Below are 72,089 nucleotides of genomic sequence, written 5' to 3' on the forward strand. Positions count from 1 at the left end.
ATTGAACTCTAAGGATGCCATAAACACTAAGAAGGTAGACAAGCATGCTACTGACGTTTTAGAAGCATTCATCGCATCAGAATTAATCATATGCTGTTCACAACAAAATAAATTGATCTAATTTACTTGACTCTTTGTTGTTTGCTTAATTAGGGAGGGGGGTGGAGAACATAACAATTGATGGATGGCAAGTCATCCAACATAGAGAAATATTGGATGAAGAAAAGTTATATTGGACTATGTTGGACTTCTTACCATCCATTATTTGTATAATATATATTCTTTTTCTTTCAGCTGTTCCCGTTAGGGGTCACCACAGAAGATCAATCGTTTCCATCTCACCCATATATATATATATATATATATATATATATATATATATATATATATATATATATATATATATATATATATATATATATATATATATATATATATATATATATATATATATACAGTGAAGAAAATAAGTATTTGAACATCCTGTGATTTTGCAAGTTCTCCCACTTAGATATCATGGAGGGGTCTGAAACTTTCATCTTAGGTCTACTGTGAGACACATAATCAAAAAAAAAAAAAAAAAAAAAAAAAAAAATCCAGAAATCACAATGTATGATTTTTTAAATAATTTATTTGTATGTTACTGCTGCAAATAAGTATTTGAACACCTATGAAAATCAATGTTAATATTTGGTACAGTAGCCTTTGTTATTACAGAGGTCAAATGCTTCCTGTAGTTTTTCACCATGTTTGCACACACTGCAGCAGGGATTTTGGTCCACTCCTCCATACAGATCTCCAAATCTTTCAGGTTTGGAGTTTCAGCTCCCTCCAAAGATTTTCTATTGCGTTAAGGTTTGGAGACTGGCCCGACCACTCCAGGACCTTGAAATGCTTCTTACGGAGCCCCTCCTTAGTTGCCCTGGCTGTGTGTTTGGGGTCATTGTCATGCTGGAAGACCCAGCCATGACCCATCTTCAATGCTCTTACTGAGGGAAGGAGGTTGTTTGCCAAAATCTCACAATACATGACCCCATCCATCCTCCCTTCAATACGGTGCAGTCGTCCTGTCCCCTTTGCAGAAGAGCACCCCCAGAGTATGATGTTTCCACCCCCATGCTTCACGGTTGGGATGATTTTCTTGGGGTTGTTCTTATCCTCTAAACATGGTAAGTGGAGTTGATTCCAAAAAGCTCTATTCTGGTCTCATCTGACCACATGACCTTCTCCCATGACTCCTCTGGATCATCCAGATGGTCACTGGTGAACTTCAAACGGGCCTGGACATGTGCTGGCTTGAGCAGGGGGACCTTGCTGCCCTGCAGGATTTTAAACCATGACAGCATCATGTGTTACTAATGTAATCGTTGTGACTGTGGTCCCAGCTCTCTTCAGGTCGTTGACAAGGTCCTCCTGTGTAGTTCTGAGCTTTCTCAGAATCATCCTTACCCCACAAAGTGAGATCTTGCATGGAATCCCAGACAGAGGGAGATTGACAGTCATCTTGTGTTTCTTCCACTTTCTAATAAATAATCATAACAGTTGTCTTCTACCAAGCTGCTAGCCTGTTGTCCTGTAGTCCATCCCAGCCTTGTGCAGGTCTACAGTTTTGTCCCTGGTGTCCTTAGACAGCTCTTTGGTCTTGGCTATGGTGGACAGGTTGGAGTGTGATTGATTTAGTGTGTGAACAGGTGTCTTTTATACAGGTAACAAGTACAAACAGGTGCAATTAATACAGGTAAAGAGTGCAGAATAAGAGGGCTTCTTAAAGAAAAATTAACAGGTTTGTGTGAGCCAGAATTCTTGCTGATTGGCAGGTGTTCAAATACTTATTTGCAGCAGTAACATACAAATAAATTATTAAAAAAAATCATACATTGTGATTTCCGGATTTTTTTTTTTTTTAGATTATGTCTCTCACAGTGGACATGCACCTAATATGAAAATTTCAGACCCCTCCATGATTTCTAAGTGGGAGAACATGTAAAATCGCAGGGTGTTCAAATACTTATTTTCCTCACTGTATATAAAATCAAATGTATAAAATATAAATGTAAAGTATAAATATAATAAAATAATAATGTAATAAATGTAACATAAAATATTGATATAAAATATGAATGCTTTACCAATACTTTAATACAGAATTCAATTCAATACAGAATTAAAAAAAAAGTCATTTGCAGATTTATGGATGTCAACTAACTTTATGAATGAACTCTATGAACTGAATTGAGTACAAGAAAATTCCTTATAATACCTTAACTATACGTAACGTCTTTTCTGCTTTGATTACCGCATACAGCAGAAATTCTGAACATCTGCTGTGCTTCGAAAGGCTTTACGAGACTGAGATTCACGCATCTGTTCACAGATGAGTGAATGGAAGCTGAGGCAGGAAGGATTCCCAGCGTGCAAGGAATTATGGGTCCCTGAAAGGATCCCATTGCTATTTTTTTCTTATTCTACTCTTGAGTAGAAGTGTTGTTAAGAAATAATGTTTTGAATGGGAAAACCATGCTGTTGAATGAAAAGAGGCAATACACACTGTATCTGTGCGTGAAACACCCACCCAAAAATAAATTAATTTTGTGACCCCAACACATCATACAGAGCAACAACAAAAAAGAGTTTTCATGACATTTTTATTGTTGCTTCCCTATCTTACTGGTGACAACTTCATCAGTGTGCGCTGGTTGTAGTTGCCTGACAATGATGTTAATTAGAAAGTTTGTAAAAAAAATGTACCAAATGTTCACAAAATTCTTAATATTTGGCCTTTTTCCATGGGAAAAAGACTTGTAATGGAGATAATCTTGTATACGCATCTTCAAGATCATTTAGATCAGTAAGTGTGTGCTGCATCATCTCTGTACTGAGCCAAGTGCACGCATTTCTTGGTGGATGGGACTCTGAACCTCAGGGGAAATATGAACAGCGGCTATCAAACCAAAAGCTCTGTGCGCTACTGCATGCACGCAGCCACAAATCTGAACAGGCTGTCCATTATTTCCCATGGGCGACGTAAATAATGTGAACGATTATCTCCATCATAACACGGACAGCGGCATCTCTCTGTCGTGCGCAGTAACGCATCATTGCATGTGTCGTCAGGCTCAAAGTTGGACGGATCTTACGCTGTAATAAATGATCACCTTCTTACTCTGTCAGAGATATAACATGGAACTGTTGTGCCAGGCCGTTACGCCATTAATAAACGTATCTTACCTTCAATAGCAACCTTCAGGAGTGTTTCACAGCGTGGACATGGACAGGAAGCTGGGACAGCAGCCTGCTGTTAAAATCCTCTCACCCATAAGAAAAAAATTATTCCATGTGATAATCCAACCATTGTGGTGTCCAGAGTTGCGTTGTGCTCCTGAAGTGGGCAAACAAGAAAAAAGAAAGTTCCCTGGAAATGTGCTCTATCTGAGGGACTGCATGGCGCAACTGACAGCAAACTTTGAGCAAAGCTGTCCAGTGGCATGTGCGCCCCACATGCGCTTAGTGGCCCATGCAGCGTTATGCATGCATACACACACACACACACACACACACACACACACACACACACACACACACACACACACACACACACACACACACACACACACTCAGCCGTGTGTGTGTGTGTGTGTATGTGTGTTTGCCATGCAGACATTTGAAGATCAGGCAGTCTGCAGTTCCTTTTATGGCGATCTGACAGCAGTCTGTCGTCTATATGCGCTCTGACTGGTGTGGACGAGGCAGTCTGTCTGCACTCCGACACTGTTAACTATGCCTCTTTTCCTCCCAACTGCATCGGATTATGGCAGCATTTGCTGTGTTGGGCATGGTTCCGGCACATTCTTGCTATGTGTGACGTGGGCTTAAGTGTTTATTAGGAGAAACATAAAAGTTCACGTTTATCCCTGAGATAGTTACTGAAGCATTCAGGGACACATTAAGTAATCCTCAGCGTTCTGAGCCTTTATGAGTGTGTCTGTGAGTCTGCAGCAGGCACACATGTCCCACAATCCAATATGGCAGGTATGCAATCCCCCTATTCCCCCAAGATTGGTGTGTTTTCTCTATGATAGTCTACCAATTATGTTGAATCAAATCATTACATCTGTCATCAAAGGTGGAGTAGGTTATGTTTTCACGTGTTTGTTTGTTTGTGAACAACCTGGAACAATTTTTCATATATCGTTATGAAATTTTTACGGGGATTCATATCCTGATAGGCAAGTACTGATTCAATTTTCAAGGTCATAGGTGAAAGGTCAAATTCAGGAAAATCTTGGAAAGTTATCCTTTAACATTGAATGAAACTTCAAAAATTCATAACTCAAAGTTTGATCCGGATCTGATCCAGATTACAGATTTTGTGGCATTTTAAATTTAACATTGACAACCCCATTTAATGTATATTTTAAATTATATCTTAATCAAATGTGCCCAATCACTCTCATATTTGAAGATGAAGTGCAGGCTGGCACTCTATATCACCTGACAAACTTTGAGTCTGGATCTGATCTGGATTGTGGATTTTGTAGACATTTGAAATTAATATTGAAAAGACCATTTGGTGGTCATTTTGCATTATATCTCAAACAAGTGTCTCAGTTACTCTCATTTTTCTGTTATGGGAGGTTCCAATTTTATGCCTGTTTGTGTATCTTCCAGTTATCAGTCAGAAATCAAGTGCCTAAAAGGAATGAAACATTGTACATAGCAGAGATAACCAATGTTCTGTGAAAATTATCTGAAAAAGAATTCAGAAACTTAAAAAGTAAAAAAAAACCTGACAACACCACAAAAACGTTGCTACTACTATTTGATACTTGAAATAAATACATACTCCTGACATTTGATCACATTTAATTTAGCTTATGAAAAGCCACTTCTAACAGGACTTTGACCTTGAAAATGCTTTCCAAGGTAAAAATTTGTGGAATTAGAAACTAGTGTTGGTGGAGGTTTGTGCTCTATGTGCGTGGTGCTCTAGTTGGTAAATATAATTGCTTTCAACTTTTTGGGGAGGTGATGGTGTTGTGATTAAGCATTGGGCTTCAGACCAGAGGATCCTCAGTTCAAAACCCAGCCAGACCAGAAAATCACTAAGAGCCCTTGGGCAAGATCCTTAATCCCCTAGTTGCTCCTGGTGTGTTGTGAGCAGCTTGTGTAGCAGCACACTGACTTTGATGTGTTAGTGTGTCAGGGTAAATGTGAGGCATTATTGTAAAGCACTTTGAGATTCTGATGCAGATGGAATAGGGCAATGTAAATGGAGTCCATTTACCATCAACAAAAACATGATGGACACATTTTGGATGCTTTAAATCAATACATTGTGCCCACTGTTTGGAGCCAGCATTCAAGAAGAGTGAACTGAGTTTTTAATACATTGTGTTCTGGTGATTTCCTTGGATGTGACTATGGGGGTTTAGAAATAGATTCCTGGATGCATAGAAATATAAGATATTACTGTCTTAACACACATATTTCAAGCACAGTACTAGTAAGAAAAAATCAGTACAAGGTCAGTCTTCCTCCCTGCTTGGCTCCATACACTCTTTCTTTCAAATAGCCTGCTTCCACTTTTTTTTTTTTTGCACAGGATTCTCATTGACTAATGTACTTGTAAAACCCATTCTGTTTTACCCTGAAGGCATCGCAAAAACTTCAAAAGGTGTGTTGTAAAAATCATTTAACTTTCATGCAGTTCAACAGAAGTTTTAAGCCTCTGGCATGTATTTTTAAACTGGTGAGGAGTGAAAGTGAAAACCAAACTTCTACGCTTTGTAATGTAACATAATATTTAACTGCAAAGTGAACCACTGCACCCTAACTCTTTGAATGTGTGAATATATGTTTTGAGTGTGTGCAGTGTGCATGTTTTTATCACTGTTTTTCCAGTGATTACATCACGTATGATGTTGGGCTTTCAATGATGTCTTTGAACTGTTGGTTTTCTCTGACAAGATGAGTTCACAACATACATACATGCATCTGTGAACAAAAAACGAACAATAAAAAAGCAAGAAGTTGGTCCACATGTGCAAAGGGTGAATATTATCCATACAGGGTCAAACATATGCATAGAGCACATCAAATATTTGGTTGAATGTGTCTTTATTAAGTTTCACCTGGATCAGACGCCTGTAGCATCAATCAGCTAGCTGCTGCCATCACACTCTGGAGTCCTGGAGGAAAACCATCCAGGCAGATCAAGTGGTTAAAGTGGTGGGGTTGTGACCAATGGATCTTCGGTTCAAATCTGTGTAAGACTGGAAAATCACTCAGGGCCTCTGGGCACAGTCCTTCATCTCCAAGTTGATCCGTGCATGGGAGCACCCTCACATCAGTGTGCTTGTGAATGTGAGGCATCAATGAAAAGTGCTTGATCTTGACCATGAAACCGTTATATAAATGCAGTACATTTGTATTTACAACCCGCCTGTCCCCGCCTTTCAAAAGCACCTTTTATGTTGAGCGCGTCGGCTCCGTGCAAAATACTCCGCATGTCTTTCATTACAAAATCTCCTGTAACAGTGGAATGTGCCGCAAAAGTGCTATGTCCATCTCTCTTGCCATTTCTGTGGTAGTCACATGATGTCCCGGATCAACACAGCGTTCAGTTTAGAAATGATCTGGTCGTTCCAGCCTGTCGATGGCCACTCGGTGCGCCGTGCGCCCTCCGCCGCTGTGGGCCGTCTTTAAAAAGGTTTTAACACTCCTTAATCCATGTGACGCCGACAGAATCTTCACCGAAATCCATCTGAATCTTTCGAATGGTTTCCAACTGGCTGTCTCTAACAGTTTCTGAAAAAAATTTCATGGAGCAAAGCGGCAGCCTCTCTGCCATTTCCCTGACAATAAAAATCCGATGAGGGGGGTGGACCAGTGCTCACTCAAAGCCTGCCCACAGGCGAATGATGCAACCGACAGGCGTGAAAAAACTCAAGCATGTGTTGTGTGGGCCGCTGAAGAGGAGGTACTGCTGGCTCATCACCAGAGGGCGCCCTGCCTGAAGTGCGGGCTTCGGGCACGAGAGGGCACTGCCACCTCCCAGGAGCAGCCAGGGGTGACAGCTGTCACACATCAGTCATCAATCACCACATCCCATGAAAGCCGGGCAGCAACTCCACCTCCCTGCCGAGAAATCGTCTACCCATCAGGTAAACTGCTCAGCCTGCAAAAACATTACAGTAGTAACGTCTTTACTTCTGTGTGTGTAATCCCTAACTTTGCAGACGAACCTTTTGTATGCTAAGGAGTAGTCGTTGTGTTTTGGGAGTTGGCGTACTCCGCTCCTCAGTTGTGGACTGCTAGTGTGACATCAGGATCTGCATTTATTTCGGGAGTATTGTGGTTAAGAGGTGGAGGTGTTTCCCATCCTTGTAATGACTGTTTGCTGGGTGTCACGCACCCACCATCACCTGTCTGTTCTTCCTGCCAGCAGTACCAGATCTGACAGTCGGAGACAGTGGCCACCTGGGGACTCAGCGCTTGGTGGCTCCGGTGTGCTCCAGATCCGCTGGCAGTGGAAAGCGTGTGGGATCCGGCTCTTCTCTGGACAGGCATCTTCTATCCTTGAGCCTGCCCACACGTCAACTTGTATTATTGACTGCTATTCTAAATTGTGTTTGTCTGTTTTTCGGTTGTGCACATTCACAACATTAAATTGTTGTATTTTGGCTTATTCCATTGTCCGTTCATTTACGCCCCCTGTTGTGGGTCCGTGTCCCTACACTTTCCCAACAGGATTTCTCGGCCAGCGTCATGGATCCCGAGGGGCGTCAACCATCAGGTGAACCACCAATGGTAACTCAGGGTGCACAGGCGCCGGCAGGAGGCGTAATAGGTGAGCTGCAGCAAATCTTAACCGCCTTCACTGCTCGGTTGGACTTGGTGACCGAGCAGAATGTTATACTCAATCGGAGGATGGAGGCTCTCACCGCCCAGGTGGAAGCGCGCACGCAGGGCGCTGCTGCAGCACCTCCTCCTGCTGTTCAAGTGCCGAATACAGACATTCCAGTGGTGATTCAACGAACCCCCCCCCACTTCCCCTGAAGCATACATAAGCCCTCCGGAACCGTACGGAGGTTGTGTCGAGACGTGTGCTGACTTCTTGATGCAGTGTTCTCTCGTCTTTGCACAGTGTCCCGTCATGTACGCATCAGATGCCAGCCGGGTGGCTTATGTTATAAATTTGCTTCGAGGAGAGGCACGCGCCTGGGCTATGGCGCTCTGGGAGCAAAATTCACGGCTCCTAACCACATATACTGGGTTTGTGAGGGAGTTTAAACAGATGTTTGATCATCCCAATAGAGGCGAGACCGCCTCGACCGTGCTGCTGTCAATGAGACAGGGATGTCAGAGTGCAGCCGAGTATGCAGTCGACTTCCGCATCACGGCTGCGAGGTCCGGCTGGAATACTGTTGCACTCCGTGCCGCCTTCATAAACAGACTGTCTCCGGTCCTGAAGGAGCATCTGCTGGCTAAGGATGAGCTGTGGGATTTTGACGGGCTTATTGACCTGGTCATACGGTTAGACAACCGATTAGAGGAACACCGTCGGGAGCGGGGCGAAGGGCGTGGCCGGGCGCGAGCCGTCCCTCTTCCTTCCGGGTCCGAAAGGGTGCTGCCGTCCCCACGCTCCACAGCCGGAGAGCTCCGTGTAGCAACAGCTGCCCCTGCTGACGAAGCTATGTACACGAGCAGGGCTAAAGTAAAATCTAATGACAGACAACGGAGGCTGGCTCGCGGAGAATGTTTTTTCTGTGGCTTGAGTGAGCACATACAAAACAACTGCCCCAAGCGGTTAAAACTACAACGCCCGCTCCTAGAGACTGGGCTAAGGGTGGGCCATAACATTCACGCGGGGAGATCCTGTAGATCCGCACGCATCCCAGTGATGATCCTGAGTGGGGATCTTACCCTTCACGCCCCAGCACTGGTGGACATGGGGTCGGAAGGGAATCTGCTGGATAGCAGATGGGCTAGGGAGGTGGGGCTCTCTCTAGTGGCTCTACCTTCACCATTGAAGGTACGGGCACTAGATGGCACAATCTCCCGTTAATCACACACCAGACACAGCCCGTGACTCTGGTTGTGTCTGGGAATCACAGGGAGGAGATTGTGTTCTATGTAACACCTTCTACCTCCCGAGTGATTTTGGGATTTCCATGGATGGTTAAGCACAATCCCCGGATAGATTGGCCATCTGGGGTAGTGACGCAGTGGAGCGAAACCTGCCACCGGGAATGTTTAGTATCCTCGGTTCCACCTGGTGTGACAGCTAACGAGGAGGTTAAAGTCCCCCCCAATCTGTCGGCGGTGCCTGAGGAGTACCATGATCTTGCTGGCGTCTTCAGCAAAGATCTGGCACTCACTCTTCCCCCACACCGTCCGTACAGTTGTGCCATTGATTTGATCCCGGGCGCTGAGTACCCATCCAGCAGGTTGTACAATCTCTCACGTCCTGAGCGTGAATCAATGGAGACCTACATCCGGGACTCTTTAGCTGCCGGGTTGATCCGGAACTCCACCTCCCCAATGGGTGCAGGTTTCTTTTTTGTGGGCAAGAAGGACGGCGGACTCCGTCCATGCATTGACTACAGAGGGCTGAATGAAATCACGGTTCGCAATCGATACCCGCTGCCTCTGTTAGATTCAGTGTTCACGCCCTTGCATGGAGCCCAAATTTTCACCAAGTTGGATCTTAGGAATGCGTATCACCTGGTTCGGATCTGGAAGGGAGACGAGTGGAAGACGGTGTTTATCACCCCGTTAGGTCACTTTGAGTACCTGGTCATGCCGTTCGGTCTCACCAATGCGTCCGCGACGTTGCAAGCCTTGGTTAATGATGTCTTGTGGGACTTCCTGCATCGGTTCGTCTTCGTATACCTTGACGATATCCTCATCTTCTCCCCGGATCCTGAGACTCATTTGCAACATGTACGTCAGGTCCTTCAGCGGTTGTTGGAGAACCGGTTGTTTGTGAAGGGCGAGAAGTGCGAGTTCCACCGTACTTCTTTGTCCTTCCTGGCGTTCATAATCTCTTCCAACTCTGTCGCCCCTGATCCAGCCAAGGTTGCGGCGGTGAGAGATTGGCCCAAACTGACGAGCCGTAGGAAACCAGCAGTTCCTCGGCTTTGCAAATTTCTACCGGAGGTTCATGAAGGGTTACAGCCAGGTAGTTAGCCCCCTGACGGCACTTATCTCCACTAAAGTCCCCTTCACCTGGTCGGATCGGTGCGACGCCACGTTTAGGGAGTTGAAATGCCGGTTCTCGACTGCACCAGTTCTGGTGCAGCCTGATCCCAATCGCCATTTTATTGTTGAAGTGGATGCCTCTGACTCAGGGATAGGAGCCGTGCTGTCCCAGAGCAGGGAGTCCGATAAGGTCCTCCACCCTTGTGCCTATTTTTCCCGCAGGTTGACCCCGGCAGAGCGGAACTAAGACGTCGGCAATCGGGAACTCCTAGCGGTGAAAGAGGCTCTTGAGGAGTGGAGACACCTATTGGAGGGAGCTGCGGTACCATTTACAGTTTTCACGGACCATCGGAACCTGGAGTACATCCGGACCGCCAGGTGTCTGAACCCCAGGCAAGCCCGCTGGTCACTCTTCTTCGGGCGTTTTGACTTCCAGATCACCTACCGCCCCGGGACCAAGAACCAGCGATCTGACGCCCTGTCCCGGGTCCACGAAGAGGAAGTCAAAACCGAGCTGTCAGATCCACTGGATCCCATCATCCCCGAGTCCACTATTGTGGCCACCCTCACCTGGGATGTGGAGAAGACCGTCCGGGAGGCCCTGGCAAGGAACCCGGATCCAGGGACCGGCCCAAAGAACAGACTTTACATCCCACCAGAAGCCAGAGCTGCAGTCCTGGACTTCTGTCACGGTTCCAAGCTCTCCTGTCATCCAGGGGTGCGAAGAACCATGGCAGTGGTCCGGCAGCGCTTCTGGTGGGCGTCCATGGAAGCCGATGTCCGGGAATATGTCCAGGCCTGTACCACCTGTGCCAGGGGCAAGGCAGACCATCAAAAAACACAAGGACTCCTCCATCCGTTGCCTGTGCCTCATCGCCCCTGGTCCCACATTGGCCTGGACTTCGTCACGGGCCTCCCGCCGTCCCAGGGCATGACCACCATCCTCACAATAGTGGCCGGTTCTCCAAGGTGGCCCACTTCGTGGCCCTCCCGCAGACCTCCTGGTCCACCATGTCATACGTCTGCATGGGATTCCACCTGACATCATCTCAGACCGTGGTCTCCAGTTCTCCTTGCAAGTCTGGAGGAGTTTCTGTAGGGAACTGGGGGCCACCATAAGCCTCTCGTCCGGGTACCATCCCCTGACGAACGGACAGGCAGAGCGGGCAAACCAGGATTTGGAGCAGGCCCTCCACTGCGTGACCTCCGCGCACCCGACGGCCTGGAGCAACCATCTGGCCTGCATCGAGTACGCTCACAACAGCCAAGTTTCATCTGCCACCGGCCTCTCCCTGTTTGAAATATGTTTGGGGTACCAGCCCCCATTGTTTCCGCTTGTGGAGGCAGAGGTCGGGGTGCTCTCGGTCCAGGCCCATCTGAGGAGGTGCCGTCGGGTGTGGCGCACTGCCAGCTCTGCCCTACTCAAAGACCGGACGAGGGCCAAGGCCCATGCAGACCGCCGGCATTCCCCGGCCCCTGCATACCAGCCCAGGCAGGAGGTTTGACTGTCAATGAAGGACTTCCCATTACAAGTGGAATCCCAGAAACTGAAAGACCGTTACATTGGTCCATTCTCAATCCTCAAGGTCCTCAGCCCAGCCGCAGCTTCACTGCGGATTCACCCAGTCTTCCATGTCTCCTGCATCAAGCCGTACCAAAACCTCTTCCCTCTGCACCCCCGGACCGGTGCCGCCTCCTGTCCGGATCATCGATGGGGAGCCTGCTTGGACTGTGCGCAGGCTCCTGGACGTCCGTCGACAGGGCCAGGGATTCCAGTATCTGGTGGACTGGGAGGGTTATGGACCCGAAGAATGCTCCTGGGTGAAGAGGAGCTTCATCCTGGACCCGGCCCTCCTGGCCGATTTCTACCACCGACATCCAGACAAACCTGGTCGGGCGCCAGGAGGCGCCCGTTGGGGGGGGGGTCCTGTTGTGTGGGCCACTGAAGAGGAGGTACTGCTGGCCCATCACCAGAGGGCACCCTGCCTGAAGTGCGGGCTTCAGGCACAAGAGGGCGCTGCCACCTCCCGGGAGCAGCCAGGAGTGACAGCTGTCACACATCAATCATCAATTACCACATCCCATAAAAGCCGGGCAGCAACTCCACCTCCCTGCCGAGAAATTGTCTACCCATCAGGTAAACTGCTCAGCCTGCAAAAACATTACAGTAATAACGTCTTTACTTCTGTGTGTGTAATCCCTAACTTTGCAGATGAACCTTTTGTACGCTAAGGAGTAGTAATTTTGTTTGGGGAGTTGGCATACTCCACTCCTCGGTTGTGGACTGCTAGTGTGACATCAGGATCTGCATTTCGGTTGTGCACATTCACAACATTAAATTGTTGTATTTTGGCTTATTCCATTGTCCGTTCATTTACGCCCCCTGTTGTGGGTCCGTGTCCCTACACTTTCCCAACAGCATGCCCACGAAGGTTCAAGCTTGGCTGATGCAATCACACGTGATTCAAATCCATATAGTTTTTGAAAAAAATAAAAAGGTCCGTTACTTTTTGGACAGACCTCGTATTTCGGAAAATCCTTCCCTTATTGGTCCCCGTGGGCATTCAGGGGAGGTCCCACCCCCCTGCCCATGACCCACGTCAGATAACGGGACATATGATTTATAATGTAACCTGAATCTCTGTTCTAAGTGGTGAAACCGGTTCAGCCCAGTTCAACATGCACATTCCAACAAATAGCAGACTAAAAGTATATGAAACTAACAACATAATCCTTAAGTAAAATAACTACAACCCCGTCACAATTTTGGCCCACTCTGGGCTTTGATTCTATTTTTTTCCTCCTCCATTTACCCACCATCTGCCCCAGCTCTGTTTTATTATCATGTGTTTATTCTGTTCTATTTTGCTTTGTCACTTTGTTTCTTTTCATACTTTAGCTGTGGTCCAGTTCCGTTCTTGTTTTGTTCAGCCAGTTTGTGTTTTCATTGTTTTTCACTTATTTATTTTATACATCTCATTTGTTATATTATCTGTTGTGCTTTAGTGTCGGGTTGTGTTAATCACGGAGTCTCTGTTTTATTTATAGTTTGTTTAGCCATTTTGTTTTCTTAGTCAGTTCCAGTCTTGTTTTGTCCTTGGGTTTATTTTCTCATTATTCTCTGATTAATTTTTATGTTCTCTTCATAGACCTCTGTCTCACACCACATCCTGCACTTGCCATTTTGTCTTCATCCCTCACTCGTATCTGATCATGTTCTCACTTCACATCACTGCAGCTGCCCCCCATGTCTTTGTCTTTCGCCTTGTTTTGTCTGCTTTGTGTTTTCATTCACTCCTGCTCTTGCACTAGCTCATGTGTCTTTGTCTATTACATTACTCCACTTTGTGCACTCCCTTTCTCACTATCTTGCACCATCCATACTCTGTCCAGAAGCCACACCCCCTTTCTAGATCCTTCTCCTCACGTATTTGGTATTTGCTCGTGCCTCTGAACCCTGCTCGTTTATGACTGCATTTCTGCCTAATCCTGCTTAGTACTTCTACTGCACTGACGTGTACCAAAACCAAGCCTAGAATAAAGACCATGATTTCTCTTCCACCAAAGCCTAGTCTGGGAGTTTGCATTGTGGGTCCAGCCACTCCGGGTGCCGGGCAGCCACCCGCCCTGACAACCCCAATTCCAATGAAGTTGTGATGTTGCGTGATATGTAAATTAAAACAGAATACAATGATTTACAAATCCTCTTCAACCTATATTAAATGGAATACACCACAAAGACATTATATTTTATGTTCAAACTGATACACTTTATTGTTTTTGAAATGGATGCCTGCAACATGTTTCAAAAAGGTTGGGACAGTGGTATGTTTACCACTGTGTTACATCACCTTTCCTTCTAACAACACTCAATAAGCATTTGGGAACTGAGGACACTAATTGTGAGTGTCATGATTGGGTATAAAAGGAGCATCCCCAAAAGTCTCAGCCATTCACAAGCAAAGATGGGGCGAGTATCGCCACCTTGTGAACAACTGCATGAAAAAAAATAGTCCAACAGTTTAAGAACAATGTTTCTCAATGTTCAATTGCAAGGAAATTAGGGATTCCTAAATCTACAGTCCATAATATAATCAGAAGAATCAGAGAATCTGGAGAACTTTCTACGCGTAAGTGGCAAGGCCGAAAACCAACATTGAATGCCCGTGACCTTCAATCACTCAGGTGGCACTGCATTAAAAACCAACATCATTGTGTAAAGGATCTTACTGTGTGGGCTCAGGAACACTTCAGAAAACACACAGTTCGAACGCTAATTCTACAAGTGCAAGTTAAAAGTCTACCATGCACAGCGAAAGTCATACATCAACAACATTGAGAAACGTCACTGCCTTCTCTGGGCCCGAACTCATTTGAAATGGACAGACGCAAAGTGGAAAAGTGTGCTGTGGTCTGATAAGTCCTCAGTCAAATTGTTTTTGGAAATCATGGACGTCGTGTCCTTCGGACAAAAGAGGAAAAAGACCATCCAGATTGTTACCAGCGCAAAGTTCAAAAGCCAGCATCTATGATGTCATGGGGGTGGGGATGTCATCAATGCTGAAAGGTACATCCAGGTTTTGGAGCAACACATGCTGCCATCCAAACAACGTCTTTTTTCAGAGATGTCCCTGCTTATTTCAGCAAGACAATGCCAAGACACATTCTGCACATGTTACAACAGCATGACTTTGAAGTAAAAGAGTGCAGGTATTAGACTGGCCTGCCTGCAGTCCAGACCTGTCGCCCATTGAAAATGTGTGGCAAAATACGACAAAGGAGAGCTGGATTGTTGAACAACTGAAGTCATATCACACAAAAATGGGAAAGAATTCCACCTACAATGCTTCAACTGTTAGTGTTCTCCATTCCCAAATGCTTATTGAGTGTTGTTAGAAGGAAAGGTGATGTAACACAGTGGTAAACATACCACTGTCCCAGCTTTTTTTAAAGTGTTGCAGGCACCCATTTCAAAATGAGCAAATATTTGCACAAAACCAATAAAGTTGATCAGTTTGAACATTAAAGATTATGTCTTTCCAGTGTATTCAATTGAATATAGGTTGGAAAAGGATTTACAAATCATTGTATTCTGTGTTTATTTACATTTTACACACTGTTTCAACTTCATTGGAATTGGGGTTGTACATAATACCTAAACAAATAACTAAGCAATAATTAAACACACACAAATGGAGAAGCTGGGGGAGGTGTGTGTAGGTCGGGAAGTCTGGGCAGCTTTGCTTGAGCTGCTGCCCCTGCGACCCGACCTAGGATAAGCGGAAGAAAATGGATGGATGGATGGACTTCAGTTACAAATATTTTGATTTTTCCAGCACAGACCTGTTTTGAAGAACAGTTCAGATAATATTGGTAGCTGAGGTCAGGAATACCAAAAAAAAAAAAAAAAACTTGATGCAAAGCTGCTTTATCTATTCCAGTCAGCTTTTGGGGTCAGTGGGGTCAGAAGATCCAATTAGGTTCAATGAAGGAAATAGAAAAACACTGACTCTTCCATTTTGTTTTGTTTTTTCAGTTTTTTTTTCTTTCCTCATCTTTTGAAAAAACATTGTAACAGTTAGAATGGCCAGAGCAGTGGGTCACCCCTCCAAGTCTGGTCTGCTTGAGGCTTCTTCCTTGGTAACACCAGAGGGAGTTTTTCATTGCTAGTGTCACCTGTGTTCTTGCTCAGCGAAGTTGGTAGGGTTAGAAGCACCTTGATGCAGCATTGCTGTGATTTGGCAACATATACTGTAAATAAAATAAATTGAATTGACATATACAGTAGTGTTCAGAATAATAGTAGTGCTATGTAGCTAAAAAGATTAATCCAGGTTTTGAGTATATTTCTTATTGTTACATGGGAAACAAGGTACCAGTAGATTCAGTAGATTCTCACAAATCCAACAAGACCAAGCATTCAAGATATGCACACTCTTAAGGTTGTGAAATTGGGCTATTAGTAAAAAAAAAGTAGAAAAGGGGGGTGTTCACAATAATAGTAGCATCTGCTGTTGACGCTACAAACTCAAAACTATTATGTTCAAATTGCTTTTTTAGCAATCCTGTGAATCACTAAACTAGTATTTAGTTGTATAACCACAGTTTTTCATGATTTCTTCACATCTGTGAGGCATTAATTTTGTTGGTTTGGAACCAAGATTTTGCTCATTTACTAGTGTGCTTGGGGTCATTGTCTTGTTGAAACACCCATTTCAAGGGCATGTCCTCTTCAGCATAAGGCAACTTGACCTCTTCAAGTATTTTGACATATCCAAACTGATCCATGATACCTGGTATGCGATATACGAGGTCTCTTAGATAATAAACCGACCCTTTTATTTATTTTTTTTAACTATATGGATTTGAATGACATGCGATTACACCAATCATGCTTGAACCACGTGCGCATGCGTGAGTTTTTTCACGCGTGTCAGTGACGTCATTTCCCTGTGGGCAGGCCTTGAGTGAGATGTGGTCCCGCCCTCTCGGCTGAATTCCTTTGTTTCACACGCTGCTCGAGATGGCGCGCGTTGCTTTATCAAAATTTTTTCTGGACCTGTGAGGAATATCCGAGTGGACACTATTCAAGAAACTAAGCTGGTTTTCTGTGAAAAGTTTAACGGCTGATGAGAGATTATGGGGTGTTTCTGTCGGTGTAAGGACTTCCCACGGAGCGGGACGTCCTGCAGCGCTTCCAGGTGCTGTCGTCGGCCTGTTTCGAGCTGAAAACATCCTAATTTAAGGCTTAATTCACCCAGGACATCGTGAGAGAACAGAGAAGATTCAGAAGAGGCCGGCATGAGGAATTATGCGGACATTCCACTGTTTAAGGACATTTTTTTAATGAAAGACGTACGCGCAAATTCGCCGAGTCGCTTCCGTGAGGACTCGGCAAATCTGTGTGCGCCGCGACAGGAAAAACACCTCCGTGTTGAAAACCATTTGTAGAATTCAGGCGGCTTTTAATGGCTTTCAACAAGTGAGTAACTGAGAAATTGTTTAACAGCTTGGGCATGTTCCAACTTGCCCGTTAAGATTTCCAACGGAGGTGTTTTTCCTGCAGCGACCCCCCGCGGACGGGTCCAGCCCGACATGCGACTCTGCCCGCACGTTCTTTCATTACAAAATGACCGTTAACAATGGAATGTCCGAATAAACTCCTCATGCCGACTTCTTCTGAAAGTTCTCTGTTCTCTGACGACTTACTGCGTCAACAGAGCCTGAAATGTGGAAGTTTTCAACTTGAAACGGCGAGACGCTGCCGCCTCGAAGCGCAGATCGCCGTCAGGCGCCGTGGACCGTCCTTAAAGCGACACTACCAGAACAAAATCTCTCATCAGCCGTTAAAATTTTTACCGAAAACCAGCTGAATTTATTGAATGGTGTCCACTCAGTTGTGCCTTACAGTTTTGAAAAAAATTTTATCAAACAAAGCAACAGTCTCTGAGCCATTCCTAAACAATGAAAAAAATCGCCGAGCGGGTGGATGACTCCTCACTCAAAGACTGCCCACAGGCGAATGACGTAACCGACAGGCGTGAAAAAACTCTCGCATGCCCACGAGGGTTCAAGTATGTCTGATGTAATCACACGTGATTCAAATCCATATGGTTTTTGAAAAAAATAATAAGGTCGGATACTTTTCTAATAGACCTCGTATAGGCCCAACACCACAGTAGGACAAACATGCCCATATCATGATGCTTGCACCACCATGCTTCACTGTCTTCACTGTGAACTGTGGCTTGAATTCAGAGTTTGGGGGTCATCTTACAAACTGTCTGCTACCCTTGGACCCAAAAAGAACAATTTTACTCTCATCAGTCCACAAAATATTCCTCCATTTCTCTTTAGGCCAGTTGATGTGTTCTTTGGCAAATTGCAACCTCTTCTGCATGTCTTTTATTTAACAGAGGGACTTTGTGGGGGATTCTTGCAAATAAATTATCTTCTAACTGTCACAGCACTTACAGCTAACTCCAGACTGTCTTTGATCATCCTGGAGCTGATCAATGGGTGAGCCTTTGCCATTCTGGTTATTCTTCTATCCATTTTGATGGTTGTTTTCAGTTTTCTTCCATGCATCCCTGGTTTTTTTTGTCCATTTTAAAGCAATGGAGATCATTGTAGATGAACAGCCTATCATTTTTTGCACCTGCGTATAAGTTTTCCCCTCTCCAATCAACTTTTTAATCAAACTACGCTGTTCTTATGAACAATGTCTTGAACGTCCCATTTTCCTCAGACTTTCAAAGAAAAAGCTTGTTCAACAGGTGCTGGCTTCATCCTTAAATAGGGGACACCTGATTCATACCTGTTTGTTCCACAAAATTGACAAACTCACTGACTGAATGCCACACTACTATTATTGTGAACACCCCCTTTTCTACTTTTTTACTAATAGCCCAATTTCATAGCCTTAAGAGTGTGCATATCATGAATGCTTGGTCTTGTTGGATTTGTGAGAATCTACTGAATCTACTGGTACCTTGTTTCCCATGTAACAATAAGAAATATACTCAAAACCTGGATTAATCTTTTTAGTCACATAGCACTACTATTATTCGGAACACTACTGTACCATCAACATGTGAATGGAGTATCAGAAGTGCCTGTTTGGGTGTGCTCATGTCCTAATGGAGTTGAATCAGCTACCTTGGCTATTCACTGAGCAATAATAATGAACATGTTGCAAGTGGAGCTGCAAGATAGGCTTTTACAATTGTATGTCTTGTGTCACTTGTTGATAGAATTTATTACTTATCTTTTACTGCTATCTGAATCCATTAGATGGATGCCAGAGGAGCCCAACTGTGTCCAAGTTTCAACTGTCTAGGACTCTAGGTCATTGGTGTCAAACTGATTCCAGGTGCAGGTTTTCTTTGTAACCACCAACACCACAAAGTGATTTCACTGATTAACATCACTTTGAGCAGATGGAATCAGTTAATCAGTGAAATCACCAGGTGGAGTTGGTGGTTACAAAGAAAAGCTGCATCCTCTTTATCAGGCTTGGTTAACAGAGATGGCTGGACACAAATGCAGGACTGAACAAAAGGCTCTGTGTGTAAAAATCATTTAATGAAACAGCAAACGGGGTCCGGTACACAAAAAGGCAGTCCAACAAGAGCAGAAGTACAAGGAACATCGGGCTTAGGTGTGGTCGGTAATACAGGCAGGTGGTCAATACACATGAGAGTCAAGCAGGTCAAAAATACACATAACAGAGCTGGAGAGAAGGCGCATCAGTCTGGCGAAGGAGCAGAGCAAATTGAGGAGCTTAAATACACCTTGGTGATGAGCTACAAAAAAGAAACAGGTGTGTATGCAAAGCACCAAAATGAGGGTGTGGCCAGTGAGAGAGAAACACCCATCACCATGAACCAAGAGACAGACAAGAGAGGCAGGGACAGACAAACCCAAACAGGAAAAAACCCAGCAAGAGAATAAACAAACCAGAAAGCAACTGAACAAACAAAGCAAACAAGAACAAAATTAAACAAAGCAAAAAGTCACATCCTGACAGTATCCCCCCCCCCCCCCCCCCCCCAAGGGCAGATTCCAGTCGGCCCAGGAGCAGCACGTTGAGATGCATGAAAGTCCTGGATGAGAGAGGGGTCCAGGATGAAGCGGGAGGGAATCCGTGACCGCTCCTCTGGGCCGTACCCCTCCCGGTTGACCAAATAATGGTACCCACGGCCTCTCCGATGAGAAGCCAGAGGGTACCTGACAACCAGGCTCAGGGCAGATGGAACCGGGGACCGAAGAACTGTGGAGGAGAACAGAGAGGGAGGATGACCAAAGACAACATGAAAAGGGGAAAAACCGGCAGACTGTCATGGGCTAATTCTGAGACCTCCTTGATGAAATCTTTCGGCCTGACCGTTAGCTTGGGGATGATAACCGGACATGAGACTGGACGTGACCCCATGTAAGCGGCACTATTCCCTCCAAAACCCTGAGACGAACTGTGGACCCCGGTCAGAGACAATATCCTGAAGAAAACCATGAAGTCAAAACATGAGTCAGCATTATCTCAGCCATTTCCTTGGCAAAAGGCAATGTACAAAATGACACATTTTGGACAATCGGTCCACAATGGCTAAAATAACAGTGTACCCCTTTGAAGGAGGAAGTCACATGACAAAATCCATAGCGATATGAGTCCACGGCTGTCTAGGAATTCGCAGGGGCTGTAATAAACCCACAGGAGGGCGAGTTGAGGACTTATGCATGGCACAGATATGGCAGGCATTCACAAACTCAGTAACATCAGAGACTAATCGCGGCCACCAAAACTGCTGTTGAACAGCATAAACCACCTTTTTGTTTGCTGGATGACATGAAAAATGGCTGTTGTGGGCCCACTCAGTTACCTCCCCCCTGAGTGAGTCAGGAACGAATAACTTGCCCTGCAGGCAGTCAGAAGGAACGCGTACATTGTCAAGTGCCACTTTAACCCGAGGCGCCACTGCCCACGTAATAGCTGAGACAAAACAGGTAGGTGTAAGGATATTCTAGGGGTCAGACGGAGCATCCGGGCTATCATACTGTGTGGACAGAGCATCAGGTTTCCCATTTTTAGAGCCGGGTCGGTACGAAATGACAAAATTAAAACGACAGAAAAACATCGCCCATCGAGCATGACATGCATTTAAGTACTTAGCCATACAAAGATAAGCAAGGTTCTTATGACCAGTGTATACTAGAAATGGCATCTGTGCCCCTTGAGCCAGTGATGCCACTCCTCCAAGGCCACTTTAAGTGCCAGCAGTTCACGGTCACCGATGCAGTAATTACATTCAGTAACAGATATCTTGCGGGACAGAAAAGCACATGGATGTAACCTCTTGTCAGTGGGGCTCATTTGAGACAAGATCACTCACACCAATATCTGAAGCATCAACCTTGACCACAAACTGCCGAGCCGGGTCAGGAAGGTGTAGCACAAGGGCTGCCATAAAGCATTGCTTTAGTACCTTAAATGCTTCATCACAATCCGCTGTCCACTTGAACGCCTGAAGGGATGTTATAAAGTGGCGCTGGGAAAGTACTTGTGATACAAATTAGCAAACCCAAGAAATCTTTGAACTTTTTTACAGTTACTGGGCACCACCCACTCATGCACCGCTGCCACTTTATTTGGGTCCATCTGAATCTCCCCCTCAGTGAAGATGCACCCCAGAAACGACACTGTGGATCTGTGAAATTCACATTTCTCAGCCTTAACGTAGCGATCATTGCGTAGTAAGGTCTGTTAAACTGAACGAACGTGCTGGGTGTGAGTCTTGAGGTCAGGAGAAAAGACAAGGAGGTCATCTAAGTAAACAAAAACAAACTTATTCAAACACTCCTGCAAGACATCCATCCATCCATCCATCCATCCATCCATCCATCCATCCATCCATCCATCCATCCATCCATCCATCCATCCATCCATCCATCCATCCATCCATCCATCCATCCATCTATCCATCCATCCATCCATCCATCCATTTTCTTCCGCTTTATCCAGAGTTGGGTCACGGGGGCAGCACCTCAAGCAAAGCCGCCCAGACCTCCCGATCCACACACACTTCCCCCAGCTCCTCCTGGGGAACCCCGAGGCTTTTCCAAGCCAGCCGAGAGATGTAGTCTCTCCAACGTGTCCTGGGTCTTCCCCGGGGCCTCCTCCCAATGGGACGTGCCCGGAACACCTCTCCAGCGAGGCATCCAGGGGGCATCCGGAAAAGATGGCTGCAAGACGTCGTTCACCAAATTTTGGAAGAGGGCAGGAGCATTAGTGAGCCCAAATGGCATCACCAGATATTCATAGTGCCCTGTCGGAGTATCAAATTCTGCCTTCCATTCGTCCCCCTGTTTGATTCTGACCAAATGATAAGCATTTCGAAGATGCAATTTGGTAAACACACTGGCACACTCTAACAACTCAAAAGCTAACGAAATCAGTGGCAGGGGATAGCGAGTCTTTACAGTGATTTCATTTAAACCCCGGTAGTCAATACAAGGACGGAGTGATTTATCCTTCTTTTTGATGAAGAAGAATCCCCCCCTGTGGGAGACAATGAAGGACGAATCAAGCATGCATGAAGCGATTCCTGGATATACTCTTGCATGGTGGTGCATTCAGTAGCAGACAGAGAATACAGTTTCCCTCAAGGCGGACTTGCTGTTGTAGCCAGGGGTGCCCAGAATATCAGTGAGTCATTTTGTCAAAAACAAAGAAGCTTGATTGGCTCCACATGGTTCTCATTAACTGTTAGGTGGACTGACTGTGTGCGGTGAGTATTTGTCCCAATTCATGACCATACACTGCTTTCACCACCAGAGGGTGCGAGAGGCAAAATAATCTAAGGTGCAGGGATGTGGCGAGAGAAGATAATATTAAATTGGCATCAGAACTGGAATACACAAATGCAGGAACCAAGATAGAGGACCGGTCAGACTCTAATTTAGCAGAAATTACATTTTGTGAAGCGGTGGAAGAAATAGAATTTAAACTCACCCGCACAGACATTTGAGATTTAGCAGAGGCACCCCTGACTGGACAATTGGAGATCATAGGAACTGACTGTCCACAATAAAAAACAAGCTGCATGGGTTCTGTCAGCTTCGGAATGATGATAGGAGGACGGCCCTTGATTAGGCAAGGTGGAGCATCATGGCAGGTAGCGAGCCTCGTTGCGGGGACGTTCAGCCAGACAATGGTCAATCTGGATGACCAGAGCAATCAGCTCATCCAGGTCTTCATGTAGATCTGTGGCAATGAGTTGATCCTGGATGTCGGTGGCCAGCCCCTGGAAGAACACATCTAGGAGAGTGGCTGGATTCCATTCACTCTTGGTGGCGAGAATGCGGAAGTTGATGGCGTAGTCTGCCACCTGGCGAATGCCCTGTTTCAGCCTCAGGAGGGAGGATGCTGCTTCGTGCCCCGGGGATGTATGTTGGAACACCTGCTGGAGTGCTGTGGTGAACGTTTGGAGGGAGGAGTGAGATGGCGACTGGCGGCTCCATTCTGCGGTTGCCAACGCTGCAGCCTGGCCGGACAGGTGAGATATCATGTATGCCATTTTCATCCTTTCAAGACGGGAACTTAGATGAAACGAGTTCGTAATGTAGCTCACACTGTGTGATGATGACATGATGTCACCAGTCTCTCTGGAGAACCGCTCTGGGTGGGAAAGTTGAGTGCTGATGGCGGCATCAGGTATGGAAGTCAGTAAGGCAGCTGGTGGACTTGACGATGGGTGACTGGTGTTACCTTTAGCCAGGTCCGGGCTGGCCTGAGAGTCGAGCTTGGACAGGAGTTGTTCCATCTGGGTGCTTACAGTTGACATAAAGGCATCTTGTCATTGAACAAGCTCACTAAAGCCATGCAGCGAGCCTTCCTCTTGTTGGGCTAGCTGCTTGCTATGATGACGTACCACTAGTTAGAAAGGACTCGAGTCCGCTGCATCCATTATTGGCCAGATTGATCTGTCAGGCTTGGTTAACAGAGATGGCTGGACATAAATGCAGTACTCGAACAAAAGGCTCTGTGTGTAGAAAATCGTTTACTGAAACAGCAAATGGGGTCTGGTACACAAAAAGGCAGTCCAACAAGAGCATTAGTACCAGGAACATCAGCGTGGTTGGTAATAGAGGCAGGTGGTCCAAACACATGAGAGGCAAGCAGGTCAAGAATACACAAAATTTTTTTGAAGATAAACAACTGTTTTCACATTTGAACAGAAATTATGACAGTTGTAGTTATAATAGTTTCTAAAGGACTTATATCAGTGTTCTTCCCCCTACACGCCACATGTGTTGGGGGGTGTGACACATGCGTGATACACATGCACTCCACATGTGTGTTGCTTTTTGCAATCCCACGCTCGTTGGGCCACTTAGACAAACTTCACATCCAGTTCGAAAGTGGTCGTCTGCTTGCTTTTTTCGTGCTGACAGTGCGAATAGCCACACATTTTCTAAGTGTTCGTGTGTGTCACCTGGAATGTGGCCAATACCTGCCGCGAGAGGAATCGAATGGGCTCTCACAGGGCACTCTCTGTCTTTCAGCTGCTTGTGTGCATGAAATATTGTAGTGACAGGTGTACGAGGCGTTGGAGGCAGCTCCGATTTTTCACGAATGCATGCAATTACTCCTTCATGCACTAGTCAGTTTCAGTCGTGTTATGTGTGAAGGGGCCCTAGGATCCGTGTGGTGCTCTGACAGTGACGACTGACAGACTTGACATGCCGCTCATTCTGTTCTGAACTGTCTGCATACATTTTCTTTGTTTCATGGGCTGATGCCAATTATCAAAAAATGTAATTAATTGGCCCAATTAATCGGCTGACTGATTAACTAAACCACAGACATTTTCATGCACGTGCAGAGCACCTAATTAACACCCCTGCTTATTTGTTAAATGGGTAAAACTGCATAAATAACATATTCCTGTGAATGTTTTACACGAATATGACTCATGGTAACTCTCTACACCCAAAGTGATCAAAGTGAATAATGTGATTATTAACCATCAGATGACAAAGTAAAACTTCTTAAATCATTCTAAAGTCAGTTTCAAGCAGAAATGAGGCCATTTTAAGCGGTAACGAGGCGATTATCAATGAGTTGCTGCTGGCTCCCTGAAATGACGTAGGTGTAGCACCACGTCAGACTCAGACGTGCTGCTGTGGTGCTCTGATTGGTCCCCCGTCTTTTATTATGAAATTATGCTGAATTTATGTGGACATGATTATTGTACAAAAGCTATAGATGTCTCTCACTGAGACAGATGATGACTGGAGCGCAGTTTTAAGCGGAAACGAGGTGATATCTGTGAATTGCTGCTGACGCTCCAAAATTACGCATTCTGGATCAAGATTTCACTTTATATGGGTTTTGAAGTATTATGTCAAAACTACTTAACAGATTCTCACCAAATTTGCACCATAGATTCATAGTAGGGCATGGAAGACTCCACTGAATTTTGTAGGTGATCTGGATTCTGGATCAAGATTTCTCTTTAAGTTGGCTTTGAAGGATTACATCAAAGTTACTTCATGGATTCTCACCACATTTGCACTACAGAAAGATATTAGGGCAGGGGTGGGCAACTTGTTCCAGAAAGGGCCAAGAGGGTGCCGGTTTTCTTTGCAGCCACTGATTCCATCAGGTGATTTTGCTGATTAATATCACTTTGAGCAGGTGGAATCAGTTAATCAGTGAAATCACCTGGTGGAATCAGTGGCTGCAAAAAAAACCTGCACCCTCTTGGCCCTTTCTGGAACAAGTTGCCCACCCATGTATTAGGGCATGGAAGACTCCACTGAATTTTGGAGGTGATCCGGATCACGACTAGCGGGTGTTAGAAAACTCAGAAATTATTATTATTATTGTTGTTGTTGTTATTAAAGATGTGTGTTGTACAATGACTGACAAGAATAACAGTCCAATGTACTAACTGAAATGTTAATATTACCACAGTGTGCATGCCCACAGTGAATTGTACACTGATCAAAACTGTAGCAGCGGGTTATTTGCTTTAATAATTACAAAATATTAGGAATGCATGCATTCACCCTGAATACTGCACATGCATCACCCTCCTTTGACTCATGTATTATTATTTTCAGCAGGGGGTGCAAATGATTCATAATTATTCTACCATTATGCATGTCTCTGATATCGACTGTCCTTGGAAATCCCTGCAGTCTATTGAAGCTGAGCTTCTGCTTTGCACCCTGTCAGCCACGAGACTGAGAGCCACAAAGCCACCTGTCAGTGGGCTGCGAATAAAAGCTCCAGGCTGACCGAGGACTGACCGGGAGCATCTGTGCCACTGTTTGTGTCTAATACGCTAATGAGAGCTGTCATGCTGTCACATTCACTACCGCTGGCCTCCAGCACTACCAACGACACCTTATATTTGGCCGTTTTGAGTAACAGGTAAACAGAGCCACAAAGAGAAGGTAAGCACTGACATGCTCATAAATGAAACGCAAAATAGAACAAGAATCGCACCGCGATTCACAGAGGTTATTGATAATGGACTCATGAGTTCTGTTTGGTTTTACCCAGTTCCTCACTGCTGTTCCTCTTGCTGTCCATAGAGGTCAGTGTTGCTCAGCTGTGATGGAAGTTGACTGTACTTCAATAGCATCAAACAAGCATGGACATATTTCACAACACATTTACCCCAAAGCTCTGAAGAACAAAAAAGATAACCCTGATAACTGTGATACATATTTTATAAGATGTGGAACAAGCTGTGCAAACTTCTAGCTCCGGTGTATGACAGACTATGTGTTTTTAACAAACCTGCCAAGCATCCAACACACAAAGTGCCGCCTCTAATGTGCACACACACGCATTATAAAGTAACCAGTTGGGAAGATGGGTTCACTTTGGAATGCTGACTAAAAATCTGCTTACTCTGTTCACTTTCAGCACCAAAATAAACAATGAGTTAATCATAAAATAGCACACTCTGTGTACACAAAGTGCTCATGCTTTACTTGGACATTACCTTTTTCTAAAATTAAAACATCATATACTGAGCTTAGTTAAATGCAAATATACTAACCTGCTAATGTCTTTACCACCCACAGTGTAGTCAGTTTGCATTGAAAGTATTTGCATACAAAGCATGCATATACAGTGCATCCAGAAAGTATTTACAGCACCTCACTTTTTCCACATTTTTTGTTAGAACCTTTTTGCAATATGGGGTAAATTTATTTTTTCCTTCAAAATTCTACTCACAACACCCCATAATGACAACATGAAAAATTTCAATTTCAATTTATTTTCCTTTATATAGCACCAAATCACAACAGAGTTGCCTCAAGGCTCTTCACTCAGGTAAGGTCTAACCTTACCAACCCCCAGAGCAACAGTGGTAAGGAAAAACTGCCTCTGAGGAAGAAACCTCAAGCAGACCAGACTCAAAGGGGTGACCCTCTGCTTGGGCCATGCTACAAACATAAATTACAGAAACAATTCACAGAACAATTCATGGACGAATATACAAGAATTGCTGTTGGTGCACAGGACAGGAGGGTCGCCAACACAAATACAACTCCCATCTCTGGATGGAGCTGTACCTTAATCAGAGAAAAAAACAGAATCATGCATCAGAAAGACAAAAAATACTGTATAATTTGCCAGTATTAATCAACAAGAAAAACAAGAAATACTAAGGTGATCGCCGGCCACTAGCCCTAAGCTTCACTAAAAGACCCAGAATTTAGGTAAAGTTGAGGCTGCAGCCCGCTCCAATTACTAATAACATGAATTAAAAGAGTAAAAAGCATAAAACAAAACTGTACCAATATCCTAGCCATATGAAAGGGAAAAGAAGTGCATCTTAAGTCTGGACTTGAAAGTCTCCACAGAATCTGATTGTTTTATTGACGCAGGGAGATCATTCCACAGAACAGGGGCACGATAAGAAAAACTTTTTTATTATTAGTTTTGCAAATTTATTAAAATAAAAAGAAAATAAATCACGTACATAATTACTCAAACCCTTTGCTGAATACTTGTTGATGCACCTTTGGCAGCAATTACAGCCTCAAGTCTTCTGAAATATGATGCCACAAGCTTGGCACACATATATTTGGGCAGTTTTGCCCATTCCTCATTGCAGCACCTCTCAAGCTCCATCAGGTATGATGGGGAGCATCAATTCACAGCCATTTTCAGATCTCTCCAGAGATGCTTAATCAGATTCATGTCTGGGCTCTGGCCGGGCCACTGAAGGACATTCACAGAGTTGTCCTGAAGCCACTCCTTTGATATCTTGGCTGTGTACTTAGGGTCATTGTCCTGCTGAAAGATGAAGAGTGCCCTGGAGCAGGTTTTCATTCAGGATGTCTCCACATTGCTGCATTCATTTTTCCTTCAATCCTGACAAGCCCAGTTCCTGCTACTGAAAAACATCCCCACAGCATGATGCTGCCACAACCATGTTTCACTGTAGGGATGGTGCCTGGTTTCCTGCAAACATGACGCCTGGCATTTACGCCAAAGAGTTCAATCTTTGTCTCATCAGACCAGAGAATTTTGTTTGGCATGGTCTGAGAGTTCTTCAGGTGCCTTTTGTCAATCTCCAGTCAGGCTGCCATGTGCCATGTTAATGTCCACTCTACCATATGAGCCTGATTAGTGGATTGCTGCAGAGATGGTTGTCCTGGAAAGTTCTCCTCTCTCCACAGAGGAATGCTGGAGCTCTGACAGAGTGACCATCAGGTTCTTGGTGACCTCTGGGATGAAGGCCCTTCACCCAGATCATTTACTTTACATGGATGGCCAGCTCTAGCAAGAGTCCTGGTGGATCCTAGCATCTTCTATTTACAGATGATGGAAGCTACTGTGCTCATTGGGACCTTCACAGCAGCAGAAATGTTTCTGTACCCTTCCCCTGATTTATGGCTTGAGACAATCCTGTCTCAGAGGTCTACAGACAATTTATTTGACTTCATGCTTGGTTTGTGCTCTGACATGAACTGTCAACTGTGGGACCTTATATGTGGACAGGTGTGTGCCTTTCCAATCATGTCCAACCAACTGAAATTACTAATCAGCATCTTGATATGTCACACCTGTGAGGTGGGATGGATTATCTTGTCAAAGGAGAAGTGCTCACTAACACAGAATTAGACAGATTTGTGAACAATATTTGAGAGAAATAGGTCTTTTGTATATGTTTTAGATCTTTGAGTTTTGAAATGAAAAATGTGAACAAAAATAAAAGTGTTGTGTTTATATTTTTGCTCAGTGTATAATTTCACGTGTCTATGTATTTTTACAATGTGGAAAATAGCAATGGCACCTGCAAAGTATAAAATACAGGCATTGTCTTAAAAACAGATTAACTGTCCTCAACATAATTTGCCTTTTGTAAATTAAATGTGACCAACTGAATTTGTGACTAATCAGGAGTTAGTGTTGCTCACGTATACCAACTTGTATTGAGTCATACAGTACCGAACGAAGATGGAGTTGTGTGTGGCGTAATTGTATAGTGTGAGTCGTCATGTGTTCCAGAGCAAAGTTGCATCCACATGTCAAGCAGTGACAATGAGTCTTATGCATAATGCATGTGCAGATGTGAGACCGAAAACAATCAAGATTTTTCACTTTTTTACTTAGGATTACGATTCACTGATTCTCACCAAATTTGCACCACCCATAGATATTAGGGCATGGAAGACTCCACTGAATGTTGGAGGTGATCCAGATCCGGATTGGTGGATGGCAAATCTCTGATTGCTGTTGTTTTTAATAAAAAAAAAAAAAAAAAAAAAAAAAAACTTTTTTCATGTTGTCATTATCAGAGGCAATTTTAGACTTCCAGTTTTAGGGGTGCTTAGCACATTTTTAACATTTTTTAAATGTAGATGTCCAGAAATACAATTTCCCATGATTTCAGAGTGAAAACATTGCTTGTAAAAGCTGCATTCATTGTCAGAATGATAAAAAAACAAAAAACAAAACGCATATTAGCAATGGATAACGGCCCATACATAAAATTCCTGCATTCTGGTGCAGTTTATATAACAAATAATTGAATCTCCTAATGTGGTGAGGGCAAATAGTAATTGCAACTTAGGAGCAGGTCTGAAATATTCAGAGGCTGAGTACAGTATATTATCCTTGTTTTTATATTAGTCTTATGAGCCTATAGTTATTGAAGATTTTTTTATTTCATCTTAACAGATTATTATGCCATAGTACTTAGTACAGAACACTCACTCACAGCGCGCACTAATTTGTAGAGCAATATACTATGTTTAGCGATAGCTAGCTAGGTGAGTAAAATAAGCACTTTTCAGAAAGTTGCACTTGCTCTTCACATTCAGAGACATAAACTGTGAATAAATACCTTGCAAATGTGACAGTCACCTGGCAATCACTTGACAGCGCGGCTGTGCGAGGTTACCACCAGCGCTCACAGGACAGCGCCTCTGCTAAATGAGCATCACCCACAGCAGCACCACGCGACACAAACACATGCCAGAGCAGAGAGAGAGATGAATGTCGGCGCACTTCGTGGATTGAACCATTTGCCCAAGAAGGGGAGATGATCAAATTACTGTGTTCTTGTAATACATATTTTGGCATAATGCTTCAAATAGGTTGTTTAAAAAAACAGGTTGTTTAAAAAAACAGTAGTACAGAAGCATATATATATATATATATATATATATATATATATATATATATATATATATATATATATATATAAACTATTGTAATGGGCTTCATACATACTCAAGTGTTTTGTGTGTTTTGTTTTGAGTGTTACACTCATTTGTAAGCAATCTTATAGTAAATCCCTTCGGCTGTCCCTCGTTTTCACTTGGGGTCACCACAGCAGGTCTAAATTAGTGCCGTGACAATGCATGAGTCCTGCTGCTTCTTGGCCCTATTTCTACTTTGGTGTTGTGTACACTGATACAACATTCATGGGCAAAAAATAATTTAAAAAATCTTCATTTCTTTGCTTTTTCCCCCAGTGGTTTTTGTTTGCACAAATTTCAGCTTTATTGTTGTGTGTTGGGGGGGTGTGGCTGGACATTTTGGTGTTCTTTTCTTTTCTTTGCTCTCCAGGTGGTATGCAAACTGATTTATTGTCTGTGGAGAAGGTGCTGGCAGAAGAGTCCTTCACCCTCATCAACGTGATGTGCAGCACCTGTGGATGGTGCTCACGTGCAACCTTGAGGACTTTCAGCTGAAGCAGATAATGAGATGGCGTTCTGCATTTAAGCCATGTGTGATTCGAGCAGAATTGCCGGGAACTCGACCTTGTGATGTTCGTTTGTGAGACGCTGAGGACCGCGCCTGGGTTTGGCACATCGTGCCTGTGAAGGAGGACGGGTGAGGGACACATGCTGTCAGCACACATCAGAGGTGATTTGATTGTCTGAATAATTGTTAACAGTAATTTGGTATTTTGTTACGCAGTATATGTGAATATTGATGAGAGTTGTGCAGCTTGCTTCTCACTGCCGTGGCGTGCGGACTGATGATCCTCCACCTGTTGTGAGAGGCTGCTCATTTACATAAAGCTTAACTTCAGACCTGAATGTGTTGCTGATAGTGTGTGCCTTTGAAGGATATTAGTTGTAGCTGCTGACTTACCTCACCTTTTCTATCCATCGCAGAGTCGGTTTGTCGTGTCCACCTGGGGGGTGTTTGGCAGTGAACGTGGGTCCAGAAGCGCCGGGTTTCGATCCTTTTGGGCGCTGGAGAGCGCGCCGTCCTTCACTCCGCCAGATAGACGCATGCTTCGTTTGTACACTTTGTTATGCACCAAAGGGGGAAAATAAATTGTTTTGTTATTGGAACCACTTTCTGGTTGTTTTGGCGCTGGGTTCCGTCAGACGCAGGTCCGCTCCTCAACCCGCGTCGACACATAACATTTATTCCACTATTTGGCTGGTGAGATCACTGATCACAGTCAGTTGCTGCAGAGTTTTTGTCGGAGACAGTGCTGCATCATTCATACAGCGCTCGCAGGGGAACTCATCAAATATTTGTGCCTCTTCAAGTCAAGCAGCACAGTGCTTACACTGGCAGAGTGACCCGGTGTCTTCTTTCTGAAAGTCATCCTGCCTTGAATGGATGCTGAAGACATCTGCAGAGACAGCAAGTCAGTGATGAAGGTCATGGAGGAAATGCTGGTCAATGTTAGAAATGATGAATGTGTGTAGCTGGTGTGTATGAGGAGAAAAAGAGAATGCTAACTCAACATTTTTGCAGGATCACTGTTCTCAAGCTCACTAACTCACTCACTCATCTTCAACCACTTATCCGTGATTGGGTCGTGGTGGCAACAGCTCCAGCAGGGGACCCCAAACTTCCCTTTCCCGGGCCACATTAACTACATGTGACTGGGGGATCCCGAGGCGTTCCCAGGCCAGTGTGGAGATACAGTATAATCTCTCTACCCACTCCTGTGTCTTCCCCAGGGTCTTCTCCCAGCTTGACTTGCTTTTAACACCTCCCTAGGAGGCGCCCAGGAGGCATCCTTACCAGATGCCCAAACTACCTCAGCTGGCTCCTCTCAACGTGAAGGAGCAGCTGATCTACTCCGAGCTTCTTACGGATAACTGAGCTTCTCACCTTATCTCTAAGAGAAACACCAGCCACCCTCCTAAGGAAGCCATTTTTGGCCACTTGTACCCGCAATCTAGTTCTTTCGGCCAGGACCCAACCCTCATGAGGGTAGGAACAAAGATTGACCGGTAGATTGAGAGCTTTGCCTTGCGGCTGAAATCTCTTTTCGTCACAACACGGTAGAGTGAATAGAATTGGTGGAGTGTCCCCGCTGCACCAATTCTCCAGCCAATCTCATGCTCCATTGTCTTTTCTCTCATGAACAAGACCCTGATGTACTTGAACTCCTTCACTTGGGGCAAGACCTCATTCCGTACCTGGTGTAGTCAGTCAGTCGGTTTCTTGCTGAGCACCTTGGCCTGAGATTTAGAGGTGCTGAGCCTGATCCTATTGTCAAGCTATGCAATGCAAAATATAGATATAACACAGTGCAAATTGATTAATTTCCAAACAGAAGTCGACTAACGTTGCAACATAAAATTACACTTGCAAGCTTTAAAGTTACTGAACAAATCCAGAATGTATCTTTGCTGAAATGCTTTGGGCATTTTACATTACATTACATTGTTGGAACAGGAAATACACTCTTTACAGTTTAAAGGACACGTCAGCATAATCATGTCTACCGTCCCTGCATATACATACAAACCACAAAGAGATACTGTAAAAACAAATTTACTTATGTGAAGCAACTTGAGGCAGTTTTGTTGTGATTTGGCACTATCAATCAATCAATTTCAATTTTATTTATATAGCGCCAAATCACAACAAACAGTTGCCCCAAGGCGCTTTATATTGTAAGGCAAGGCCATACAATAATTACGTAAAAACCCCAACGGTCAAAACGACCCCCTGTGAGCAAGCACTTGGCGACAGTGGGAAGGAAAAACTCCCTTTTAACAGGAAGAAACCTCCAGCAGAACCAGGCTCAGGGAGGGGCAGTCTTCTGCTGGGACTGATTGGGGCTGAGGGAGAGAACCAGGAAAAAGACATGCTGTGGAGGGGAGCAGAGATCAATCACTAATGATTAAATGCAGAGTGGTGCATACAGAGCAAAAAGAGAAAGAAACACTCAGTGCATCATGGGAACCCCCCAGCAGTCTAAGTCTATAGCAGCATAACTAAGGGATGGTTCAGGGTCACCTGATCCAGCCCTAACTATAAGCTTTAGCAAAAAGGAAAGTTTTAAGCCTAATCTTAAAAGTAGAGAGGGTGTCTATCTCCCTGATCTGAATTGGGAGCTGGTTCCACAGGAGAGGAGCCTGAAAGCTGAAGGCTCTGCCTCCCATTCTACTCTTACAAACCCTAGGAACTACAAGTAAGCCTGCAGTCTGAGAGCGAAGCGCTCTATTGGGGTGATATGGTACTATGAGGTCCCTAAGATAAGATGGGACCTGATTATTCAAAACCTTATAAGTAAGAAGAAGAATTTTAAATTCTATTCTAGAATTAACAGGAAGCCAATGAAGAGAGGCCAATATGGGTGAGATATGCTCTCTCCTTCTAGTCCCCGTCAGTACTCTAGCTGCAGCATTTTGAATTAACTGAAGGCTTTTCAGGGAACTTTAAGGACAACCTGATAACAATGAATTACAATAGCCCACCCTAGAGGAAATAAATGCATGAATTAGTTTTTCAGCATCACTCTGAGACAAGACCTTTCTAATTTTAGAGATATTGCGCAAATGCAAAAAAGCAGTCCTACATATTTGTTTAATATGGTAATATGGTGATTATTACCGGCATATATATATATATATATATATATATATATATATATATATATATATATATATATATATATATATATATATATAAAAACTGTAGTGTTTCTTTATATTTTAATTTTTTATTTTAATTTGCTGTGCAGATGCACTTCAAAAACTTCCATTGATAAGCTGAACACCATGAAGTACAGTCGGAAGAAAACATCTCTGCTCTTCAAAATAGGAGAAAGGTATTTTCAACAACAACACCAGACGTCAAAGCTGCAGAAGAGACCTTCATCTGGTCCTCAGAATCCAGCATAACATCACCTGCTTCTAAATAAAAGGCTCTTTAAACAGCAACTATTTTATTATTTTTTTTAAAAAAGCTGTTTCATTTTATATTTTAACAATAAATGAATGGATTACTAAAAATGTCATCGAAATGAAAGTCAAAACACATTTGCACAGGTAGAAGCTCTCTACTTATTGTGCACAATTTTAAAACATTCACAATCACTAGTCAAATTCATATTTTAGAAATGACTGTCCTGATCACAACATTAAAGGCAATCACATTTTTGATGTAATTACAAGTTGAAATGACTCAATTAAAAAATATTTCACGAGGTTTATGTCACAGAAATCCTACTTTACAATCACACTGCAGTCATTCTTAAATTATCTCTTGTTGCATTTATAATAAACATTAGTATTTATTTACAGTGTCTGTTTTTCTGTTTGAAATGAGATATAAATAATCTGTCAGACTTAAAAAAATGTACAAATTTCCATGTTATTTTATTTGTCTAAAAATAAATGTCCAAGGTTCCTTATGTTAAACACGAAATTCTCAAATCTGAAATAATGGTGGTGGTTTTAATGTACAGATAAAGAAAGATTTCTAAAGAACATTTTATTGATTTATTTAGCTATTTTAATTACAAGTGTTCTAAACTTTTTTTTTTAACAGTAATCAGAAATATTGAGGTAAAAAAAAACATTTGCAAGGATTTTTCTGTTTTGTAGAGATCAGTGGTTTCTGCCACTAGTCTTCCGTGTTTTGCCCCAACACATCATTCCTATTGGACAGCGCGAAGCTACGTCACAGCTCAGAGCGGCTAAAGTTGGACTGGATTGAACTTTGACCACGTCAGCCTGTCGACAAATGGCAATGCGTGCTCCCGTCAGAAGCGTCGGTTTAGCTCAGCTTTTGATGCAACACATCTGACGCCTCTAAAAAGCAAAGCGTCTCATTGAAAATAATTCCTTTTTAGACTGATATGTGATGCTTCTGATGCATTTTAACACGTATTTTGTGAGCGAGTGTGTTCAGTTGCGAATCCCCCTTTGAAAATACATTAACATCCGGGCACATCCATGAAGTGATGTTTGCGTTTAGTAGGCAACCTTGGGAGTGCGGACTCTAGTTCTCATATATAACTTCTTTGGCGCAGACCCAGTACTCACCTTTTAGGCAAAAATCAAGTCATCTGAATTTGATGCAGGACAGTGGATTTCAATAAGGAATGGGCTAACATGTCATTTGGGTTGACAGAAAACCAGACACACCACTGCATTCTGGGTCGTCTGTAAAGGCTTCACCTTGCAACCTGGGAGGACCATTAGAAGGATGTTACAATAATTGAAACAAGTGATAAACATGTACCAGGAGGAAGCAGCAAGACTGGGAGACAGAGGCCACATAGCCCAAGGATAGCTGGTCATCAATCATGACATCTTGATTTCTTGCCATTCGTCAATTATTTCTCCACAATATAATTTATTTCTACTCTGAAAAAACCCCACTTCCTGCCCTCAAACCTATTGCTGCCACCAGTGCCACAGGGACAATTTGCACCTTTCCCTTCAATGAATATCCATTTCATTCTAGCCATGACTATATTACAATAACAGATGAGCAAAACTATACTGTACTCCATGGTTCGATATTTCACTGTGAGCCAGCAGCATTCCGATAGCGAATGCAACAACGACTGTGCCAGTTTATTGAGCAAGGGGAAACCAAGAAGAGATTTATGAGTATAATAATGAATCTTGTGTCTGCTTTAATTATAACAATCCTGGACTCTTTGAAGTATGCTGCTGCCGATGGAAATCGTTTGCCTTGTTTCTTTGCCCCTTGCACTGACAAGATAAACATAGATCAAATATTAAATTTGCATGTTTGTGAGATTTTATTAATTATATTCCCATATTTGTCAGCATTGCTGCTTACAAATTGTAGTGAGGAGCGCTTATTTGTCTGTTCCCCAAACATGTGTATGAAATGTTGTAGGATGCACTTTGATTTTCATTATGTATTAATGAAACTGAAACTGGTTCTTGGTTTTGATATGCTTCACCACAGGCAGTTCCTCACTCACATGCCCGATTTATGCTAATGTGCATCATGAATGAATTCTAAATGTCAGATAAGTGTCATTAGAGGGGCAGAGATGAGTCCTGCACAGATGCTTTTTGCTCACATTGTGTGTGATCCACCTGTCCTCACCTTATGTCAAGCACTGACTGCTGCAAACATCGCTCAAGGAAAACAGATCAAAATCAGTGAATGAGCGGGGGTGTGACAGCTCCACCTGCATATCACCAGGCTTTTGCTTCTCATTCTCATGCCTAGATAAAGACTCTGATGTCTGGCAGAATAATGAGGGTCTGTCATTACCTGGCAGACTGAAGTTCTATGCAGAATCATTTCCCCTGACACCCACCTGCTCTCCCCAGGTGAAGCTGATAGAGGGGGTGGTTTCAGCAACTACCTATCACTCAGAGTAGAGGGCAGTTGCTGTTGATTGAATAACAGCCTATAATGTCTTCTGTGGCTTCCCTCACTTATCTTCTTTTTTGCACATTTATTCTTTTTTGGAGAACTGCCTCCTTCAGAGAGATTTTCCATATAGTACCACCACACGTTCTTAATGAATGATGCAAATGATGTCCAAGATGTATTCAGTGGCTTGGAAATGTTCATGTTTCCATCACCTGGCTCATCTAAGGAAAACTGGATGGAAAATCGACAATCATTACACCGATCAGCCATAACGTTGTGACACCTGCCTAATATTGTGTAGGTCCCCTTTTGCCACCAAAACAGTCCTAACCCTTCAATACATGGTCTCCACTAGATGTCTGAATATGTGCTGTGGTACCTGGCAGCAAGATGTCAGCAGCTGATACTTCCATTAGATCTGACCACACAGGCCGGTATTCTCTTCCCATGCACATCAATGATCTGTGGCCTCTCATGACTCTACCACTGGTTTACTAGTGTTCCCTCCTTGGAACACCTTTGGTAGATACTGACTACTATAGGCTAGCAACATCCCAAAAGAGCTGCAGTTTTGGAAATGTCAAAGGGCAGCACCATATTGAAGGAAAGATGGATGGGGTCATGTATTGCGAGATTTTGGCAAGCAACCTCCTTCCCTCACTAAGAGCATTGAAGATGGGTCATGGCTGGGTCTTCTTGCATGACAATGACCCCAAACACACAGCCAGGGCAACTAAGGAGGGGCTCTGTAAGAAGCATTTCAAGAGTGGCCTGACCAGTCTCCAGACCTGAACTCAATAGAAAATCTTTGGAGGGAGCTGAAACTCCAAACCTGAAAGATTTGGAGAAGATCTGTATGGAGGAGTGGACCAAAACCCTGTTGCAGTGTGTGAAAACTGGGTCAAGAACTACAGGAAATGTCTGACCTCTGTAATGGCAGACAAATGTTTCTGTACCAATTGTTAAGCTCTGTTTTTCTAGGGGTCAAATACTTATTTCATGGAATAAAATGCAAATTAATTATTTAAAAATCATACAATGTGATTTTCTGGATTTTTTTTTTATATTCTGTCTCTCACAGTTTAAGTGTACCTATGATAAAAATTACAGACCTCTCCATTCTTTGTAGGTGGGAAAACCTGCAAAAGTGATAGGGAGTCAAATACTTATTTTCCCCACTGTAAGTCCAGTCCTATTACTCCCAGAGTCTTCAAAAATAGTCATATTTTATATAACAGTTGAGTGAATCCTTGTCACTTGATTGGTGCCTTGTATGTCACATGACATGGATTATTAAGCTTTAAAACAAACATAGAGTTTGTTTTGCTGACGGATGACAATTTGATGCATGGCATGGCGTACTTCATTGTCAGAATTATTTTTGGACTCCTATTTAAAGTTCATGTTGGATTGTTGATGTCAAAGCAGCAGTGATGCACCAAAGCTGGATTAATTTCTGACATTATCTTTTTCACTGCACTGAGGTACCAAAATGTAAGTCCCTTTACTGTTGTTTGTAAATTAATATAAAATGACAAGGATCTATTTTAGCTGTTACATAAAGCAAATAATGAATGTTTTTACATTCTTTCAATGGAGTGAATATTTAATTCAGTGAAAGCTGGAACATACCATTCAATGAGGCGAAGCCGAGTTGAATGGTATGTTCCAACTTTCACCTCATAAAATATTCGTACCATTGAACTCATAAACATTCATTATTTGTATACTGTTACAATCTGTTCAGTTTTGTTCATGAGTGGCAGCCAATCAGAGTAGAGCTGCATGGTGATGTCAGTGGCTGGTCTCTCCAAAATCACTTTTTGTGTGTTTATATAAATGTTTCTCACATATTATGTAAAAGCTAGCAAGAAATAAGCACTTCTAAATCTGAAAATGCTGTTTTGTACAAGCCATTCCGCAGACGTTGGCATGGTAACATCACAGGCTGATAACTAGCTGCTAAACTCTGTTTTGTTTGTGTGAAAATATATTCTAGTAGTCTATATATATAGTCTAGTCTATATAGTCTCACGTTTTTTTTTTTTTTTTCGTGCTCCCATCATGAAATGAGTTAAATTTTCGTGACAGGTTTTTCTTTTTTTTAACAAATACTAACCCTACTCCTACCCCCAACCCTAACCATAATCACCCCGACCCCCCGCTTTTTAATTTTGTGCAGCCATCACAGAATGAATTTGTGCTGTCGTGACAAAAATTAGGTACTTTTTGTCACAATATCACAAACCAATAGATTAATGTATATTTCGTGCTGCTGAATCATGACTTGCCGTGAGACCAGGTTGCAGCGTCATATATCATGTAAAAACTAGTGAGAAATAAACACTTCTAAAACTGAAAATGTTGTTTATGTAGCCTGATAACACCTCTGGAGTAATTTACAAGCCATTTTACAGACATCATCATGAATGCTAACTTCTGCTAATTCAAAGTTAACTTTCTATGGACTTACCTGCAAATGATTTGCACAACGTCCGCTCTTAAAACGGAAATATTGTTTTTGACTGACTGATTGATAGAGGGGCTTTATTGAACATGGACAAATTGTACATGTACATATCAACTTTGAGGCCAAAATGTTTACTTGCTGCCTAATATATCCTACCCACTGTAACCAGATATTCAGTGTTATTCATTTCATGTGTCAGTGGTCACAACATTATTGTAGATCAGCTTATACATAATTTGTCCAATTTCATAATGGCTATAAAAGTGAAGGGACCATGTACGAGGTCTGTCCATAAAGTATCGTACCTTTTTATTTTTTTCAAAAACTATATGGATTTGATTCATATGTTTTTACGTCAGCCAAGCTTGAACCCTCATGCACATGCGTGAGTTTTTCCATGCCTGTCGGTTACGTCATTCGCCTGTGAGCACGCCTTGTGGAAGGAGTGGTCCAGCCCCCTCTCCGGATTTCCATTGTCAGGAAATGGCGGAATGATTTGGACTTTTTTTCCATCAGAATTTTTTCAGAAACTGTTAGAGACTGGCAGCTGGAAACCATTTGAAAAATGTATCTGGCTTTCGGTGAAAATTTTACAGGCTTCACAGAGAATAAGGACTGTTACTACAGCTTTAAGGATGGCCCACAATGGCGCACGTTGCACTGCGCTACATGCGGCTATCGAGAGGCACAAACCACCAGATCATTTCTACTTGTCACTTCACTTGTCCTCTGGCACTCCGAAACGGAGGTGTTCCTTTGTCTCGCTTCATCAGCGAATCGGCCGTGATGCGCGAAGCCTCTGCACGGCTTTCCATGACAAAATCTCTTGTTAAAAGTGAAATCTGCCGGAAAATGGCTGATGTCCAGCTATTGTGATAAACAGAGAAATTGCACACGACGGTCCCGGCTCCACACAGCCATCCATTTAGAAATGATCTGGTGGTTTGTGCCTCTCGATGGCGGCACAGAGCGTGGCGCGCCGAGCGCCATTGTGGGCAGTCCTTAAAGCTGTAGTAACACTCCTTATTCTCTGTGAAGCCCGTAAAATTTTCACCAAAAGCCAGATAAATTTTTCAAAGGGTTTCCAGCTGCCTGTCTCTAACAGTTTCTGAAAAAATTCTGATGGAAAAAAAGTCCAAATCATTCCGCCATTTCCTGACAATGGAAATCCGACGAGGGGGCTGGACCACTCCTTCCACAAGGCGTGCTCACAGGTGAATGACGCAACCGACAGGCGTGGAAAAACTCACGCATGCGCATGAGGGTTCAAGCTTGGCTGATGTAAAAACATATGAATCAAATCCATATAGTTTTTGAAAAAAAATAAAAAGGTACGTTACTTTATGGACAGACCTCGTATACAAATGGCTGCAATAGCTAAATGGTTAATGCAATATTTTTGTTAAACCCCTTGAATTGACGCTTAATGTCTACACTGTAGGCCCATCTTGATAGTTTTGTTTCAGCTGCACTGTGGTGATGTACAGAGAAGAAATTACAATCTTTGTGTCACCATCCTGTCTTGGATTTCATTTACAATAATCAACAACTAAGTAAATATGTCTCAAGGAGTAAGAGTGTAGAATAGTGAGGGAAGCCACCAAGACACCCAGACTAATCTAAAGGTGTTACAGGCTGTTGTGTCCTTATGTAAAATTTGACTTCTATGTTGCCAGTGATGGACTTTAACTGTTATATTGGGCATGGTGAGGAAACCAGTAGCGTGTGCTTGTTAAATTGGTAAATGCCACAAGAACTAGGATTCTACGTTTTACACTGCTGCCTCCAATCCACCCGGGCTTGCATCATTCTGTTGTTCACTGTAGGGCTGCTCGATTATGGACAAAATCAGTATCACGATTATTTAGGTAAATACTGAAATCACGATTAGTCAAACGATTATTTTTTTTTTAGTTACTCAATGCATTTATTCAGCATTTCTCTCACTCTAAAAAAAAATTGTTATAGACAATGTGCGCAAAACCTCCAAATTGAAAATGTACTGTATCTTACCTGTATAAAACATAAAATGAATAAAATAAATACTAAAAAATCATATTATATATTATTTTTCTGTTTTCCTCTCCCTTCCCTGTTGTCACTGACCAGTTGGTCAGTGTCTTTGGGCATCTCTCTGACTTGTGCTACTAGGACATAGTGCGGCTGCATTGTTTTTGTTTCAATTTATGTTCATTAGTTTGTGTTTTTGTCATCATTCCCTTGACCACGTCTCCTTATCTCCTTTTGGAGAAATTTATCCGTTCATTTATTGTTAAAATATAAAATGAAACAGCTTTTTTAAAAATAATAAAAGAGTTGCTGTTGAAAGAGCCTTTTATTTAGAAGCAGGTGATGTTATGCTGAATTCTCGGGACCAGATGAAGGTCTCTTCTGCAGCTTTGAACTCTGGTGGTGTTGCTGAAGACACTTTTGTCCTATTTTGAAGAGCAGAGATGTTTTCTTTCAACTGGACTTCGTGGTGTTCAGCTCATCAATGGAAGTTTGGTTGTCTGCACAGTAAATGTTCCTGATTAGGACAAATAAAAATATTTCTTTAAATATAAAGAAACACTAAACAGTTTATATATAAAAAAAAGAAAAAAAAAAAAAAGGGGGAAAAACGATGGAAAAAAAACGCCCGAAAAAATAAGTTATTTAAAGTTAAGCTTTTGTGGTGTCTGAAAAAAGCTGTAGCTTTATTTGGTAAAAATAAAAAAGACTGAACCATTTACAAATTAAATTGTTCACTCAGATCAACTGTGCTAAAAGGCTAAGCTAATGTTAGAAGATCATTAAACCTTCACAGCAGTTCAGTAAACGTTACGTTTTATTTTTACATTATTCTCACCTCGATAAAGCTGCAGAACTAAACTCCGTTGGGCAAACTGGGACTTCGCATATATCCAAAAAGTGGGAGATTTCGGACTGAGTGGGTTTGCTCCATCACCCCGCCTGCCTGCCCCGCTCTGCCCAGGAATGATGCCTGAAGGCCGGCTTCTCTGTGCGGATTGACTCGCTGTCGCGGTTCGATCGATATCCCACCAAGTCGTCAGTCCTCCCTCGGTCGGCGTCACTCCGAAAAGTAGCTGAAAAAAGCTTCTCCCAGCAGGGTGTTGGGAGAATCATTCTACTGCTGTTTTTTAAAGCTTTTTTGTGGTTCAGGCGACACAAATTCAAGAAGGCAATCGCTGAACTTTTTTCAGGTTGTGGAAACAGCCAGAGTGTGACATAGCAATCCCGCACCCTTGCCACTTCCGAAGCGACGCGTCTGACATCATGCGTCTTGGGACACGTTGACGGATTGGCCTGATGAAAGGCCCTTAAATCGTTTCACTTGATTATACGAGTTTGGAGATCGTTTGATACAAATATCAATATCGCAATCGAAATTCGGTTAATTGCACAGCCCTAGTCCACTGGAGGATTGCTGATCGCATATTTGTCCAAAGTAAAAGGAAATATTATTTCCATGTGCAAAGATGATGATGAGGATTCACAACTGCGATTACCTAATAACCTGAGGTACTAACGTCTGTGGTGTTAAAGAAAAGCAGAGAAACTACAAAGGGTCTAGTTGGACTGAGTAACCTCTTTTCCCTGTAACAAATGACACAAATACACCATTTACTCATCAGTAATTTGAGATAAATCAGGTAATTGCGTGGTGGGCTAGTGAAGTCACCTGAGCCAAAGCTAATATAATAAAGTGTGAAATAATTCAGACGAAGCATTCATAAAGCAATTTAAAATGATGTGAGAGAAAACTGCAAAAATTAAAAAAGAAGAATGAGGCATTAGCATGAGGCAACATCCTTATCTGAAAAAGGAGAACGGGGGGGTGAATAAAAGCACACACACTCCCTGTACTGTATTTCATTTCACACAATTATGCGCTACCATTTGCCTGCAGTTACATTCATTGAAAATCCATCCCTGTGTTAATGGAATTATAATGATGTAGTGTATGCTGTGGCACCTAATCAAATGGAATTGATTTAAGTTGCTTTTTGGCCCAGGGCCCTTGTAGCTTAAGGGCTCTGCTTATGTCTTGTATATTCTATGACAGTCCTTGGCAAACAGGGTCGCCGTGATCTATGCCAATAGTTTACGTTCAGTTTTGAAATGTATTAACCTAGTGTTAGAAAAACTGAGCAGACAAATGGTTTAACTGGGATGCTGCCAAGAAGGAAGGCCAGGCTGAGTGATTGCTCACTAAACAAGGTGACCTGCGTTAAATGCAGATTAACCTTTATCTGTGAGTTGGTGCACTGCTTTCCTCTCCGCTGAACTCTCCTGGCTGCCAAAGCCCTTTCGCTCTCTCAGCAAGGAGCAAAGGTGGAGAAAAATGCAGTGATAGTAAGGTTGCAGAGGGGGAATGACCACTAAATAAAACATACATTTTACTGCTATTCATGGGTAGCAACCATTCAAACAGCCAAATGATCCATTATCTCTTGGAAGTAACCATCCATCTGCCAGGTCTCCTTGGGCCATCTCTACGTGTTGGATCAGTCACCCCAAGTAACAACTCATCCAGTCATCATGTTAGGTTGCTGGTTGAGTGTCAAAATGTCTTTGAAGACCTGATGTAAAAATAAAGCATTTTTTTTTTTGGCTGTTTGAATGTCTGTCAGCACAGGTAAAGAATTTCTGGACTTTGAGAATACATGAAAGTTCAAATACATGAAAATATAAAAGTAGGCAAGGGCCCCTTCACACATAGTACGAATGTATTCGAATAGCGCATGAAGCACACATGAAGCAGGAATCATATGCAATATGTATAAAATCGTAGCTGCTTCTAATGCCTCATACACCTGTTGCTACAACCATTTGTGCACACCAACGGCTGAAAGACAGAGTGTGCGCTGTGAGAGCCCATCGAACCCTCTCACAGCAGGTGTCGGCCGAATTCCACCTGACACACATGAACATCTAACACCGCTCGCTTGGCACTTAGAAAATGTGTGGCCAATCACAGTATTAACACAACTACAGTCAGCAGACGATCACTTTCGAGCTGGATGTGAAATTTGTCTAAGTGCCCCACGAGTGTGGCTTTGCAAACAGACACAGTGACATGTTGGTGTGTACACTGAACTGACAGGGGGTGTCCGCCCACAGGAGCAGCTGTGGAGATCTGTGCTTCTGGACGTCCCAGCTGGGAAATACATATGGTATGTATGGCCGGACATGAACTAACAACTGTCCACTGTGATGCGCGTGTGTCTGCTTGCTGTCCTCATGCGGACATATATAAAAACATATCACTGTTGCAATGGGCTGCAGTGAGCATGTGCACGCTGCACATGCTGACAGGCTACCCCAGGTGAAATGGACTGTCAGAGCATAACACGCAGGGAGCGATTTGAATGTCACATCACCCACGTGAGCTCTGTTCCACATGACGTGGTTTCTGTCCTGCGGCGTGCCATCCACAAGACACGCATGTCAAGCAGGACATGCCGCCAGCAGATGTGGACATAAGAGTGCCCTGCTTCTCATTCATGTAATTTCCTGACTGTGCATCTGTGACCATGGGTCATGTACAGAGAGAACAGATGGATCATAAAATGTGGTGTTTTTAATATGGTGTGTGGTTTTATTCTTTTTTTTTAAATACATCCAAGTCCTTCTTGATATCAGGCATTTTCCCGCACCTTTTACAGGACAGCGATGGTAGCTCAGTGGTATCGTTTCTGGCTGGTAATCAGAGCTTTTGGAAATTGTAGTTTCGAATACAGTGGGTGGCATGTATTTCTTTTTTTTTTCCACAGCAGCTGCGCAATGCGGTCTCACACATCGCGCAGTTGCTCGCACTGTATTCCCGCATGCATGAAATCATTGCAGCGGCATTGTGCACGCTTGCCCATCGGCTCGATGTTTTCATGGTTCGCTTATACGAGCTGTTCCGCCGTGATTCACCCTGATTTGTACTTATTCGTACTGTGTGTGAAGGGGCCCTAAAATCTGCTTTTGCACAATATGATTAGGTTTAATAATCTTATTTCATTCAGAATTTATTATACCATTTTCATTTTCAAATCTGATCCTTGTACATTAAAACCTGAATGGAAAACTCCATTAATAATTTCAATTAAAACTATTAAATATGTTTTCATTAACATGATAAACCCAACTCCTATGTACATAGAACCTAGCTGGCTGAGCTTAACAAATATGCAGACGTTCTGTTGGAAATGAACTCTGGACGTCACACTGTCAAGGTGAAACGGGTGTATGGCCACCGTATGGAATGTGATTACAACTTCAAAGCAACATCCCTGAAAAACCTGCTTTCTAGGACATTTCTTTGAAGTTGAAGTCTGAACAAAACATCGTTCTCTCACTTTGTTGCCATCATTATAAGACTGTAGAGAAAATCAGTAGTTTTATCAAGACTATAGTTCAAGGCAAATGTCCTTTACAGCATCACCATCCACCTCAACCTCACTTTCCACAAAACTACTTTATAAAAACTATTTTTTCACAGTGTTGCAGGTTGCATCCTTTATGCAGACTAGCCTTTTGTAAATTGACCACAAGTCTGACCCTGGAAGAGAAGCTCTCCTCATAAAAGAAATCAAATTAAAGGACATGTTGTATGCTTTTTAACATACCAGTTAGCAACACAACATCAAAGCACTCATGACTGTAAGTCTCTCTGTGCACGAGCTCATAATTAGTGGTTTCTGATGTTTTTTACTCTTCTCCCTGAGTGAGTTAACAGGTGCATTTCCGGAAAATATCTCACTCGGCAATTCTCGGCATTTCACTGCGTATGACGTAGTTATTAGCTAAACAGAAACATCCCAGACAGAGACAGGGAAACAAATGCCGTTATGTCTGATAACGAAGCTTTGGAGCTTTTCTTTGAAAGCAATGGCTCGGATTTACAGAGGAGAAACTCTTAACTTTTTCAGTCTGTTGGATTTTGGAACCTAAAGTGTGAGGACGCTGCTGTTTTTGTCACAGGATGCTGGTTTACTGCTGCTGTGATCATGGATGTGCCTGGACAAGCACATATAGTCTCATATTGGAAAAACTGAGAAGATGCTATTTTCAGGAGATAATGGACTCTCTATCTAACATGCCACAATCGTGACAGAAGTTGAGCAGAAGGCAGAGCTGTGATCAGACATTATGCCGAGAGCAAGTAGACCTGGACATTATTCTCTGGCCAAGTGTAACTTGAAAATGATCTCTGGCTGTGGATCCGAGTGAGGATGAGTGGACCTTTCCTTGGCTTGCAATTGCAATTGCGATCACGCACATCCGTGATGCATGCATGATGGCTTCTTTTGTTGACCAATTTGGAAATCTTTACACTGGGGTGAGTGGAATGTTATTAATTTTTTTTAATCTTTTGCTTTGTGTTCTCTATGAGGAATGTTTAAAAGAGAATTAATGTTGAATAATCCCTTAAAAAATAAACAGCTGACATGTGGGGTAAAATGGCTGTTACGCTGTTTTAACCCACGTCAGCTGTTTATTGCCACTTAGACGTGGAATGGGAGACATTCCACTTGGATGTGGAATGTCTCTGACATTTGTACAAGCAACATGATGACACAGATATATATATATATATTTGATTTTATATGATTTGATTTATTTATTGAACCTCCTAAATCATGGAGAAAAAGATATAAAATATATAAAATCAACAATAGACAGACACAACAATATTAAAATGGTGACAATAAATCATTGACAATTGAGCTCTCAAAGCCGCCAGCGGCAGTTAAAATGAAGCGAACACTGTCAGCGACACCACATTCAGGGATTCTTTTGATGGTTCTCTTACTAGCTCCTTTATAAGAAGTGTCGCATAGATATCTAGCTAAGGATATACCATACTCCTGGCAGATATTAACAACAACTGAAGCGAGATTAGCCTGACTAGACAATTGACCCTGAAGTGCTTGACATAAAAGATATTTACACAGTACATGTGTACGTGAGCTTGACAAGAACATAGACCTTAACAATGATAGTTTCTGGATGTTGACATATTTTTTGACATGATCGACACCTAATGCTTGGAAAAGAGGAGATGACCTACAGTAGGACTTGAGACCAAGGGCAGCTTTAAGAAACTTACTTTGGGTAACTTCAACCCTATCCATAGCATTTTTATTTTGGTAGGTACACGCTAAACCATAGGTCAGAACAGGTCTTATAGCCGAGATGTAAATATGAGTGATGGTGCCAGGATTACAACCCTTTACACACAACCCTGCGTCTTGGAGAGAGTAAAACACACGTCTGGCTGCCTGAATGCATGTTTCTGAGTGACTTCAGGCGTCGTTGGCGAGAGTGACTCCTAGATGCTTCACCTCTGTGGATTCGATGAGCCTGGTGCCATCAAGGGTCCAACAGCGGTTGGTGTAGGGACTCTTACCAAATGTCACACACGTGGTTTTCAGAGGATTGAAGCTGAGTCCGTGTTGGGTAATGTAGCTGTTAGCGTGATCGATTAGATCCTGGAGACCGGAGATCGTCAGGCTGCAGAGCAACAAGTCATCAGCATAGCAGCAGACATTATATGTTGTTCCGTCTATAGTGATGCCACGGCTCATGGAGGACAGACCCGACACCAAGTCCTGGTACAACAAGTTAAAGATGAAAGGGGATGACAGTCCACCCTGATGGGTCCCCTTCCGAATAACGTGGCTGATGCTGTCGCCCCATTTGATGTATACAACAAGTCTGCTGTACCAGTATAACAAAAGACGCCAGTATAAAGTCGGTATCACGCCGAGCCTTTGCAAACATCACTGAATGTGGAATACCATCGAAGGCGCCTTCCGCATCAAGTGCGCATACATAAATGGGCGATCCTCTGCTGACACAATAGTCAATAATGTCACTTGTTGTAGCCATAGCCATGAACGTTCCTCGGCTTCCCACAAATCCAAATTGGAGGTCATGAAATTCATGCTCACCACACATAGAGAGAATATGGACCTCCAGCAGCTTCGAGGATGTCGTGGAGATGACGATGGGCCGATAGTGCTTTGCGATGGACGGGTCTATATTGGGCTTCTTCAGCAGTGGTACGAGAAGTCCTTTAGTGATAGAGTCTCCAACTATACCATAACGAATACACAACATCAGCATACGGCATATTGTGGCAATAACTTGAGTTCCAGTAGACCACTTCAAATGCTCAGCAGTGATGTCGTCAATGCCCGTGGAGCACCCTTGACAGAGTTTACCCAGGTGCGACAGAAGCATATCCTCAGTTATCACAAAGTCTGTATCCACGTGTGCCTTTGCTGACTCATAATTCTGTTGGACTAATAACGTCGGACAGTCTCGGTGACGCCATTGCTCACATAGTCAAACTTCTTACTAAAGTGGCTATGGAGAGAATCTATACTGATGTCACACACTGTAGAGCTGGATGTACATTTGCTCCTTCTGACAAGGTTTCAGAATTTATTCATATTCCGCTGCCCTAGAAGGAAGTCGAGCTGGTTATACGTCTGGTAAATGTTCGTATATATATATATATATATATATATATGTTTATTTATTTATTTATTAGATTTTTCACAGTTATATATAACACTTATTAGCATTTTTAACAGGCTGCATGTATGGCTCGTGTCCGCAGCTGCATAAAACCTTCTCACAGCTGCTGCTTTTACCGTGACTGCATCAAATTAACAGTTATCACTTTAAAACAAGTCATAACACGACATCACACTTGTGTAAACTTTGGAATTAATCTGTGCCTCAGTTTTGAACATTAGCAGCTACATTCCATTGAAGCACACGCTGAGGTTGTCTGATGATCACTCTGACAACAACGGCACTTTAAAAGTCATCACAGCATTTCAGGACCTGACTGATTAAGTCATCTGATGATCACACTGACAGCAACGGTGCTTTAATCTTAAAGGGTCACAGCGCTAATTCAGGTTTGAGCATGACCTTTCAGACCTGATCACGGTCGATTAGTGCTTTAAAAATTTAAATTATCACAGGGCTTCTGTCTGACCAGATATGATCAGAGCGCGACACTGACATCCTCTTATAAAATGCACCTGGAGCAGAAAAACCACAGACGGACTTGTTTTAACATGCTACATTTCCAGCTACGACAAGGAATTAAAAGTATTTTCAGATGTCGTTTTCCAAAATTAGGATTTATGTGGATACAGTGTTCCTTAGACTGGGATGGTGCATCGGACTGAAATGAACAGGTGAAGCCCCTTTACTCCTTGTGAATGAAACAGTCTGTCCGCATGAAACAGATCATAAAGTTCAGAGTCCGTTTTGTCCCCCCAAAAAAGTAGAAAATATTTAGGGAATAATCCTGTTGTGTCTGATGAATTGCAGACATTAATGCTGGATTTTACAGTTGCAAATTGAGTTTTAAAACAGATATTTGCGACCGTAATCCAGCATTAATGTCCACAAATCAGAGACAAGGGGGTTATCCATCCATCCATCCATCCATTTTCTTCCGCTTTATCTGGAGTCGGGTCGCGGGGGCAGCAGCTCAAGCAAAGCCGTCCAGACCTCCCGATCCACACACACCTCCCCCAGCTCCTCCGGGGGAACCCCAAGGCATTCCCAAGCCAGCCGAGAGATGTAGTCCCTCCTGCGTGTCCTGGGTCTTCCCCAGGGCCTCCTCCCAATGGGATGTGCCCGGAACACCTCTCCAGCGAGACGTCCATCCAATTCCAACATTTGCACGGATCTGTGTCCACCACTGAAGGCTACATCTCAATCTGCATAATTATATAGTTTGTAGGGAACAGAGTCACAGGATGAATATAATAATGTTTTGGAATATTGATAATTTTACCTTGGGGCACCACTTATTTCAAAGTATAAGTACTTTTAGTTTAAGCATTCATTAATTGATTAGTCTCAATTTAATTAATCAGTCTCAGTTTCTAAAGGATAAGTTCCGCAGGTCAGATCCGACACCCTCTATAAAACCATACAAAAATCACAGACAACTTCACACGTTTAAGATATTTATTTAACCCTGGCAGGAGTTAAATAACAGGACATATCACAGTGGTCAATTTATTGATGATGACCTTCAATGAGCAATGATTATATGATGTTCAGATAATTTGGTTTCATAGCGGGAGTTTTAGGAGTAAGATTCGTCCTATTTTAACAGGTAATTTACTTTGGTATTATTAACCTGAGAGAAGATTAATGATTTTGAATAGAGTTAAATAAAGCCACTCTGTTTATCTGACAACATAGCCCGGTCTTACGTTGCGCAGTGCAGCGGGTCTCCGTGAGGTCTGATGCTGGAATCGTCTGGTTCAGTCGACGCCCTGTCCGCCACACAGCTTCGTCAGGGACCTTGACAAAGAGGCTCTGCCGGTCCGACCCGCTCGGTCTCGTCAGTGGCGGGGATGATTTCTGTTATTGTGCTGTGGTTTCACGGCGGCAGTTCACGTCGCTGTTGAACATTGAACATCTCAGCTGACCTGGATGTTTTTCTCTGCAGCACTCTGGAATCTGGCTTGTTAGAATAAAGGTTTGAGCGTCTTTATTCTCTATCAAAAATTCGTCTTTTGTCATCATCTTTTCAAAGCTTTGTCAAATCAGAATTCAATGCAAAAATAGCTGACTTTAGAAGAAAAATGTTTGTGAAAGGAATTTGGAGTTTGAAGAAGAAAAAGGTTTTAATTTGAAAATTCGAAAAAGGAAGTTAAATGCACCGGCGCGTTTAACTTGACAAAGGTTGCAAAAGTTATCTGTTGGAAAAATAAAGTAAATTCTTGTCGGTACGCCAAACAAGAATGAGTCTTAAGTAGCACGTGGCTTTAAACAAAGGGTCATAAATCTTACTACTGATGGCTAGACGTGTCTTTAGACTCAAGAAAAGCAGCAAGATGCAGAAAAGTGAAAAGAGGAAAAGAGCGAGAGAAAAGAGTGTAAGAGAAAAGAGGAGCATAAGGGAGCGAATTCCCAGGAGCGAGCTCTTTAAAAGGTTTAGTAAGCTCCACCCCCAAGAATTCTGGGTAACGTCATTTCTGGAGTTTCCTTTGTCTAGTTTTATATATATAAATCAGCGTGGCTCCAACATTCCGCTCTGAAACCAAACCAAGTCCTGCAGAATAAATCTTGTAACTGGTTTACCTGGAATTATATACCACACACATATACGTATGTGAAAGAACACACTAAGTAAATGTTCCCCAATGAACAGAGTATAACACATCAAATATAATACTTTCATGCATAAATAGAAAAGAGTGATGTTTCCTTTTCTCTTTTTTTTCTTTGTTCTTTTGCTACAACAATACAATGAAATTTCCGTTTTAAAATGTGGTTAGGACAATTGGAGTCTGCAGGAAGTCAATAACCTGTCCTTCCCAAATCGTCCCACAGGGGTCATTCTTGTTCCATGGTTAGATTTGGATTTATCTAGCAGAGGTGGATAAAACATAATACTGAGTCGATTTCAACCAGAGAAACTTTGCCATAATCGGTGAATCAAGAGTAATCCTTCAGTGAGCTGTTTTCTTTTGAGTTTAGTGTGAAAAACCTCTTTTCAGGACTTTTGGTGAAGAAGGTGTCTTTCTGTGGAGGTTTTTTTATGTGCGAGGGGAGTTGAGTTGCATCTGGTTTGGGGTGCTGATAAGAATTCACAGCTCCGTGTGGAATGCTCTTTGGGGTAATCTTAAATCCTGAATGTGGTGGGGGTTTGTTGACAGATCCAAGCTGTGCATGGCTTATAGCGTCTCCTCTTTGACACCTGGAGATACGAGGGCTGTCAATAAAGTTACGGTCCTTTTTATTTTTTTCAAAAACTATATGGATTTCATTCATATGTTTTTACGTCAGACATGCTTGAACCCTCGTGCGCATGCGTGAGTTTTTCCACGCCTGTCGGTGACGTCATTCGCCTGTGAGCACTCCTTGTGGGAGGAGTCATCCAGCCCCTCGTCGGAATTCCTTTGTCTGAGAAGTTGCTGAGAGACTGGCGCGTTGTTTGATCAAAATTTTTTCTAAACCTGTGAGACACATCGAAGTGGACACGGTTCGAAAAATTAAGCTGGTTTTCAGTGAAAATTTTAACGGCTGATGAGAGATTTTGAGATGATTCTGTTGCTTTAAGGACTTTTCACGGTGCGAGACGTCGCTCAGCGCTCTCAGGCAGCGTCATCAGCCTGTTCAAGCTGAAGACCTCCACATTTCAGGCTCTATTGATCCAGGACGTCGTGAGAGAACAGAGAAGTTTCAGAAGAAGTCGGTTTCAGCATTTATCCGGATATTCCACTGTTAAAGGAGATTTTTTTAATGAAAGACATGCGGACGGGTCCGCGCGTCGGCTCGCAGCCGCCGCGACGCTCCGCCACAGGAAAAACACCTCTGCTGGAAGCCCTAAGGACAACTTGGAACATGTCCTGCTGTCAAACAATTTCTCATATACTCACTCCACTGAAAGCCATCAAAAGCCGCCTGGATTTTACAAATGGTTATCAACATGGAGGTGTTTTTCCTGTGCTGCCGCACCGCGTCGGCTGCGTCCCGACGCGCGGACCCGTCCGCACGTCTTTCGTTAAAAAATCTCCTTTAACAGTGGAATATCCGGATAAAATGCTGAAACCGACTTCTTCTGAAACTTCTCTGTTCTCTCACGACGTCCTGGATCAATAGAGCCTGAAATGTGGAGGTTTTCAACTTGAACAGGCTGATGACGCTGCCTGAGAGCGCTGAGCGACGTCTCGCACTGTGGGAAGTCCTTAAAGCGACAGAATCACCTCAAAATCTCTCATCAGCTGTTAAAATTTTCACTGAAAACCAGCTTAATTTTTCGAACCGTGTCCACTTCGATGTGTCTCACAGGTTTAGAAAAAATTTTGATCAAACAACGCGCCAGTCTCTCAGCAACTTCTCAGACAAAGGAATTCTGACGAGGGGCTGGACGACTCCTCCCACAAGGAGTGCTCACAGGCGAATGACGTCACCGACAGGCATGGAAAAACTCACGCATGCGCACGAGGGTTCAAGCATGTCTGACGTAAAAACATATGAATGAAATCCATATAGTTTTTGAAAAAAATAAAAAGGACTGTTACTTTATTGACAGCCCTCGTATACCAGGCTTTGCTGTATGGAGTTTATCTTTCAGTGAAAAAACTCAATGGCTTCATCTTAATGCAAGCTTAAGATGTTGGCTGTTTGATCACAGCTTTCCGCTACAAGTTCGATAAAACTGTTACGCAGACAAAGGGTGTGGTTGGCTCGTCAAAGCTTACCGTAGCAACAGCATCTTCATGCCAAACTGGACTTTCTGTGAGCAGAATCCACATCAATTAATTTGTGTGGTCGCTTAAATACATCCATTTCAGCATCATCGCTCCCGCAGTTTCTCTGTCTCTCAGCTGACAGCGACCATATTGACATCTGCGTAGCAACGCGTGCAGACAGGGCACTGGGTAACACATCAAACGATATTTTATGGTCTGAAATCTCACATGATTAACCAATCAGATTTGCAGTACAAATGTAATTGGATTAGAATGCCATTTAAACTTACAAGCATACATTTTGTTTCTTGTCAGCATTATAAAGAGAAAGAGAGCAAGCGAGACCAATGTGTCTCTGTTCATTTTTTCCAAGACCTGCTGTTTCTGTTCTGTTTCTGGATTTCTGAGTTGGGGTTCGATTACCTGTTCTGAGCACACACACATCCAGCAGTTCGGTTATCTGTTGTAAGCACACAGAGGCGCTGCGGGCTGCGTGATCATGCAGCCACACACATGCTATACCTGTTCTCTAGCTGATTCACTCTGGATGCATGCGCTCAGGTTTTGGATGTGTACAGTAAGTGCCGTGTTGCGCAGACCTGCTTAAAAACTGTGTAATTTAAAAAAATTAAACAGGTTTAATTTTTTGCATCCTCCTCATGTAGACCTCACCATACTGCTGCATAGGGAGAAAAAACTCGGCCTAGAGCTGCTTAAACGTGGCGTAGAGCTGCATAACTCACCATAGATGGTACGCCACAATACGCAATTCTACGTTGGCCCTGGTGTGAAAGGGGCTAAAATCTAAATTGTTATGATTTCGGTGCGACATGTCCTTTAACAGAACTGATGTAAATATCCATCCATTTATTTTCTATACCTGTTTACTCCAATTAAGGGTTACAGGGGATTGGAGCCTATCCCAGCAGTCATAGGGCATGAGATGGGGTTACACCCTGGACAGGACGCCAGTGTGTCACACACATTCACACTCACCATCAATTTAAGGTTTCCAATTCACTTAACCTGCATGTTTTTTGATGTGGAAAGAAGCTGGAGGAAACACACAAACACCACACAGAAAGGTCCCAGGTGGGAATCAAACCCACAACCTTCTTGCTGTGAGACAACAGTGCTAACTACTAAGCCACCGTGCTGCCCTGCTGTAAAAATACATAATAATTCATCATAGACAGAAGGCAGGAGTACAAGTTTTAAGACTGAATTGAAAGTGCCCAGCACATAAAAACAGTTATTTTTTTAGAACATGATGACAAAGGTCATGTTTGTTAAGAAGCCAAATCTTTCTACAGACAGAGTTTTGTGTATTCAAGAAAGTCATCAAATTCTCTCGAAGTCTTCTCTGATGAGTTTGAATCAGATAAAATTCAGGCCTTGTATGACATTTTGCAATGCCCTTTGCCAAGTTTGTGCAAAATGACTTTCTGTGCTGCTTTTCTCCTGTCTCCCAGTCGCGGGCACCCGAGTTTTTGTTGCTTGCCTTGCAAACACAAAAGGGAAGTACAGTGACATTTACTGAGGCCCAGGTTTATTTGTATTCCATTGTTTCCTTTGCTACATGTTGGCTTTTATGAGCTCACTCAGGCAAAACATTAAAGAAGCTTATTCTTTATTAATCCTTGCAATTACAATTCAAAGCTTCTGACACATAGCTCTTATTGTGCTTGCACTTTCTACATTGAGAAATCAGGTTACAGTCATTATTTTAAAAATGTACTTTAGCTGTTGGGGTATGTAATGTTTTGCACTATTTATGTGTGTGTATGTGTGTGCCCTCCCCCCACTACTGTTTGTAAATTGAGACAATTACGTAAAATACTGTACAGAGAGTTTAAAGAAGGCATTTTCAACTCAAATGTTTGGAAATATCCACAAGAGTAGTGACTTGATCTTGCAATGTACATATTCCCATAGGACCTTTTTAATTGACAGGCAGGATACCTGTTAGAATACATCATTCAAAAGATAAACATATAATTGAATACATGCAGCGACCCCATCAATGAACTGTTGCAGTTGGTCACATGCTCAGGCTCAGACAACTATTAGTCCGACAACTGGCCTGAATTAGGCCAGATACTGGCCTCTCTTTCCTAGCCTGTAATTGGTTGGCAGCTGAGACGCTGTTGTCAGCCTCACTTTGGTGTGGCGCGAGCGCAGCGTTGGTCGTTTAGGAGTGGGAATTCATACTTCTAAATGGTGGCCAGTATCCAGCCTAATTCAGGCTAGTTGTCGGGCTAAGACAGTTGCTCATGGTTAACAGTCAGCATGGTTAACAAACAACTGTCTGCTCATGGTTAACAGTCAGAATGGTTAACAAACATGGTTAACATGGTTGCAGGCGCAGCAGACTGTGGAAAGTCAGTCAGTCGCGTGCATAAGATGTTTTTGCAGATGCCCCTGACCATATCAGGAGTAGAAGAAAACAAAAACTGCATGCCAACAAAGTGATTCACAACACTCCTGGGACCAATCAGAAGAGACATCTATAACCTTGTGTACCTGTGATTGTTATAGTTGCTTCAGAGAAGCACCCTCTGACCAATATTGTAACTGCACCAGTTATTGCGTTCTTGTCTTGCTCCTTCTTGCAGTAAGAATAAATCATTGTTAAAAGACTATTCTGAATCCTTATATGTTACTTAGAAAATTTTTAATCGAACATAACCTAACTCCCACGACCCTAAATTGGAGTAAGCAGGTTTTGAAAATGGATGGATGGATACATGGGCGGTGCCAAGGGGGCGCTAGAGTTCCCCCTGGATTTGTCAAGCACCCCCATAAAATTAATTACTCATTTATTATTTTAATTTAATTTTATCCCATGTTTTTAAGGCTTTGTCTACACTGAAACTGAACTTCTGCTCTCCTGTCTTGTGCACCAACAGCATTTCCTGTATATTTGTTTTGTGAATTGTTCCATAATTTATGTCTGTAGCATGGCTCAAACAGAGGGTCACCCCTTTGAGTCTGGTCTGCTTGAGGTTTCTTCCTCAGAGGGAGTTTTAACTTACCACTGTTGCTCTGGGGGTTAGTAAGGTTAGACCTTACTTGTGTGAAGCGCCTTGAGGCAACTCTGTTGTGATTTGGCGCTATATAAATGAAAATGGAGTACTTCGAGGATCTCCTCAATCCCATCGTCACGTCTTCCGAAGAGGAAGCAGAGACTGGGGACTCAGAGGCGGACTCATCCATTACCGAGGCCGAAGTCACCAAGGTGGTTAGAAAGCTCCTCGGTGGCAAGGCTCCTGGGGTGGATGAAATCCGTCCTGAGTACCTTAAGTCTCTGGATGTTGTGGGACTGTCTTGGCTGACACGCCTCTGCAACATCGCGTGGCGATCGGGGACAGTGCCTCTGGATTGGCAGACCAGGGTGGTGGTCCCTCTGTTTAAGAAGGGGGACCGGAGGGTGTGTTCCAACTATAGGGGGATCACACTCCTCAGCCTCCCCGGTAAGGTCTATTCCAGAGTACTGGAGAGGACAATTCGACCGATGGTCGAACCTCGGATTCAGGAGGAGCAGTGTGGTTTTCGTCCTGGTCGCGGCACACTGGACCAGCTCTACACGCTCCATCGGGTGCTCGAGGGTTCATGGGAGTTCACCCAACCAGTCCACATGTGCTTTGTGGATCTGGAGAAGGCGTTCGACTGCGTCCCTCGGGGCACCCTGTGGGGAGTACTCCGGGAGTACGGGGTCCGGGGTCCTTTGCTAAGGGCTATCCAGTCCCTGTACGACCGCAGCAGGAGCTTGGGTCGCATTGCCGATAGTAAGTCAAACCTGTTTCCAGTGCACGTTGGCCTCCACCAGGGCTGCCCTTTATCACCGGTTCTGTTCATTATTTTTATGGACATAATTTCTAGGCGCAGCCAGGGTGTAAAGGGGGTCTGGTTTGGGAACCACAGAATCTCGTCTCTGCTGTTTGCGGACGATATGGTTCTGTTGGCTTCGTCAAATCAGGACCTTCAGCGTGCACTGGGGCGGTTTGCAGCTGAGTGTGAAGCGTCCGGGATGAAAATCAGCACCTCCAAATCCGAGGCCATGGTTCTCGACCGGAAAAAGGTGCTTTGCCCTCTTCAAGTCGGTGGAGTGTCCTTGCCTCAAGTGGAGGAGTTTAAGTATCTTGGGGTCTTGTTCACGAGTGATGGACGGATGGAGCGTGAGATCGATAGATGGATCGGTGCAGCATCTGCAGTGATGCAGTCGCTGTATCGGACCGTCGTGGTGAAGAGAGAGCTGAGTACGGGGCAAAGCTCTCGATTTACCGATCAATCTACGTTCCGATCCTCACCTATGGTCATGGGATTTGGCTCATGACCGAAAGAACGAGATCGTGAATACAAGCGGCCGAGATGAGTTTCCTCTGCAGGGTGGCTGGGCGCTCCCTTAGAGATAGGGTGAGGAGCTCGGTCACTCAGGAGGAGCTCAGAGTGGAGCCGCTGCTCCTCCACTTCGAAAGGAGTCAGTTGAGGTGGCTCGGGCATCTTTTCTGGATGCCCTCTGGACGCCTCGCTGGAGAGGTGTTCCGGGCACGTCCCATTGGGAGGAGGCCCCGGGGAAGACCCAGGACACGCTGGAGGGACTACATCTCTTGGCTGGCTTGGGAACGCCTTGGGGTTCCCCCGGAGGAGCTGGGGTAAGTGTGTGTGGATCGGGAGGTCTGGGCGGCTTTGCTTGAGCTGCTGCCCCCGCGACCCGACTCTGGATAAAGCTGAAGAAAATGGATGGATGGATGGATAAATGAAAATAAATTGAAATTGACAATCTTTTTCTTGGTCATTTTCAAAAAGTGTTCAATTCAATAAATCTCTCCGCTGTCACAGATCCAGTGAAACTGCGTGAAAATGCTGTAGTACACATGCCAGGCCTGTATGTGGCACTGTAACGCTTCCACAAAAAATGGAGAAGACGATGTGGGGCTAATGTATCAACGAAAGCTAACACCTTAGAAGCCGTCTCATGGATTAAATAAAGTCTTTTAATCTGACCTGTTGCCAGAATTCATCATCACAGATGAAAAATGTGGTGCACATGACACCCTTGTTTTGGAAGATGACATCTGGAAATGCGTTAATTAATTTGAGTTTTTAAAGAAGCCCCTCAGCGTCTGTCTGCTCTGGGTGAGTTTCTCAGACTGAGCTGGAGGATGCCAGCACTTTGTCCCAGCACCAAGAAAAAAAGAAGCTAAATTAGACTGTTAAATTACACTGTTAACAACATGTTACAGAGGCAGGGCAATGACATCCTTTCACTTTTCCACAGTAAGACACTTCTGGCATTTCCAGTTTTATGTGATCAGATAAATATTCCACTGAAAAGAAAATAAACATTCATCAACAGAACTGTTTGTTTTACACGAAATGAGTGTAACATGACGTTCAATATCACGTTCAACAAAGTCATGACAATAATAAGGCACCTTTCATTAATAAAAATCTCAAAGTGCTACAGGAAAAATAAAACCAAGGATAAATAAGAGAATAAAAACATAAAATCTTAAGATAAAAACAGTCACCAGTATGTAATAAAACCAAAATAAAATAAGAAAATAGAATAAAAAGACTAAGATGCAACAGATTCAAATTATTGATACCTATGATAGGCCTGTCTAAACAGGTATGTCTAGAGACTTTGTTTTTAAAGCTTCCACAGTTTGTGGAGTCCTCAGATGATCAGGGAGGGAGTTCCAAATATGAGGAGCAGCTGAACAGAGAGCCCTGTCTCCCGTGGTGTGAGGGAGACAGAGAAGATTAGTGTTGTATGAACGGAAGAGTGTGTGGGGAGTAAGGAGGTCTTTGAGGTGAGCGGGGAGCATTAAATGAACTGCATTTATATAGCGCTTTTCCATCTGCATCAGACACTCAAAGCTTTACAATTATGCCTCACATTCACCCCGATGTCAGGATGCTGCCATACAAGGCTCTCACTACACACCAGGAGCAATAGGGGATTAAAGACCTTGCCCAAGGGCGAGATTTGAACCCATGATCTTCTGGACTCGAGCCCAACACCTTAACCACTAGACCATCACCTCCCCATGCATTGGAAGCCAGTGAAGGTTATGGAGTATAGGTGTAATGTGTTCCTGTTTACATACTCTCATCAGAATTCTGGCTGTGCTGTTTTGAATGTATTGGAGCCTTTGAAAGTTTTTTTCCAGAGATCCCAAAGAGCAGGGAGTTACAGTAGTCAAGGCTAGAGGGGACAAAGGCATGGACGAGTGTTTCAGCATCAATGATGATGTTGTATTGCAGTGTGTGTAGTTTCAAGTTGTTGAAATGGTGCCCAAATATCCATGAGTGCAATTGAAAAGAAGTGAAGTCTGTGTCGCCTAAAGAACTACCTGAGGAACAGCACTAGGTACAGACAAACCAGTGACCCGGTGTAACTCTTGGCAATTATCCTTCAGAGAACATGACCTCTGGACAGCAACCAAATCTAAGAAAAACAAGTTGACAAGCTGCATGTTGATTTGGTATGTTTTACACCTGACACAACATATCATATTTACAATGGGCAGGGGGTGGGGGTTTGCACCAAGGACCTTCCGGATTGGACAGAACTACTTAGCGCAATGATAGACACAAATACCTTAATTCAATCTATTTTTTTCTATTTGACTCGCAGGAGTCACTCACAACAATGAAAGAATCTTTCTAGAACACTTACCCTCTGGCATATAGCCTAGTTTAACTATAGATACATCATAAAAGTTAGAACAAATGTACATGCATACTCATCTCAGATCTGCTGTGGTGACCCTGAGTGAAAAAGAAAGGTGAAGCCAAAGAGACTTACTTACAAAGTAAAGGAAACACAACCTGCTGTTAAAGATTTATTTATTATTTACGTTTTTTTAACTTCAAGAACCATGCAGTTAAGTCAGCTTGCTTTTCTTAATTATATTATTAGTTCATTCAAGAGATAATTTTATCTGAACCAAATCTAAATAAAAATAAACAAAATCTGTATTTTTTCTCAAAAGCATTTCCTTTCAGAGATTAATGGCATGTATGTCACTCCACAGCCCTCTGCGCTGAACTCAGCCGGCTACTGCCTGTCAGCATCAATGTAATTCATAAAGAATACAGCATGTCTCATTTTGGGAGGAAAAAACATTTTAGTCAATTGTAGCTTATTGTTTGTATTACAGTGTTTGGAAAGAGGTGTCATTTGATTTAAAACTGCGATTTGATTTATTAATTATGACCAGACTCTAACTTGACTCGGCAGAGAGCGGTGCAGCGTTTGGAGCTGTGCAAACGGAACGGAAGACAATTCTCGTTTCTTGCCTGCAACAAGACAATCGTCCCAGTTAGTGACTTTAATCCACACAAAAGGGCTCAGGGTGACATCTTTAAATGGCTTTGAGAGGGGTTAAGAAGCGAGCTTGCTGCTTCTGAAAAGCAGTGAAACAAAGAATCAAAGAAACAGGGGGTCAAAGCACTGCTTCTTTGGTTCAAGCTTCAAAGCGGAGCCGTTGATTACAGACCCACTGCAGGGTCTGAAATCAACGTGAAGAAATGATCATTTCCAACAAACACCCTCAAAAACAACAACCGCTCTGAAGGACTGATAAAGGAATCATTAAGCAAAAAGGCTATCGATGTCGGTGGATCTAATCATTTCTTAACGATTCTCGAAAAGAACTGGTTCTCGATACTCAATCCTAGACATGACACTGTCATAACTGTTATATGACACAGTCATGAACATTATGTCAATGTCATAAACGTTTATGACATACACCCGAAGACCAAAGAGGTCAAAGACAACTTCTGGTCATGTCGCCTTCATTAATGTCAAGTTGTCATAATCAAGACAACCCAAAAAATGTAAACTGCATTCTTTTTACAGTTACAGGGGAGAGGAAGGGGTGGGACAACCGCCCCTTCCTCTCCCCTCAACAAAGAAAAGAAAAAAAAAACTTTGCAGCTCACCTGCAGCTGAGATGAAAACAGCTTAAATGAGCTTTATTAATTATAGTAACAACGCATTTTATTGTCAGTAACAATAATGGCGTTGTAATGATGTAAACAGTAATTAGATTAGCCGGTATTGTCACATTTCTCCATGTAATGTGGAGTTTCATCAGAAAGGGCATCCCGCGTCAAACTTGTGCCAATTCAACATGCAGATCCACCTTGGATTTGTTGTGGCGACCCTGAGTGCAAACAAGGGAGCAGCCGAAGGGACTTACTTTTTACCCGTTACTAAAAAAAAAATAACGCTATTTGTAATGGTGTTTATTTTAACACCGTTATTCCCATTAGTGGTCATTACTATGTCCTCATGGATGTCCTTCAGAGACATTCCTTTTGTTGTGGGATACTGAATCACAGCACACCCACCAGCTTTGTCCATTTTGCCAGTCTGACACACCCCTACTCACTTCACTGAAATATTGTGTCTGTAACACTCCACCCAGGGAATAAAAAATTTCACACATTCTCAAGAGGAATGTTGGTTTCTCAGAATGCAAAAGGTGGAGAACTATCCCCAAAATTTCTGGGTGCGGTTCAAAATGTTTCAGTCACCCCTCACACACACATAGTCATCACAAATTTTGATTATCTATAAATGTTAGATATTTATCACCTTCTTTAATTTTTTGTATTTAAACAGAGACACATTAAATATGTACCATGTCAGCCAGTTCACATGATTTTTGTGAGCAAAACATCATATTACAGACAGGAAATTGAATTGTATGAGAATTCCAATTTCTAGAATTCTTGTCTAAAGAACACATGTAACGAACAAATTGTACATATGAAAAGATTCAGTCAAACTTTTGATATCTGTGGGTTGTGTGGCGGCTAATCTTTATAATGGCTCTCTCCTTTACCCAGGCACCAGTGAGTACCATATGATGAAATACATTATGGAGTATCAGGGTCAGCCACCAGACAACATGCTTGATGCTGGAGTGAAAACCACCCTATTTTTTTAAGAGAGAATAAAGCACGTCTACAAGCTATGAATGGATCCTCAAAACATCTCTCAAGAATTTTATGTCTACTGGGATCATGACACCTGAGATTAGGAAGTGGGCAATCAATGAGCTTCAGAAAAAAAATGGCTTTATGTTGCATTAAGCTGCAGATGATCATTCACAAATGAATGATCATAGGATGTTCCTTTATAAGCTGGAACATATGCTCCACCTAGATGGAAATAAATGAATAACACTGCATTAGGTTCTGGAGCAACCAAGTTATCAACAGGTGCTACCAAGAAGATAACACACATTATACAGTTCCCATGCATGATCTGTTTGCAAGAAAACATCCACATGTCAAAGTCCAACACAGCCAGCTGAAGAGGGAAAAATCATGTCAGGCTACAAGTATACAAATAATGAATGTTTGAGTTCAGTGGTACGAATATTCATGAGGTGAAAGCTGGAACATACCATTCAGTGAGCAAACCCGAGGTGAATGGTGTGTTCCAGCTTTCACCGAATATTTGTTCCATTGAAAGAAGGTAAAAACATTCATTATTTGTTTTATATAACGGCTAAAATAGATCCTTGTCATTTGATATTTTATTCATTTATAAACAGAAAAGGGACTTACATTTTGATGTTCCACTGCTGCTAAAGTCTAAATTGTGATGTGTAGTCCAGTGATGCTGTGCACTGACTTCGGACTTCCATAAAAAAAAAAAGATCAAAACAAAAAAAGACTGTAGTTCCTCAGTCCAGCCAAAAATCACGTTAGCTTTTCATCTGAACAGCTCTTCATGTATCCAGACGGCTTACAGCGGAGTGGATTTTGTGTGTGTTACAAGAATTAGCAGTGTCAGTTAGCTCAATCAAATCATCGGTAGAGTCGTTGTCCCCCGCGTGAACGCGCACACACACACACAACCGGGTTGGTGCTTGTGCATGCGTGTAGTACCACAAAAAGACTGTACATCCTCAGTGCAGTGAAAAAAAAAAAAATCACATCAGAAATTAGTCCAGCTTTTCATTCTTTATTCCTGCTAACAGCCTCCAGACAGTGCAGTGGCTTTGTTTTGTGTGTGTGCGCGCTCGCATTGTGTGTGTGCGCATGTGCATGTATGCACACGTGTGCACACATGCATGTGCGTGCATGCGCACGTGTGCAGAGTGCAATGGTACTAAACGTATGGAACCAAATTTGCACTCTAAATGGAACCAAACTGCACTCTAAATGCAATGCAACACAAATTGGACCAATTAATCCATGTCATGTGACATACAAAGTGCCAATCAAATGACAAGGATCCACTCAGCCGTTATATAAAAACACACTGATGCTGATTTTCAGCACCTCAACGAACTGCAACAGCCATCAACTTGCCATCACCAAATGAAAGCAACCAGACAACTGATGGGAAAGCTGTGTCTCATCAAGCAAAGGAAGACCATCATCCCTCTTTAAGCACTGCACAGTCTACATAGCAAAACACGACCATCCGGGTTCACAATTTGGGGAGGAGTCAAATCCACTCACTCAAAATGCCTGAGCCCAACAGCAAATTTAGGTCAGGACTGAAAAGAATGATGGATCCCGAGGAAGACAAACTAACTTGTGACAAGTTCTGACTCCTGCAGGCAGCCAATAAAAGTGTGGCGGGCTGAGCTTCTGACCAATACAAGTCTTCGTATCTCAGCAGGACCCTGGCCCTCACTGACAACCACCAGCAACAGACTAATGCTAGCAAATATCCAAGTCGCACCTTTAAGCAAAAGAACCAACAATCTTTCTTTAATGCCCAACAGAGGAATGTTCACTCAGGAATCAAAAGGAAGGTGTGTTATGAGAATGATGAGGTGGTTTCTGGTGCAACATCTGACCACTGCAGAAAGTCAAGAAAGGTGCAGAGAGTTTGTCATCAATTTGATGCAAATATTCCCACCTCTAACAGGACTGTGTTGCCCCCTGACAGCAAGCAATCTCTTTGATGCCCAGCAGAAAAAAAAAAAAAAATCCGCTCGGGGTGAGAAGGAGAAGGAATCCTGAGGATGTGGTGGTGGGTTCTTGTGGATCATCTGACCTCTTTAGGTATTCAACAAAAGTACAGTGCATTGATCTTTCATCTGATTCAAGTCTTCCTAACTCCAGCAGAACCTTACCACCCCCTTGGTAACCACAAATTTTTCAATAATACCCAGCAAAGAAAGGTTAGCTTAGGAATCAAAAGGAAAATGGATCCTGAGGATAATTTCTTGTACAATGTCTGACCTCTGCAAGAAGTCAATAAAAGGCACAGTTGGGACATTTGGCCAGGATCTGAAATGGCGGATCATTTCGAACTAACCCTTAAATGCGATCATAATGCTTCGAATGCTGTTCTTGTGCCATATGAATCTTTAGATTGCAGTCAGGATGCACTCAGACCGCTGTTCGATATTTTTCCACTTTGACTGCACCTCGACTGTTCTGCACGTGTGCAAGACATTCGGGGAAGCCACAGGTATTTGCCCGACTGTTTAGACTGCTCTCAGAATGCTGTCCGACATCCTCCAATGTACCTCAACACTTCGGGAATGTGGGCCAAATTTTCATTTGGACGGCATTCGGCCTCATTCAGCCTCTAGTGGGCCTAGGGGTTATAACCCCGGTCTTTCTATAATGCCCAGCAAAGAAAAGTTAGCTCAGGGATCAAAAGGAAGATGGGTCCTCTCAGATGATGAGGTGGGCTCTTGTGCAATGTCAGTCCTCTGCAGAAAGTCAGCAAAGGTGCAGCAGGTTTGCATTAATGACCATCAGAAAAAGATTAGCTCATGGATGGAAAAAAGAATGGCTCCTGAGAACAAGGAGATGGGTTCTTGCACATCTGACTTTTACAAAAACAACAATGCTGTAGTATGTATGCCAGGCCTGCATGTGTCACTGTAACACTCCCACAGAAAATGGAGAAGATGAGCACACTGTATACAAACCACCAAAGAAGAAAACCAGAAGATGGTGAACAGTAAATGTACAGCAAGAACAAAGGCTGAGACATTTGTGTGGAGCCACGCTGAAGTTGAACTTCTCCCTAGAGTCACACTGGATTATAAATCAGTAAAAATAGAGTTTAAAAAGTGGTTGCAGTCATTTGTGTATTTTCACTGGACACACATTTCACACACTTTCAAAAATGACAAACAATATACCAGTCACATTTGGAGCATGCACTTTGTCCAATATATATATACTCAACAAAAATATAAACGCAACACTTTTGGTTTTGCTCCCATTTTGTATGAGATGAACTCAAAGATCTAGAACTTTTTCCACATACACAATATCACCATTTCCCTCAAATATTGTTCACAAACCAGTCTAAATCTGTGATAGTGAGCACTTCTCCTTTGCAGAGATAATCCATCCCACCTCACAGGTGTGCCATATCAAGATGCTGATTAGACACCATGATAAGTGCACAGGTGTGCCTTAGACTGTCCACAGTAAAAGGCCACTCTGAAAGGTGCAGTTTTATCACACAGCACAATGCCACAGATGTCGCAAGATTTGAGGGAGCGTGCAATTGGAATGCTGACAGCAGGAATATCAACCAGAGCTGTTGCTCGTGTATTGAATGTTCATTTCTCTACCATAAGCCGTCTCCAAAAGTGTTTCAGAGAATTTGGCAGTACATCCAACCAGCCTCACAACCGCAGACCACGTGTAACCACACCAGCCCAGGACCTCCACATCCAGCATGTTCACCTCCAAGATCGTCTGAGACCAGCCACTCGGACAGCTGCTGAAACAATCGGTTTGCATAACCAAAGAATTTCTGCACAAACTGTCAGAAACCGTCTCAGGGAAGCTCATCTGCATGCTCATCGTCCTCATCAGGGTCTCAACCTGACTCCAGTTCGTCGTCGTAACCGACTTGAGTGGGCAAATGCTCACATTTGCTGGCATTTGGCACGTTGGAGAGGTGTTCTCTTCACGGATGAATCCCGGTTCACACTGTCCAGGGCAGATGGCAGACAGCGTGTGTGGCGTCTTGTGGGTGAGCGGTTTTCTGATGTCAATGTTGTGGATCGAGTGGCCCATGGTGGTGGTGGGGTTATGGTATGGGCAGGAGTCTGTTATGGATGAAGAACACAGGTGCATTTTATTGATGGCATTTTGAATGCACAGAGATACCGTGACGAGATCCTGAGGCCCATTGTTGTGCCATACATCCAAGAACATCACCTCATGTTGCAGCAGGATAATGCACGGCCCCATGTTGCAAGGATCTGTACACAATTCTTGGAAGCTGAAAATGTCCCAGTTCTTGCATGGTCGGCATACTCACCAGACATGTCACCCATTGAGCATGTTTGGGATGCTCTGGACTGGCGTATACGACAGCGTGTACCAGTTCCTGCCAATATCCAGCAACTTTGCACAGCCATTGAAGAGGAGTGGACCAACATTCCACAGGCCACAACTGACAACCTGATCAACTCTATGCGAAGGAGATGTGTTGCACTGCATGAGGCAAATGGTGGTCACACCAGATACTGACTGGTATCCCCCCCAATAAAACAAAACTGCACCTTTCAGAGTGGCCTTTTATTGTGGACAGTCTAAGGCACACCTGTGCACTAATCATGGTGTCTAATCAGCATCTTGGTATGGCACACCTGTGAGGTGGGATGGATTATCTCAGCAAAGGAGAAGTGCTCACTATCACAGATTTAGACTGGCTTGTGAACAATATTTGAGGGAAATGTTGATATTGTGTATGTGGAAAAAGTTTTAGATCTCTGAGTTCATCTCATACAAAATGGGAGCAAAACCAAAAGTGTTGTGTTTATATTGTTGTTGAGTATAAGTATATATATATATATATATATATATATATATATATATATATACACACACACCAAGTGGCCAGTCTGTCACATGAGGACATGATATGAATTTTAGATTTCCCCTTGTGTTCATTTTTGTCCTACAAAAATAATTTTACCTTCTACAAAATGACTTCCTTGTCACCTGATGTCCGCCGATTCCATCAAAAAATTTTAAGCATGTTCAAAACTTTGAGTGGGGATCAGGCGGAGAGGTTTTCCACAGCCCATCATGTTTGTTTACAGTTTTGTCTTCTATTTGTCATTTACCTTTGTGATACTCATGATTTTATATGCTATAGCTGTTTGATGGTTCATTTTGGTTTTCTGACTGGCCAAAGCTCAGGTGTGGGGTGTGAATTCTGCATGAGTGGAGAGAGGATCCAATGCAGCTTTTCCAGGTCAGACTGAAAAAACAGGTCTCAGAGTGCCCGGCAGATTCTTATGGCAAGAAGGTGCTGCAGAGTTAATGATTCTTATCGACATTTATGATCAGACCTTGGCGAATCCTGCTCCCCCATTGCACATATATGTCTTGAAACTGGGAAATCGTTCTCGTTAAGGCAGCTCTCTGTGTTGCCAGCTGGAAATGTGACATTTTCTGTCCATCAGAACCCCAAATCCACAGGAGACAGATGGATTTAAATACATAACTAATCAGAGTGCTCTATCCATCATGGTGTGACATGGGCTTAAGGGTCAAGGTTCTTTGTGAGCACCGAGCAGGCGGCAGCCACTGCACCCTTGCCATCACAGAGGAAACAGCAGGTGAAACTCCCTCCATTTAAAGTTTCATCAGACCAGGTCGAGATCATGGAGTGAGTTCAGCTCCACCCCATGTTATATGACAAGTCGTTGGATGACTTCAGTAACCGGGAGGCCAAACTCCAATTACACGCCCAAAAGGCCAGGGACTTGGGCATGGAAGGTGTCAACGACGAACCAGGATCTGCATCTGCAGACCTGGGTTAAAACCCAGTGAGACAAAGTTGGCCAACTGATGAAGATGACCAAAGGAGTTTCGGGAAGTGGCGCGGTCGGGATGACGGCGGAGAATGCGCGCTTCCTGAAATGCTTTGGCTGGATTCATCAGTACTGGAACATCAAAAACATCGGGACCCTCAGTGTTGCTGGACTGGTATGTACATGACATTTTTTTTACTTTGAGAATTGTATTTAGTATTAAATGTAGTAACAGAAGTTTTTACAACAACGTAATAGTTACGTCAGTTTTACAAGTGTTTATTTCTCACTATCTTTTACGTAATATGTGACAAAAGGATATATTTGTACACAAACGAAACAGAGTTTTGCAGCTAGCTACCAGCCTGTGACGTCACCATGCTAACATCCGTGAAATAAGTTCAGAGGTGTTATTAGATTCCAAAAACAGCATTTTCAGTTTTAGGAGTGTTTATTTCTCACTAGCTTTTATATAATATATGAGAGATATGCATATAAACACAAAGCAAAGTGGTCCCAAGTATGTTCCCTGTGAAGTTGAAGACTGTGGCAGTAATAGAACTGGACTTATGCTGAACACAGACAGACAGACGGATGCCAGGTCTTCGCAATACCTCATGGCCATATGTTAGCCTTGGGTAAAAAACATTTTTCACCTTCAACTAAACAGGTCCACACCCCCAGAGCTAGTCCCTGCCGCCCGGTTCTGGTCTGTTGATGCCCTCGATTTTCACTGCCACCCAAAGGACAGCACACCTGACACCAGCAGTTCCCCTTGCGGGTGGTGAGCCCACAGGGTGGAGATGGAAAATCCACGTTGCTTTTTCGGGCTGTGCCCGACTGGGCTCTGTGGTAAGCCCAGCCACTAGGTGCTCGCTGATGGGCTCTACATCCAGGCCTGGCTCCAGATGAGGGCCCCGGGCTTCCTCTGGGCCGGGTCACATTTCCTCTACCTCATTTTATCATTGTGTCTTGTGAACCATTCTTAGTCTGGCCTCTCGCCTGAGACCATTTTGCCATGAGAGACCCTACCAGGAGCACAAAGTCTCTTGACAACACAGCTCTCAGGTTCATAGCAGCACATAAACCTCTCTACCATGAAAAGGTGATGGTTCCCGGAGATGGTTCCTGGGCGCCTCCCAAGCCTGGGCACCTCCCAAGGGATGTGTTCCAGGCAAGTCCATCTGGGTGGAGACCCCGGGGAAGACCCAGGACTAGGTGGAGAGATTATAGCTCCACACTGGCCTGGGAATGCCTCGGCATCCCCCAGTCAGAGGTGGTCAATGTGGCACGGGAAAGGGAAGTCCGCTGTTGCCCCCGCAACCCAAACCCAGAAAAGCAGTTGAAGATGGGTGAGTGAACTAAACAGGTCCTTCTAACTGCTTTCAAAATGTAAATCTAGTCTTAACTTTACAAACATGTATTGAACATGTCATCACAAAATTAACTCTCTCCTCCAAAATTATCTGAATTATCACTTCTGAAAAACTGGACTGATGTTCTGGAAGAGTACTTAAAAAAAAAAAAGATTCAAGTGTGCTTTTTTTCAGATGATCCTAGGAGCTATGTTTTGTGCTCCCTGTAGGGTCTCCCAAGACAAACAGGTCCTACGTGATGGCTCAGACTAAGGGCAGTTCAGAACCTCCATGACCAGTAAAAAATCAAGGGCCGAGACGTCGCCCAGTATGGCGGAGCCAGGGTCCCACCCTGGAGCCAGGCCTGGGGTTGGGGCTCGCGCGTGAGTGCCTGGTGGTCGGGTCTTAGCCCATGGGGCCCGGCCGGGCTCAACCCGAAAGAGCGATGTGGGCCCGCCCTCCTGTGGGTTCACCACCTGCAGAGGGGGCCATGGGGGTCGGGTGCAGAGAGGATTGGGTGGCGTTCGAGGGCGGGTGGCCTGGCAGCCCGGTCCATGCTCACAGCCCCTGGCTGTTGGGACGTGGAATGTCACCTCACTAGGAGGGAAAGAGCCTGAGCTTGTGCGGGAGGTTGAGAGATACTGACTAGAGATAGTCGGGCTCACCTCCGTGCACAGCTTGGGCTCTGGTACCCAACTCCTGGAGAGGGGCTTGATGCTTCATTTTTCTGGCGTTGCCCATGGGGAGAGGCAGAGAGCTGGGGTCGCATTGGTTATTGCTCCCCAGCTCAGTCGCCATGTGTTGGTGTTCACTCCGGTGAACGAGAGGGTCGCGTCCCTACGCCTTCGGGTCGGGGACAGGTCTCTCACCATTGTCTCAGAATACAGGCTGAGCAGCAGTGCAGAGTACCCAACCTTCCTGGAGTCCCTGGGAGGGGTACTAGATAGTGCTCCGACTGGTGACTCCATTGTTCTCCTGGGGGATTTCAATGCCCACGTGGGCGGCAACAGTGAGACCTGGAGGGGGGTGATTGGGAAGCACGGCCTCCCCGATCTGAACTCGAGTGGTGTTCAGTTGTTGGACTTCTGTGCTAGTCACAGTTTGTCCATCACGAACACCATGTTCGAGCACAATGGTGTCCATAAGTGCACATGGCACCAGGACACCCTGAGCCAGAGGTCGATGATTGACTTTGTAGTCATATCATTTGATCTTCGGCCACGTGTCTTGGACACTCGAGTGAAGAGAGGGGCAGAGCTGTCGACCGATCACCACCTGGTGGTGAGTTGGATCCGCTGGGAGGGGAGGAAGCCGTTCAGACCTGGCAGGCCCAAACGTATCGTGAGGGTCTGCTGGGAATGACTGGCGGAACCCTCTGTCAGCAAGGTCTTCAACTCCCACCTCCGGGAGAGCTTCTCCCAGATCCCGGGGGAGGTTGGAGACATGGAGTCCGAGTGGACCATGTTCTCCATCTCCATTGTTGATGCGGCCGCTCGTAGCTGTGGTCACAAGGTCTCTGGTGCCTGTCACAGCGGCAATCCCCAAACCCGGTGGTGGACACCGGAAGTAAGGGATGCATTCAAGCTGAAGAAGGAGTCCTACTTATCTTTGTTGGTAGGTGGGACCCCAGAGGCAGCTGACAGGTACCGGCAGGCCAAGCGTGCCGCAACCCGTGCGGTCACAGAGGCAAAAACTCCAGTCTGGGAGGAGTTCGGGGAGGCTATGGAGGAGGACGATCGGTCGGCCTCGAAGAGATTCTGGCAAACCGTCCGACGCCTCAGGAGGAAGAAGCAGCTCTCCACCAGCACTGTTTACGGTCCGGGTGGGGAGCTGTTGACCCTGACTGGGGATGTTGTCGGGCGGTGGAAGGAGTACTTCAAGGATCTCCTCAATCCCATCGTCACGTCCGAAGAGGAAGCAGAGACTGGGGACTCAGAGGCGGACTCATCCATTACCGAGGCCGAAGTCACCGAGGTGGTTAGAAAGCTCCTCGGTGGCAAGGCTCCTGGGGTGGATGAAATCCATCCTGAGTACCTTAAGTCTCTGGATGTTGTGGGACTGTCTTGGCTGACACGCCTCTGCAACATCGCGTGGCGATCGGGGACAGTGCCTCTGGATTGGCAGACCGGGGTGGTGGTCCCTCTGTTTAAGAAGGGGGACCGGAGGGTGTGTTCCAACTATAGGGGGATCACACTCCTCAGCCTCCCCGGTAAGGTCTATTCCAGAGTACTGGAGAGGAGAATTCGACCGGATTCAGGCGGAGCAGTGTGGTTTTTGTCCTGGTCGCGGCACACTGGACCAGCTCTACACGCTCTATCGGGTGCTCGAGGGTTCATGGGAGTTTGCCCTACCAGTCCACATGTGTTTTGTGGATCTGGAGAAGGCGTTTGACCGTGTCCCTCGGGGCACCCTGTGGGG

Source organism: Thalassophryne amazonica, chromosome 5, assembly GCF_902500255.1.
Source record: "Thalassophryne amazonica chromosome 5, fThaAma1.1, whole genome shotgun sequence".
In the NCBI taxonomy this organism is placed as follows: domain Eukaryota; kingdom Metazoa; phylum Chordata; class Actinopteri; order Batrachoidiformes; family Batrachoididae; genus Thalassophryne; species Thalassophryne amazonica.